We start from the raw sequence: 72,089 nt of genomic DNA on the forward strand, positions 1-72,089 counted from the left end.
AATGTGCACATGCTGGTTACAAATAAGAAAATACAAACAACAAACAGTTTGAACCATGGTTCACAGCATGTGTATGATCATCTTCATCGCTGGTCTCAGTAAGGATGTTTCAATCTTCGGTGTCAGAGGTTACTAGCACTTAACACACCGGTGGAGTACAGCTTTTACTGCTGACTCTTATCTTTGTCCTTCCGGGCGTGTTGGTTAGGCTGATGTATGTCAGGGTGGAAGTCATCTACTGGTTCTGGTACCTTCTTACAGTGACTGGCATGAATCCAGGTTGCTCTCTCTGCAACTTTAACAGCTGTATGAGTGACCAGTAGCACCTGGAACGGGCCTTGCCAACGTTTGGACTTCCAATGTTTCCTGCGAAGTTCCTTCACCACCTGTCATCTGGTTGGAGTGGTGTGTTTTCTGTGGCTGGAAGGGCTGCTTTTACTGTCTGTGAAACTTGAGATAGAACAGTGGAAAGGTTTCGACAGTAAGACAACATAGCATCATCACAAACAGTTGTGGAAGGGAGGGGTCTGGTTACAGGTCCCAATCCCAGGTTAGGAGGTCTGCCAAATAAAATTTCAAATGGGCTGAGATTCACTTGAGCTCTGATTCTCATTCTCATGTAGGTAAGCACAATAGGTAATACTTTTGTCCATGGCAGACCTGTTTCTTCACAACATTTGGCTAACTTGGACTTTAATGTACCATTTTCTCTTTCCACAGCACCTCCACTCTGTGGATGATAAGCACAATGTGTGCGCAAGGTTATTCCCAGGAATTTACCAACCTCAGTCAATGCAGTGTTTACAAAATGTGTGCCATCATCACTGCTGATCTTCTCTGGAATGCCCCATCTAGGAATGATTTCTGTTTAGCAGTGCTTTAGTCACTGCATTACTGTTTGCGTGTTTTGCAGGGAAAACTTCAACCCATTTACTAAACACGTCCACTATTACTAGTGCATATTTCTTTCCTTCAGCTGGTGTGAGTTCAACAAAATCCATCATCAAATGTTCAAAAGGTTTCTCTGGTGGAGGGTGTGCAACTTGCGATGTGTGTAATGCCTTTCCTACATTATGTGTGGCACAAACCATACATGACTGACAGTATTTTTGCGCATATGAACTGAACCCTTTTGTGAACCACTGAGCAGTGAGTGCATTCAGCATCCCCCCTTTTGACACATGGTCCAACCCATGTGTCAATTTTGAAAAATGAGGAAAAAAATGTTTAGGTAGACAGGGTTTACCATCAGGTCCCATCCAAACACCATCCATATGAGTTGCACCCACAGAGGACCAAATGCGTCCAGAGGACCAAATTTCATCTGCAGAGGCAAAAGTTTGCAAAGCATGGAGATCTGTGAGGGAGTCTTCTGCCTGCAAAGAGAGGGAAGCGAAAACAGGAAAAGATTTAGCTGCTTGCTTAGCTGCAGCATCAGCTCTGGCATTGCCACAAGCAACAGGATCGTCTGAGTTAGTGTGAGCCGCACACTTACAGACCGAGATTGCTGTAGGCAAAAGGATCACATCAAGAAGATCAGAAACCTGCTTGGAGTTCAGAATAGTTTTACCATCTGATTTAAGGAAATGCCTGTGTTTCCACAGCGCACCAAAGTCATGAACAACACCAAAAGCATATCTGGAATCTGTGTAAATAGTGACAGACTTACCAGCTGCCAACTTACAAGCTTCAGTAAGTGCAATAAGCTCAGTAGTTTGAGCAGAGAAATGTTTAGGAAGAGAACCAGACAACAAAGTGTCATGTGAAGAACATACTGCAAACCAAACACAGTTAGTACCTGTGGCTGGATCACGCAAAGCTGATCCATCTACAAAAAGAATCATGTCAGAGTTTGGAAGAGGAGTCTCTAAAAGATCAGGTCGGGGTGTACAAACTTGTTCCAAAACAGCTTCACAGTCATGAGGCTCCCCATCCTCAGGAGTCGGAAGCAAAGTAGCAGGATTCAGAACAGTACAACGTTTAACAGTGACATTTGGCATATCACAGAGGTGTATCTGAGCCAACGAGCAGTTGAAAGATGTGAAGTTTTCTGCTCGAGAAGAATAATGGCAACAGCATGAGGAACCAAAACAGTCAAATTAGCGTAGCCCACAATATCTTGGGAGGCCAGGACAGCTTTCTCTGCAGCTGCAACAACACGAAGACAACCAGGCAGGCCTGCAGCCACAGAGTCCAGTTTTGCTGAGAAATGAGCCACTGGCCTTTGCCTGCCCCATGTTCCTGCATAAGAACAGATGTCATGCTTCTCATCAACTGCCTGTATGAAAGGTTTATGAGGATCTGGAATGCCAAGTGTTGGTGCTGTTTGAAGAGCCAGCTTAAGCTGACTAAAGGCTGATTCAGCCTCAGGAGTCCATGGAACACGATCAGCTGACTGGAGGCCTTTACCATGGATAAGAGCACCTAAGAGAGCTTCGAGAAAAGAGTAGTTAGGAATAAAGTTCCTGCAGTAAGATGTTATACCTAAGAATGACATAAGCTGTTTTTTAGTAACCGGTTTAGGAATGATCTGAACTGCAGCAACACGTTTAGGAGAAAGTGAGCGCCCATCCTTAGAAATCACATGACCCAAAAAGGTGACTTCGTCCTGTACAAACTGTAAATTAGAAAGGCTGGCTTTATGGCCATAAGAATGAAGATGTTTCAACAGATTCACTGTCTTTTTCACACTGTTTTTTAGATGGACTACATAAAAGGATGTAATCCACATACTGCAAAAGAGCAGAGCCTGTGGTTGATTGAAGTTAATCCAGACTAGCTTTGAGGGCAGCATTGTAAATAGTGGGACTTTCACAGTACCCCTGGCATAACCGGGTAAAAGTCCAAGATCTCCCTTCAAACTAAAAAGCAAACCAAAATGGGCTATCAGGGTGCACTGGCGACAAGTCAACCACTGAGAAAAACTGTGCATCTGATGTAATTTGAGACAAAATAGTGTGTGGGTTGGGCACAGTAGGAGCATGTGGCTGAACTGCAGCATTCACCGCTTGGAGGTCCTGTACAAAACGCCATTCATCTGGCTGGCCAGCATCTTTAATCTTTTTAACAGGAAACAATGGAGTAAGCACAGGTGAATTTTCAAAAGGAACAATAACGCCTGTTTTCTGAAAAGATTGAAAAACAGGTTTAATCCCTTTAATTGCTTCAGGTTTAAAAGGGTATTGTTTTTTACATGGACAAAAGTCTGATTTAGGGGTGACAATTACTGGTTCACAGCCTTTTATCAACCCCACATCATATTTGCTCTTAGCCCAAAGATCATTGGATACTTCAGCCAACATGGGTATCGAAGACAAATCTGTTTCAGATAAAAAACATGCTTCAAAATGTGATTCTGTGGTAGGAATTAAGTCCACAGTTCTTTGACAATGCATTGTACTCAAAAATGTTTTTTTGTATGCTGACAATCGTTCAGAAAACATCAAATTTGGATCAGCAGGTGAAACGGTCCACTCCATTTATTTCTGACATGTAGCAACAAACTCTCCCACACCTTGACACTGCCAGTGTGTACGTTTGGCCAAGGAAATGTGAGGGCGAGTACCACAAACATTAAAAAAATCGAAGTGCTCTGGAGTGAGCGACACAGCCAATAAAGTAGGCGCACATATTTTTTCACTTCTTCTCATAGTCATTGTCAGGCCCCAAAGAAATGTGTGATGTGCAGTGCAAATCAGTAGGTTGCATGAAATCAGAAAGGGGTGAAACTAACACTTTTGCTTCTTCCACTAGTTGTTGTGAAAAAGGAGAGCTGGGAAGTTTCCACTCATAAGCATATGTAAGTGCCGATGAATCAAACTGCACTGCTGTGAAAACTTTGTCAGGCTGTAACATAACCTTAACACCCTCTGGTGTAGAAGTTAAAATAATGCCTAATTTACACATGAGATCACAGCCCATCAGGTTAATGGGACACAACTCTGATAACAAAAATGAGTGTTTGAAGGAGAGCTCATCCGGAGTGACAACACGCAATGGGCATTGTCATTTTCTCCTTCACAACCTGGCCTGATGCAGACATACAGTAAACGTGGTTTCCACTTAACTTTGGAGGACAATCAAACTCCCCTGACGTCACTACTGATGAACATAAGTTCCTATATTCTGAGAGAAATATCTTTGCTCTAGGACGGAAATAGCATGCAAAACTTTACTACGTGAATCATATTCGGCAAGCGTTTCTTCACTACACAGAGCAGGAAAAATGTGTGAGTGTGTTTGTGCTATCACCCATTAGTGGAGGCTCCGCTGCCGCATGACGTCCAGAACCTGCCTCCCACCCTCAGTCAGTCTTTTGCCCAATTTCATCACTTTTCAGCTGTGGACAGTCCTTCTTCCAGTGTCCAGTCTGGCCACAGTAAAAACAAATATTCGGATCATAGCTCTGGCGTGGCCCATTTCGACCTCCTCTCCCACACGTCCACGTCTTCGACTTCGGCCTCGTCCTCTGTTTACACCAACTGCGTAATACATGGTCATGGCTGCCAAATGCCAAAAACCATCCCACGTAAATGTTCTTTACTTCAGTGGCGACATCTGGCATGAGGCCTTTAATTATTGCATCGCAGACTGTGGCCTTCTCTCAGCCAAACACCTCTGATCTCGCTTTTCATGATGTAAGGTTGGGCATTCAGACCTTGCTTCACCTGCTTTTCACCAAATATAGTCGGACATTCACACCTTCTTGCAGCCGAACACTTCCGCTCCACTTTTTAGTGTTCTATCACACCTTTTTTTTCACCGCATTTTATAGATTATGGTTGGAAATTCTCAACCACTCTCATCCGAAGACCTCTCCTTCCGCTTTTGTTAATATATTTGAACTTTAGTCGGACATTCACACCTTCTTGCAGCCGAACCACCTCCGCTCCCTGTTTTGATCATGTATGGTCTGGCAATACTACCTTTTCTTACCCGTTTGTGAGTAATTATGGCTGGACATTCACACCTACTTGCAGCCGAACACCACCTCTCCCGCTTTTGATGATGTATGTTCCGGCATTCTTACCTTTTCTAACACATTTTTCAGCAATTATGGTCGGAGATTCATACCTCCTTACAGCTGAACACCTCCGCTCCTGCATTTGATGGTGTATAGTTGGGCATTCTCACCCTTTCTCATCAGCTTTTTGCAAATTATGATCTAACATTCACACCTGCTTTTGATGATGTATAGTTGGACATTCACACCTTTTCTTACCCATTTTTCAGGAATTTTTCATTTTTCAGGAATTATGGACATTCAAACCTTCCTGCAGCTGAACACCTCCTCTCCCGCTTATGATCATGTGCGGTTTGATATTCGAAAATTTTCTTTCATGTTTTCTAGCAATTTTTGATGGACATTCAGACCTTCTTGCAGCTGAACACCTCCGCTCCCGCTTTTGATGGTGTATAGTCGGGCTTTCGATTATTTTCTTCCCCGTTTTTAAAAAAATTATGGTTGGACATTCAGACCTTCTTGCAGCCGAAAACCTCCGCTCCCTCTTTTGATCATACATTGTCGGGCATTTGCACCTTTTCTTACCCGCTTTTTACAAACCATGGTCGGACTTTCACACCTTCTTGTAGCCGAACACATACGCTCCCACTATTGATTGTGTACAGTCGGGTATTTTAACCTTTTCTTACCCGCTTTTTACCAACTATGGTCGGACATTCCATTGCATGCAATACTCTCCCATGGTCCTGATTCATTACCCAAATCCCTTGGTCTCTGATGACCGCTGTGCTTGCTGACTTTCTCAAGGATGCGGTGTACAAAATCATCAGTCCCTTCACCAGGTTTCTGTTTGCAGGTGTAAATGTGGGACATATTGATTTTGGTTGGAAATTGAGTGGTGATGGCTTGACACAGTCTTTGGATGGCTGCTTCATATTGAGCGTTATCATTATGTCCTCGTTCACTGTTGGTAGGTCGCAAATCCAGTTGTAGCATACTGGCCTCTATTTTGCAGAGGTCGGTCAGTTTGAACTTTTTTGCCAATATGCGACGCAATTCAACCCCAGTCAGGCAGAATTGTGCGCAGAAATCTCGCAACTCGTCAGCAAAATGGGGTCCAGAAATCTCTGGATCTGGTAAGCATTGTTATGCTTCCATGATGTCAGTCTCAGTCCAGGGTCGATAAACCAGTAATGGTCCAGTGGGAACTGCAACTTTAACCATAGGCATGGTTTGAATCTGGTTTTGTTTTTTCTCAAGTTTAGATCTCTGAAGTCCAGATTGTGGGTAAAGGATTTTTGTCACTTGTGTTAAAAGTTCTTGGGCAGGTACGCTGGAGAACCAAACGTCTTCCTTTTCCTCATCATCAGACCTATGTAACTGATGTTGTGAGAATGATGGAATTTCTTCCCGAGGGAGGATGGAAGAAGTCCCTTCTTTCCGAGAGCCAGAGGCTTGTGGCAGGGCTGGCTGTTGTTGTTGCAGGCGTCGTGGAGGGCAGGAGTCCAGGTCTGGATCCGGCACAGCTAATACTAAATTATTATCATCATTCCGTCATGGCATTTGTTTAACATTTTCCTTTCTTTCTCTTAATACACTTTATTTTTTCCAAAATTCTATACCTTTCTTACTTCTTATTTAAACTTAATTTTCTTTTTTTTGCTTCATCTCTTTCTCATATTTGCAAAACTTTCTTATTTCTAACATACTAAAAGAACCTTCAGGTGGAAAACCTCTGGACCATATGTCTTTTTCATTTCATCATGCTCAGGTCCCCCGGTAGGGTCAAAAGTCTGAGACCTACTGTTTCCCATTCTCAGACTTGGAATGGGGAAATATATTCCTTCACTCAAAGGACGTCTCCAATGAGGACCTTAATCTGTACTCACACTTCTTCGGAGTACTTCACACTTCTTCGGACTGCTTCAAAAGTTTCACTTACCCATGAAATCTCTGTCTCACTAATGACACAACCGGGAAACCCTCTTTTATTCAAATAAAAACTAAAAAGCAGTCCTATCGTCTCAGACTATCATATTTCAAAAATGATCCCAGCGCTGGTATTCAGGAAAAGGACCTGCCAGTCCTCTCTCTCAGAAAAGGCCTTGGAGGTATGAGGCTGGAACAGCTACTTCAGTCCAGGCTGGCCATGCACTGCGATCCGGTCCAGAGACACCAGTCGAGGGATCCTGTTCGTGACGCCAAAATTGTGGTGGAAATTTAGTAACGCACAGAGTCAGTTATTTTCTTCTGAGGAGATAAGAGGCTTTAATAATAATATCTTGAAAGAGAGAACAGCACAGTACAGAATACAGAGTTGCACTGACCACTGAAGTAAAAACACACAGTTATATTGCCCGCTCATCACGTCATCTGTCTTTGGTTGATAGTTGATTGTTCTTCTAACTTTCCTCCCCAACCATCAGTTTAGGTTACCCAAAAGGAGTGTATTGCTCCATCACAAGTATGCTTCTTTCACAAACAGGGTAATATGAAGAATTTTATGCCTGAAACCTATTTAGACATGCAAAAATATGAAGGACAAAGTAGTTTTAACTTGGTTTGAGTGAAGGAATTCATTTTATAACAAAATCTGAAATTGTGTAGAACTCGTGAAAATAAGCTTATTCTCGGATTCCTAAAGGTTTAGTGTTGTTCTTTCCTATCCTGCAAAGTACAACGTTCTTTTTTGTTTAAAGCTATTTAGACATGGATAAATATGAAGGACAAAGCAGTTTTAACTTGGTTTGAGTGAAGGAATTAATTTTATATCAAAATCCGGAATTGTGTAGAACTCGTGAAAAGAAGCTTATTCTTATTACACCAGTCGCAGCAGCCCGGGCCTGACACCCACCATCACCCAGGCCCCCCCAGGCCCCTCCCAATAGGGGAAAAGCACACCCCCACACAGACCCCGTCCCCCTCACCGCACGCCCCAACACCCTAAAAAAAACAACCACCTGCGGACACCTTCGAGTTCCCAGAGCAACAAGCCCGGCACCAGGACCTGCACCAACCCACGCATACTGTGGCATGTCCAGGGCAACCCAGACCCCCCAGGCACAGGCAGGGCCCCGCCCCGGGCACAAGGCAGCGGCAAGCCACCAGGTCAAGGCCCAGCTCCACCACCCACGCCAGAGCGGCCCGGTCACCCGGTACAGAGCCAGCAGCCACCACCCCAAGGCCCCTAAGGGACCCCGCCCCACACCGCAAGACAACCCAACCCGCAAGCCCCCAAAACTGCCCTCCAAGCCCGACACACAGTCCCCCCCAGCAATGACCAACCCGGTCCCCACGACCCGAGAGACCACCAGACGCCCGAAGCCACACAGCTCCCCCCAGCACACACCCAACCGCCCAGAGCGATTTCTAAACTGGTTAATACACAGATTGTTCTTCGCTTTCCAGTTCATGAGAATAGTTTTCTTTGCTATACATAACACTGTGAGGATCATGTGTGCTAAGCTAAATTCCACGTTGATGTTGTCTAAGTCACCCAGTATGCACAGTGTGGGGCATGCAGGAATGCTACACTTTAGCCATGTTGATAGGTCCGCACAGACTTCAAGCCAGAACTTCTGGACAGGCGCACAAAACCACAAAGCGTGTGCATAATCATCAGGTGTGTTATCTGTGCAATGTGAGCAGATGTTTGAGTGTGTTAGACCCATCCTGAACATCCTTTGTCCTGTATAGTGTGTTCTATGAAGAAGTTTGTATTGTATGAGCTGTAAATTAGGATTTTGAGTCATTCTGAAGGTGTTCAAACATATTTGTGGCCAGAAGCTATGACTAGAACTGATGGATAAATCTGCCTCCCATTTTGAGGACGGTAGAGACATTGTGTCATCTATCTTAGACAATAATTTATATATTTTTGATAGTAGTTTTGGGGTGCAGATGCTTAGAAATTCTGCTACCCTAATCGGGAGTTGTAAGTCTGGTTGGTGGAGGATATATTTCTTTGTTATTATAGACTTAAGTTGTTGATATTCTAGGAATTTATTGCTGCCTATCTCATGTTGTGATATGAGCTCATCAAATGAAATAAAATGCCCATTTTGGATTATATGTTCCAGATGTTTGATTCTTTTGATCTTCCACAGAGTAAAGTTTAGCATTTTTTTGTTTTGCAGGATGTCAGGATTGTTCCAGATGGGTGTAAGCTTACACGGGACAAGTGAAGACTTTGTTATTTTAAGAAATTCCCACCAGGCTGTCAGAGAGGTGCTGATGTTAATGCTTTTGAAACATTTGTGATTTTTTACGTTTTGACTAATAAGTGGCAGGTCAGAGATTTCCAGATTATCACACAATGCTTGTTCTATATTTATCCATGTTCATCTATTGGGCTAGGTTTAAACCATTTTGATATATACCGTAACCTATTGGCTAAGGAATAGTGCTGAAAATTAGGTAAATCTAATCCACCACTGTCCTTGGTCTTCTGTAGGGTTTTTAAACTAATACGTGGTGGTTTGTTTTTCCACAGAAATTTGGAGATGCATGAATCTAGTGACTTAAACCAAGTAGCAGGTTGGTTTTATGGGGATCATTGAGAACAAATAGTTAACTTTTGGTAGTATCATCATTTTAATGGTTGTAACTCTCTCCATAAGTGATTTAGGTAAGGACTTCTAACGAGAGAGATTGTCCTCTACTGTCTTTAATAATTGCACATAAATTAGCTTTGTTAGCTCTGAGAGCCTGGAGGAAATGTTTATGCCTAAATATCTAATATTTCCTGACTGTAAAGTGATTGCAGGTATATTCTGGACCCTACAGTTAATGGGCAGAACTGTGGTCTTAGACCAATTGATAGAGTAGTCAGAAAGTGCTGAGAATTTATTTATGAGTGTGATCGTGTGAGTGAGAGACGTCTGTGAGTTCTGAAGGAAAAGTAATACATCATCAGCATAAAGACTTATTTTATGCTCAATATTTTGGGGTTGGATGTCTTTAATATTTCTATCTTGTCTGATAGCAGCTGCTAAAGGTTTGATGAAAATAGCAAAAAAGTGAGGGAGAAAGTGAGCAACCCTGTCTTGTACTTCTCTGCAGACTGAAGCTTGGAGAAGTTTGATCATTTGTCCTGACACTTGCATTTGGGGAGTCAGTTATTTTCTTGTGAGGAGATAAGAGACTTTAATAATAATATCTTGCAAGAGAGAACAACACAGTACAGAATACAGAGTTGCTCTGACCACTGAAGCAAAAACACACAGTTATATTGCCCGCTCATCACGTCATCTGTTTTTGGGTATAATTGATTGTTCTTCTAACTTTCCTCCCCAACCATCAGTTGAGGTTACCCAGACACACTCGTAAATACCAGCCTAACCCTGTCCCCCCTAAAGTGCAGCTATCTCATTATAACAAGCCCACCATTGTAAAGAGGAATTTAAGAAAACAGGGCAGGGTGGTACCTTGCAGCTCGGTCATTTGCAGGTTATACACAGTAACACTCAATACAATGCATATAAGAATTATTTTCCATTACATTCCTCCCTTTTGATTATAATAATACCATTATATTAATCAACCCAAAAGAAACAAGGAAAATAATAACTTTATCTGTAAAACATCAGCCTGCATTTGCACACAACGTGAGTTTAAAATGCAGGCATCATAGTAATAAAGGGTCCAATGATAAACAATCAAAACATGAACAATTAAACATGATTATCTTCATCCCTCTCTAAGTCAGCGTCACTAGAGGAAAAATTTTGAAAGCAAGAAAGTTATTTGAGTCATTTGGTCTTTTTCACACTGTTGTTTAGATGGACCACATAAAAGGATGTCATCCACATACTGCAAAAGAGCAGAGCCTGTGGTTGATTGAAGTTAATCCAGACTAGCTTTGAGGGCAGCATTGTAAATAGTGGGACTTTCACAGTACCCCTGGCATAACCGGGTAAAAGTCCAAGATCTCCCTTCAAACTAAAAAGCAAACCAAAATGGGCTATCAGGGTGCACTGGCGACAAGTCAACCACTGAGAAAAACTGTGCATCTGATGTAATTTGAGACAAAATAGTGTGTGGGTTGGGCACAGTAGGAGCATGTGGCTGAACTGCAGCATTCACCGCTTGGAGGTCCTGTACAAAACGCCATTCATCTGGCTGGCCAGCATCTTTAATCTTTTTAACAGGAAACAATGGAGTAAGCACAGGTGAATTTTCAAAAGGAACAATAACGCCTGTTTTCTGAAAAGATTGAAAAACAGGTTTAATCCCTTTAATTGCTTCAGGCTTAAAAGGGTATTGTTTTTTACATGGACAAAAGTCTGATTTAGGGGTGACAATTACTGGTTCACAGCCTTTTATCAACCCCACATCATATTTGCTCTTAGCCCAAAGATCATTGGGCACTTCAGCCAACATGGGTATCAAAGACAAATCTGTTTCAGATAAAAAACATGCTTCAAAATGTGATTCTGTGGTAGGAATTAAGTCCACAGTTCTTTGACAATGCATTGTACTCAAAAATGTTTTTTTGTATGCTGACAATCGTTCAGAAAACATCAAATTTGGATCAGCAGGTGAAACGGTCCACTCCATTTCTTTCTGACATGTAGCAACAAACTCTCCCACACCTTGTCACTGCCAGTGTGTACGTTTGGCCAAGGAAATGTGAGGGCGAGTACCACAAACATTAAAAAAATCGAAGTGCTCTGGAGTGAGCGACACAGCCAATAAAGTAGGCGCACATATTTTTTCACTTCTTCTCATAGTCATTGTCAGGCCCCGAAGAAATGTGTGATGTGCAGTGCAAATCAGTAGGTTGCATGAAATCAGAAAGGGGTGAAACTAGCGCTTTTGCTTCTTCCACTAGTTGTTGTGAAAAAGGAGAGCTGGGAAGTTTCCACTCATAAGCATATGTAAGTGCCGATGAATCAAACTGCACTGCTGTGAAAACTTTGTCAGGCTGTAACATAACCTTAACACCCTCTGGTGTAGAAGTTAAAATAATGCCTAATTTACACATGAGATCACAGCCCATCAGGTTAATGGGACACAACTCTGATAACAAAAATGAGTGTTTGAAGGAGAGCTCATCGGGAGTGACAACACGCAATGGGCATTGTCATTTTCTCCTTCACAACCTGGCCTGAGGCAGACATACAGTAAACGTGGTTTCCACTTAACTTTGGAGGACAATCAAACTCCCCTGACGTCACTACTGATGAACATAAGTTCCTATATTCTGAAAGAAATATCTTTGCTCTAGGACGGAAATAGCATGCAAAACTTTACTACGTGAATCACAGTCGGCAAGCGTTTCTTCACTACACAGAGCAGGAAAAATGTGTGAGTGTGTTTGTGCTATCACCCATCAGTGGAGGCTCCGCTGCCGCGTGACGTCCAGAACCTGCCTCCCACCCTCAGTCAGCCTTTTGCCCAATTTCATCACTTTTCAGCTGTGGACAGTCCTTCTTCCAGTGTCCAGTCTGGCCACAGTAAAAACAAATATTCGGATCATAGCTCTGGCGTGGCCCATTTTCGACCTCCTCTCCCTCCTCTCTTTCAACTTCGGCCTCGTCCTCTTTTTACACCAACTGCGTAATACATGGTCATGGCTGCCAAATGCAGCTCCTTTTCACACTTGTCCCTTTTGGTTGTCTTACGCGTCTCAACTTGGTTATGAGCATGGCAAACATATCGGCGAACGTCAGCCAAACGAGGACCCTCACACCATCCCACGTAAATGTTCTTTACTTCAGTGGCGACATCTGGCATGAGGCCTTTAATTATTGCATTGCATGCAATACTCTCCCATGGTCCTGATTCATTACCCAAATCCCTTGGTCTCTGATGACCGCTGTGCTTGCTGACTTCCTCAAGGATGCGGTGTACAAAATCATCAGTCCCTTCACCGGGTTTCTGTTTGCAGGTGTAAATGTGGGACATATTGATTTTGGTTGGAAATTGAGTGGTGATGGTTTGACACAGTCTTTGGATGGCTGCTTCATATTGAGCGTTATCATTATGTCCTCGTTCACTGTTGGTAGGTCGCAAATCCAGTTGTAGCATACTGGCCTCTATTTTGCAGAGGTCGGTCGGTTTGAACTTTTTTGCCAATATGCGACGCAATTCAACCCCAGTCGGGCAGATTGCGCGCAGAAATCTCGCAACTCGTCAGCAAAATGGGGTCCAGAAATCTCTGGATCTGGTAAGCATTGTTATGCTTCCATGATGTCAGTCTCAGTCCAGGGTCGATAAACCAGTAATGGTCCAGTGGGAACTGCAACTTTAACCATAGGCATGGTTTGAATCTGGTTTTGTTTTTTCTCACGTTTAGATCTCTGAAGTCCAGATTGTGGGTAAAGGATTTTTGTCACTTGCGTTAAAAGTTCTTGGTTTGGAGAACCAAACGTCTTCCTTTTCCTCATCATCAGACCTATGTAACTGATGTTGTGAGAATGATGGAATTTCTTCCCGAGGGAGGATGGAAGAAGTCCCTTCTTTCCGAGAGCCAGAGGCTTGTGGCAGGGCTGGCTGTTGTTGTTGCAGGGCAGGAGTCCAGGTCTGGATCCGGCACAGCTAATACTAAATTATTATCATCATTCCGTCATGGCATTTGTTTAACATTTTCCTTTCTTTCTCTTAATACACTTTATTTTTTCCAAAATTCTATACCTTTCTTACTTCTTATATAAACTTAATTTTCTTTTTTTTGCTTCATCTCTTTCTCATATTTGCAAAACTTTTCTTCTAATTTTCTTATTTCTAACATACTAAAAGAACCTTCAGGTGGAAAACCTCTGGACCATATGTCTTTTTCATTTCATCATGCTTAGGTCCCCCGGTAGGGTCAAAAGTCTGAGACCTACTGTTTCCCATTCTCAGACTTGGAATGGGGAAATATATTCCTTCACTCAAAGGACGTCTCCAATGAGGACCTTAATCTGTACTCACACTTCTTCGGAGTACTTCACACTTCTTTGGACTGCTTCAAAAGTTTCACTTACCCATGAAATCTCTGTCTCACTAATGACACAACCCGGAAACACTCTTTTATTCAAATAAAAACTAAAAAGCAGTCCTATCGTCTCAGACTATCATATTTCAAAAATGATCCCAGCGCTGGTATTCAAGAAAAGGACCTGCCAGTCCTCTCTCTCAGAAAAGGCCTTGGAGGTATGAGGCTGGAACAGCTACTTCAGTCCAGGCTGGCCATGCACTGCGATCCGGTCCAGAGACACCAGTCGAGGGATCCTGTTCGTGAAGCCAAAATTGTGGTGGAAATTTAGTAACGCACAGAGTCAGTTATTTTCTTCTGAGGAGATAAGAGGCTTTAATAATAATATCTTGAAAGAGAGAACAACACAGTACAGAATACAGAGTTGCTCTGACCACTGAAGCAAAAACACACAGTTATATTGCCCGCTCATCACGTCATCTGTCTTTGGTTGATAGTTGATTGTTCTTCTAACTTTCCTCCCCAACCATCAGTTTAGGTTACCCAAAAGGAGTGTATTGCTCCATCACAAGTATGCTTCTTTCACATACAGGGTAATATGAAGAATTTTATGTCTGAAACCTATTTAGACATGCAAAAATATGAAGGACAAAGCAGTTTTAACTTGGTTTGAGTGAAGGAATTCATTTTATATCAAAATCCGGAATTGTGTAGAACTCGTGAAAAGAAGCTTATTCTTGGATTCCTGAAAAAATTTAGTGTTGTTGTTTCCTATCCTGAAAAGTACTACGTTCGTTTTTGTTTAAAGCTATTTAGACATGGATAAATATGAAGGACAAAGCAGTTTTAACTTGGTTTGAGTGAAGGAATTCATTTTATATCAAAATCCGAAATTGTGTAGAACTCGTGAAAATAAGCTTATTCTCAGATTCCTAAAGGTTTAGTGTTGTTCTTTCCTATCCTGCAAAGTACAACGTTCTTTTTTGTTTAAAGCTATTTAGACATGGATAAATATGAAGGAAAAAGCAGTTTTAACTTGGTTTGAGTGAAGGAATTCATTTTATATCAAAATCCGGAATTGTGCATTATGTCAGCAGAATTGTAATCTGAATACCTTTATGCCAAACAGATTTGCTTTGCCAAGGGAAGTTTTATAAATGTTTATTGTTTATGTTTACAATATATAAACTAGCAGAATAATTAATTCATCCTCCTGGTCCCTCCCACCCCGGAGAGGGCAGCCAGAGACTGGCTGCAATAGGCATCCCCGCTACCTGGGACCCAACACAGGGCAGGAGGGCCTGATGTCCACCAGGCTCGGGGCCTGCAGTCACCATATTCCGGGAGCTACTGTACCCCCAGAAGGAACCCATCCCGCCCCACCCCACTCAACCCAACCCCACCCCGGAGGACCTCTACAAAAACAAACAAACAACAACAAAAATCAAACAAACAAATAACCCGGTCACACCAGTCGCAGCAGCGAGACCCACCATCACCCAGGCCCCCCCAGGCCCCCCCCAACAGGGGAAAAGCACACCCCCACACATACCCCCTCCCCCTCACCGCACGCCCCAACACCCTAAAGAAAATAACCACCTGCGGACACCTTGGAGTTCCCAGAGCAACAAGGCCGGCACCAGGACCTGCACCAACCCACGCATATTGTGGCATGTCCAGGGCAACCCAGACCCCCCAGGCACAGGCAGGGCCCCGCCCCGGGCGCAAGGCAGCGGCAAGCCACCAGGTCCAGGCCCAGCTCCACCACACACGCCAGAGCGGCCCGGTCACCCGGTACAGAGCCAGCAGCCACCACCCCAAGGCCCCTAAGGGACCCCGCCCCACACCGCAAGACAGCCCCACCCGCAAGCCCCCAAAACTGCCCTCCAAGCCCGACACACAGTCCCCCCCAGCAATGACCAACCCGGTCCCCACGACCCGAGAGACCACCAGACGCCCGAAGCCACACAGCCCCCCCCAGCACACACCCAACCGCCCAGAGCGACGGGACAGCAACCCACCACCAACACTATGTGATCAAGCTAATCAGAGGGGACCAGAGAGAATTAAATTCAGCCAATTGATGTTTTGAGGAGGCAGACATTGTTTCCATGCTAATATAATCTAAAAGAAAATTTCTAAACTGGTTAATACACAGATTGTTCTTCGCTTTCCAGTTCATGAGAATAGTTTTCTTTGCTATACATAACACTGTGAGGATCATGTGTGCTAAGCTAAATTCCACGTTGATGTTGTCTAAGTCACCCAGTATGCACAGTGTGGGGCATGCAGGAATGCTACACTTTAGCCATGTTGATAGGTCCGCACAGACTTCAAGCCAGAACTTCTGGACAGGCGCACAAAACCACAAAGCGTGTGCATAATCATCAGGTGTGTTATCTGTGCAATGTGAGCAGATGTTTGAGTGTGTTAGACCCATCCTGAACATCCTTTGTCCTGTATAGTGTGTTCTATGAAGAATTTTGTATTGTATGAGCTGTAAATTAGGATTTTGAGTCATTCTGAAGGTGTTCAAACATATTTGTGGCCAGAAGCTATGACTAGAACTGATGGATAAATCTGCCTCCCATTTTGAGGACGGTAGAGACATTGTGTCATCTATCTTAGACAATAATTTATATATTTTTGATAGTAGTTTTAGGGTGCAGATGCTTAGAAATTCTGCTACCCTAATCGGGAGTTGTAAGTCTGGTTGGTGGAGGATATATTTCTTTGTTATTATAGACTTAAGTTGTTGATATTCTAGGAATTTATTGCTGCCTATCTCATGTTGTGATATGAGCTCATCAAATGAAATAAAATGTCCATTTTGGATTATATGTTCCAGATGTTTGATTCCTTTGATCTTCCAGAGAGTAAAGTTTAGCATTTTTTTGTTTTGCAGGATGTCAGGATTGTTCCAGATGGGTGTAAGCTTACACGGGACAAGTGAAGACTTTGTTATTTTAAGAAATTCCCACCAGGCTGTCAGAGAGGTGCTGATGTTAATGCTTTTGAAACATTTGTGATTTTTTACGTTTTGACTAATAAGTGGCAGGTCAGAGATTTCCAGATTATCACACAATGCTTGTTCTATATTTATCCATGTTCATCTATTGGGCTAGGTTTAAACCATTTTGATATATACCGTAACCTATTGGCTAAGGAATAGTGCTGAAAATTAGGTAAATCTAATCCACCACTGTCCTTGGTCTTCTGTAGAGTTTTTAAACTAATACGTGGTGGTTTGTTTTTCCACAGAAATTTGGAGATGCATGAATCTAGTGACTTAAACCAAGTAGCAGGTTGGTTTTATGGGGATCATTGAGAACAAATAGATAACTTTTGGTAGTATCATCATTTTAATGGTTGTAACTCTCCCCATAAGTGATATAGGTAAGGACTTCCAACGAGAGAGATTGTCCTCTACTGTCTTTAATAATTGCACATAAATTAGCTTTGTTAGCTCTGAGAGCCTGGAGGAAATGTTTATGCCTAAATATCTAATATTTCCTGACTGTAAAGTGATCGCAGGTATATTCTGGACCCTACAGTTAATGGGCAGAACTGTGGTCTTAGACCAATTGATAGAGTAGTCAGAAAGTGCTGAGAATTTATTTATGTGTGATCGTGTGAGTGAGAGACGTCTGTGAGTTCTGAAGGAAAAGTAATACATCATCAGCATAAAGACTTATTTTATGCTCAATATTTTGGGGTTGGATGTCTTTAATATTTCTATCTTGTCTGATAGCAGCTGCTAAAGGTTTGATGAAAATAGCAAAAAGTGAGGGAGAAAGTGAGCAACCCTGTCTTGTACTTCTCTGCAGACTGAAGCATGGAGAAGTTTGATCATTTGTCCTGACACTTGCATTTGGGGAGTCAGTTATTTTCTTGTGAGGAGATAAGAGACTTTAATAATAATATCTTGCAAGAGAGAACAACACAGTACAGAATACAGAGTTGCTCTGACCACTGAAGCAAAAACACACAGTTATATTGCCCGCTCATCACGTCATCTGTTTTTGGGTATAATTGATTGTTCTTTTAACTTTCCTCCCCAACCATCAGTTGAGGTTACCCAGACACACTCGTAAATACCAGCCTAACCCTGTCCCCCCTAAAGTGCAGCTATCTCATTATAACAAGCCCACCATTGTAAAGATGAATTTAAGAAAACAGGGCAGGGTGGTACCTTGCAGCTCGGTCATTTGCAGGTTATACACAGTAACACTCAATACAATGCATATAAGAATTATTTTCCATTACATTCCTCCCTTTTGATTATAATAATACCATTGTATTAATCAACCCAAAAGAAACAAGGAAAATAATAATTTTATCTGTAAAACATCAGCCTGCATTTGCACACAACGTGAGTTTAAAATGCAGGCATCATAGTAATAAAGGGTCCAATGATAAACAATCAAAACATGAACAATTAAACATGATTATCTTCATCCCTCTCTAAGTCAGCGTCACTAGAGGAAAGATTTTGAAAGCAAGAAAGTTATTTGAGTCATTTGGTCTTTTTCACACTTTTAGATGGACTACATAAAAGGATGTCATCCACATACTGCAAAAGAGCAGAGCCTGTGGTTGATTGAAGTGAATCCAGACTAGCTTTGAGGGCAGCATTGTAAATAGTGGGACTTTCACAGTACCCCTGGCATAACCGGGTAAAAGTCCAAGATCTCCCTTCAAACTAAAAAGCAAACCAAAATGGGCTATCAGGGTGCACTGGCGACAAGTCAACCACTGAGAAAAACTGTGCATCTGATGTAATTTGAGACAAAATAGTGTGTGGGTTGGGCACAGTAGGAGCATGTGGCTGAACTGCAGCATTCACCGCTTGGAGGTCCTGTACAAAACGCCATTCATCTGGCTGGCCAGCATCTTTAATCTTTTTAACAGGAAACAATGGAGTAAGCACAGGTGAATTTTCAAAAGGAACAATAACGCCTGTTTTCTGAAAAGATTGAAAAACAGGTTTAATCCCTTTAATTGCTTCAGGCTTAAAAGGGTATTGTTTTTTACATGGACAAAAGTCTGATTTAGGGGTGACAATTACTGGTTCACAGCCTTTTATCAACCCCACATCATATTTGCTCTTAGCCCAAAGATCATTGGGCACTTCAGCCAACATGGGTATCGAAGACAAATCTGTTTCAGATAAAAAACATGCTTCAAAATGTGATTCTGTGGTAGGAATTAAGTCCACAGTTCTTTGACAATGCATTGTACTCCAAAATGTTTTTTTGTATGCTGACAATCGTTCAGAAAACATCAAATTTGGATCAGCAGGTGAAACAGTCCACTCCATTTCTTTCTGACATTTAGCAACAAACTCTCCCACACCTTGTCACTGCCAGTGTGTACGTTTGGCCAAGGAAATGTGAGGGCGAGTACCACAAACATTAAAAAAATCGAAGTGCTCTGGAGTGAGCGACACAGCCAATAAAGTAGGCGCACATATTTTTTCACTTCTTCTCATAGTCATCGTCAGGCCCCAAAGAAATGTGTGATGTGCAGTGCAAATCAGTAGGTTGCATGAAATCAGAAAGGGGTGAAACTAACGCTTTTGCTTCTTCCACTAGTTGTTGTGAAAAAGGAGAGCTGGGAAGTTTCCACTCATAAGCATATGTAAGTGCCGATGAATCAAACTGCACTGCTGTGAAAACTTTGTCAGGCTGTAACATAACCTTAACACCCTCTGGTGTAGAAGTTAAAATAATGCCTAATTTACACATGAGATCACAGCCCATCAGGTGAATGGGACACAACTCTGATAACAAAAATGAGTGTTTGAAGGAGAGCTCATCGGGAGTGACAACACGCAATGGGCATTGTCATTTTCTCCTTCACAACCTGGCCTGATGCAGACATACAGTAAACGTGGTTTCCACTTAACTTTGGAGGACAATCAAACTCCCCTGACGTCACTACTGATGAACATAAGTTCCTATATTCTGAGAGAAATATCTTTGCTCTAGGACGGAAATAGCATGCAAAACTTTACTACGTGAATCACAGTCGGCAAGCGTTGCTTCACTACACAGAGCAGGAAAAATGTGTGAGTGTGTTTGTGCTATCACCCATTAGTGAAGGCTCCGCTGCCGCGTGACGTCCAGAACCTGCCTCCCACCCTCAGTCAGCCTTTTGCCCAATTTCATCACTTTTTAGCTGTGGACAGTCCTTCTTCCAGTGTCCAGTCTGGCCACAGTAAAAACAAATATTCGGATCATAGCTCTGGCGTGGCCCATTTCGACCTCCTCTCCCACACGTCCACGTCTTCGACTTCGGCCTCGTCCTCTGTTTACACCAACTGCGTAATACATGGTCATGGTTGCCAAATGCAGCTCCTTTTCACACTTGTCCCTTTTGGTTGTCTTACGCGTCTCAACTTGGTTCTGAGCATGGCGAGCATATCGGCGAACGTCAGCCAAACGAGGACCCTCACACCATCCCACGTAAATGTTCTTTACTTCAGTGGCGACATCTATATAATATTGTCTGGGTCCCGTTAAAACATGTATTTTTCCCATCTAATTCCTTGTTTGCTTTAAAACAAGTATTCCCCATTTTCTATCCCTTCAGTAGCCAACCAGTTTGTATGGAGTACACTGGAGCAACTTGACTGATCAGTAAAACACTGCTTTTGTTGTCACCGCAAGGCTTCCCCCGTCGGTTGTTTCACTGAGACACTACTGAGTAACTACAACTCAACACAGTTTATACACATAACATTCATATACATACTAACAAACAAACAAACAATAATTTAACGCAATTTTCTCATCTCTGTTTGAACGTACACCCAGGTAAATATTCCTGTAGTCTTCTCATACCGACTATGGACCCATTCATTGTTTAACTTCACTGTTTTGCAAATCCTAATTGAATATTACACATTGACATTGAACTTTACTGGATAAGCAGGTCTTCATTGCATTCAGCAGCCTATATGTGAGCATCTATGTGTAAGCTGTTCTTCTTTGCATTTATCAGCAGCAAGCAATTCTTCACTGCACATGCATATGTAAATAGTAAAACAATTCCAATGTGTTAGCGAAACCTTCTATATCACAGTGGTTTCTAAGATCTATTTTAAGTTCTTTGCCATCAGTGAGATGACATAGTTTACAAAGTGTGTCAAATTATCACTGAAGATCTTTTCAGGAATTTCAAATCTAGAAATGAGTTATTTTACGCGTGATTTTGCTACTGAGAGTGCATCTGCTTGTGCACATGGAAATATTTCAGACCATTTGGTAAAAACCTCTGTTGTCACTGAGCAGAATCGTTTCCCTTAACATTAATTTAGTTCAATGAAATCTACACAATAATGAAATAATGAAATCCAAACAAATATGTTGAAAAAGATACACTGGCTTAGGGAATTATCTTCGTTTTGGTCTTAGATTGCCCTGTGGAATGTATTTTGCACATATTTGACCTGCTAGACAAAACTTTATTCATTTATTTATTCTAAAAAAAAAATTCAATAATTAGTAAAACCATATGCTGTAAAAACCTTGTTCATTATTGCTTCCATCCCTCCTGTTGAGACATGACATGGTCCGTGGCTCAATACTGCAGCATATTTAAACAAATTCTTTGGCAGTATGGTTTTCCTTCCGGTCATTCATACGAGTCTATTGTAGATGGCAATTGAATAACATCTAATAATGCTAAAATATTTGTAGTTTATACATTTAGCTGTGGATGTCAACATACCTGTTTTTCCAATGCTGTGTTAACACATGTACAGTTGAGAAGGCATACTGACTGTCAGTGTAAACGTTAACAACCTTTTTGTTATTTAATTTACAAGCTTCAGTTAAAGCTACCAATTCGACTGCTTGAACAGAGTAATTTTTTGGTAGTGGTTGTTTTAAGAAAACTTCAGTTTCTGTTACTACTGCAAATCCTGTAGCATTTGTGCCATCAGGGTTTTTTGCTTGACCTGTTGAATAAATATAGTTATTTCTGCATTTTCATAACGTATATCAGTTAAGTCTGGCCTGGGTAAAACACTGATGGTTATTTCTGACATGCAATCATGAGGCTTTCCATCTGTGGGGTAGGTAGCAGTGTGGATGGATTAAGTGTAGCACATCTCTCGACAACAAGGTGTGGCTGTGAAAGAAGAACTGTTATGTAGGAGAGATGTCTGGTAAAGATATTTTGTTAAGTAACCATATCACAGCCACTGCATGAGGTACCTTAAGTGTTAATGGGTGAAATAACACCATTATTGTTGATGCCTGCACTGCCAATGGCTTCTGGCCATTGATTCAAAAGTACGATCTCGTCCCTGTTTCCCCCTTTCAGTGGACACTGGCCCCTAATTACCGCAATTCAGCAGGGGGTCTTTCATTAGGAGTACTGGACTCCCCCGTGCACGGTTTCAGCTCCGACCCTGGAAAGCGGAAAAAACGTTGAGATCTGGTTTGAGGACCCAATTGTTGAGAAAAGTCTCTCAATGAGACTCAGAGTTGCTGGAGTCAGTTAATGCAAATGTTTAATCTTGCAGCAAGTTCAAGAATGTGTGTGTGTATGGGTGTATGTGTGCGAACGTGTGTGAGTTTGTGTGTGTGAGAGTTTAAAGAACCTGTTATCCACAGGCCGGTCTTAACTAGTATGGCACAGGTCCAGCCTGTCTCATCTTTTTTGGAAGGTCCAGCGCTCGGCCGTAACCCTTCTGTCTGTTTGGACTCTCACATACATTCGGTTAATCATAGAAAAACGAGAACAAAACTTTTTAGCCCCTTAAATTCATAAAACAGACATGGTGCAGTTATTTCCATTCTAGAAAATAAGAGTAATCACCACCATTCCTATAAATTCTGGATATTCTAACAATCTGAATCTTTTTTAAATGTTCGATGAAGCCCTTTGCTGTTCTGTTTAGAGACTCAGCTGATCATAAACCAAGTTTTGCTCTTGAACCAAGCTTCTAAACTCTTCACCTTTTTCATTTCTCAGTTAGTATTCACTTTAAAACTGATTAAAAGAAAAATTAAATGAATGCCTATCAACAAATGTGGGATCTAAACTCTAGTGCTTTCTCTAAAATAATTTCCTTTCTCAATTCAGAAATGTGTGTGTGTAAGTCACAACACCCGTGACACCAAAACGGCTTTCTTTTCTCTCTTTTCTCTACACTCTGCACTGTGAGCACACACACCAAATCAGAAAGGCTTTTTTCTCTCTTTTCTACATTATGGACTGTGGGGACACAAAACCGCTCTCTCTCTATTTTTTTTTTGATTGTGTGCCAGGGCGTTGTCTCACGTATTAGATTATGCTTAAGATACGAATGGGTTTATCAGTCACATCAGAATCCATACATACTGATCCTCCCGTAATAAAATGGTCGGATCTTATCAAACACACTTTGTTTCTTGTGACAAGTCAGCGAAACAGCGTATACACGTCAAGACACTGAATCAAGTTTGCCACAAGAACTCATAAGTTTGGCAGTATTGCTCTGCCGTCAGCAATCATACACCCATTTTATTTTCATGAGACATGTGCACAAAGCCTGTTCAGCTGCAAGAAGGTCTAAATGTCCATCAATAATTGCTAGAAAACATGAAAGAAAATTTTCGAAAATCAAACCACACATGATCATAAGTGGGAGAGGAGGTGTTCAGCTGCAAGAAGGTGTGAATGTCCACCCATAATACCTGAAAAATGGGTAAAAAAAAAGGTGCAAATGCCCAACCATACATCATCAAAAGCAGGAGTGCATGTGTTCGGCTACAAGAAGGTGTGAACGTCCAACCAAAGTTTGTAAAAAGCAGTTAAGAAAAGGTTCGAATATCCAACCATACATAATCAAAAGCGGGAGCAGAGCTGTTCGACTGCAAGTAGGTGTGAATGTCAGATCATAATTTGAAAAAAGCTGATGAGAAAGGGTGAGAATGCCCGACTATACACCATTAAATGCGGTAGCGGAGTTGTTCGGCTGTGAGTAGGTGTGAATCTCCAACCATAATTGCTGAAAAATGTGTTAGAAAAGGTAAAAATGCCGGTCCATACATCATCGAAATCGGGAGAGGTGGTGTTCAGCTGCAAGAAGGTCTAAATTTCCATCAATAATTGCTAGAAAACATGAAAGAAATTTTTCGAAAATCAAACCACACATGATCATAAGTGGGAGAGGAGGTGTTCAGCTGCAAGAAGGTGTGAATGTCCACCCATAATACCTGAAAAATGGGTAAAAAAAAGGTGCGAATGCCCAACCATACATCATCAAAAGCAGGAGTGCATGTGTTCGGCTACAAGAAGGTGTGAACGTCCAACCAAAGTTTGTAAAAAGCAGTTAAGAAAAGGTTCGAATATCCAACCATACATAATCAAAAGCAGGAGCAGAGCTGTTCGACTGCAAGTAGGTGTGAATGTCAGATCATAATTTGCAAAAAGCTGATGAGAAAGGGTGAGAATGCCCGACTATACACCTTCAAATGCGGGAGCGGAGTTGTTCGGCTGTGAGTAGGTGTGAATCTCCGACCATAATTGCTGAAAAATGTGTTAGAAAAGGTAAGAATGCCGGTCCATACATCATCAAAAGCGAGAGAGGTTGTGTTCGGCTGCAAGTAGGTGTGACTGTTCGACTAAAGTTTGTAAAAAGTGGGTAAGACAAGGTGCGAATGCCTGACAATGTATGATCAAAAGCGGGAGCGGAGGTGTTCAGCTGCAAGAAGGTCTACATGTCCATCAATAATTGCTAGAAAACATGAAAGAAACTTTTCGAAAATCAAACCGCACATGATCATAAGTGGGATAGGAGGTGTTCAGCTGCAAGGTGTGAATGTCCACCCATAATTCCTAAAAAATGGGCAAAAAAAAGGTGTGAATGCCCAACCATACATCATCAAAAGCAGGAGTGGAAGTGTTCGGCTACAAGAAGGTGTGAACGTCCAACCAAAATATGTAAAAAGAAGTTAAGAAAAGGTTCGAATATCCAACCAAACATAATCAAAAGCGGGAGCAGAGCTGTTCGACTGCAAGTAGGTGTGAATGTCAGATCATAATTTGCAAAAAGCTGATGAGAAAGGGTGAGAATGCCCGACTATACATCATCAAATGCGGGAGCGGAGTTGTTCGGCTGTGAGTAGGTGTGAATCTCCGACCATAATTGCTGAAAAATGTGTTAGAAAAGGTAAAAATGCCGGTCCATACATCATCAAAAGCGAGAGGGGTTGTGTTCGGCGGCAAGTAGGTGTGAATGTCCAGCCATAATTACTCACAAACGGGTAAGAAAAGGTAGTATTGCCAGACCATATATGATCAAAACAGGGAGCGGAGGTGGTTCAGCTGCAAGAAGGTTTGAATGTCCGACTAAAGTTCAAATATATTAAAGAAAGCGGGAGGAGAGGTCTTCGGATGAGAGTGGTTGAAAATTTCCGACCATAATGTATAAAATGCGGTGAAAAAAAGGTGTGATAGAACACTAAAAGGTGGAGCGGAAGTGTTCGGCTGCAAGAAGGTGTGAATGTCCGACTATATTTGGTGAAAAGCAGGTGAAGCAAGGTCTGAATGCCAAACCTTACATCATCAAATGCGAGATCAGAGGTGTTTGGCCGCAAGAAGGCCATAGTTTGCCAAAAGCGGGTAAGGTGCGAATGTCCGACTAAATATCAAAAAAATTTGGGGCAGAGGTCTTCGGATGCAAGTGGGTGTGAATATCCAACCATACAAGTATGGTGGAGAGGAAGCTGTGAATAGCCGACCATAGTTTGGAAAAAGCGGGTAAGAAAAGGTTTGAATACCCGAACATACACCATCAAAAGAGGGAGCGGAGGTGTTCCGCTGTACGAAGGTGTGAATGTCCGACCATAGTTGGTAAAAAGCGGGTAAGAAAAGGTTAAAATACCCGACTGTACACAATCAATAGCGGGAGCGGATGTGTTCGGCTACAAGAAGGTGTGAAAGTCCGACCATGGTTTGTAAAAAGCGGGTAAGAAAAGGTGCGAATGTCCGACAATGTATGATCAAAAGAGAGAGCGGAGGTTTTCGGATACAAGAAGGTTTGAATGTCCCACCATAGTTTGTAAAAAGCGGGTAAGAAAAGGTTCGAATGCCCGACTATACACCATCAAAAGCGGGAGCAGAGGTGTTCCGCTGTAAGACGGTGTGAATGTCCGACCATAGTTGGTAAAAAGCGGGTAAGAAAAGGTTAAAATACCCCACTGTACACAATCAATAGCAGGAGCGGAGTTGTTCGGCTACAAGAAGGTGTGAAAGTCCGACCATGGTTTGTAAAAACCGGGAAGAAAAGGCTCGAAAGCCCGACTATACACCATCAAAAAGAAGGTTTGAATGTCCATCAATAATTGCTTTAAAACAAGAAAGTAAATTTTCGAATATCAAACCGTACATGATCATAAGCGGGAGAGGAGGTGTTCCGCTGTAAGACGGTGTGAATGTCCGACCATAGTTGGTAAAAAGCGGGTAAGAAAAGGTTAAAATACCCGACTGTACACAATCAATAGCGGGAGCGGAGTTGTTCGGCTACTAAAAGGTGTGAAAGTCCGACCCTGGTTTGTAAAAAGCGGGTAAGAAAAGGTTCGAATGCCCAAACATACACCATCAAAAGAGGGAGCGGAGGTGTTCCGCTGTAAGACGGTGTGAATGTCCGATCATAGTTGGTAAAAAGCGGGTAAGAAAAGGTTAAAATACCCGACTGTACACAATCAAAAGAGGGAGCGGAGTTGTTCAGCTAAGAGAAGGTGTGAAAGTCCGACCATGGTTTGTAAAAAGCGGGTAAGAAAAGGTTCGTATGCCCTAATATACACTATCAAAACCGGAAGTGTAGGTGTTCGGCTGCAAGAAGGTGTGAACGTCCGACCAAAGTTTGTAAAAAAGCAGTTAAGAAAAGGTTCGAATATCTAACCAAACATAATCAAAAGCGGGAGCAGAGCTGTTCGACTGCAAGTAGGTGTGAATGTCAGAGAATAATTTGCAAAAAGCTGATGAGAAAGGGTGAGAATGCCCGACTATACACCATCAAATGCGGTAGCGGAGTTGTTCGGCTGTGAGTAGGTGTGATTCTCCAACCATAATTGCTGAAAAATGTGTTAGAAAAGGTAAGAATGCCGGTCCATACATCATCAAAAGCGGGAGAGGTGGTGTTCGGCTGCAAGTAGGTGTGAATGTCCATTAATAATTGCTTTAAAACAAGAAAGAAAATTTTCGAATATCAAACCTTACATGATCATTAGCGGGAGAGGAGGTGTTCAGCTGCAAGAAGATGTGAATATCCACCTATAATTACTGAAAAATGGGTAGGAAAAGATGCAAATGTCCAACCATAAATCATCAAAAGCAGGAGTGGAGTTGTTCAGCTACAAGAAGGTATGAAAGTCCAACCATGGTTTGTAAAAAGCGGGTAAGAGAAGGTTCGAATACCCGAATATATACCATCAAAAGCGGAAGCGGGGGTGTTCGGCTGCAAGAAGGTGTGAACGTCCGACCAAAGTTTGTAAAAAGCAGTTAAGAAAAGGTTTGAATATCCAACCGAACATAATCAAAAGCGGGAGCAGAGCTGTTCGACTGCAAGTAGGTGTGAATGTCAGATCATAATTCCAAAAAAATGTGATAGAAAAGACTAGAATGCCGGACAATACATCATCAAAAGCGGGAGAGGTGGTTTTTCGGCTACAAGTAGGTGTGAATGTCCAGCCATAATTACTCACAAACGGGGGAAGAAAAGGTAGTATTTCCAGACCACACATGATCAAAACAGGGAATGGAGGTGGTTCAGCTGCAAGGTGTGAATGTCTGACTAAAGTTTGTAAAAACCGTGTAAGACAAGGGGCGAATGCCCGACAATGTATGATCAAAAGAGGGAGCGGAGGTTTTCGGCTGCAAGGTCTGAATGTCCAACCATAATTTGTAAAAATCGGGGAAGAAAAGGCTCGAAAGCCCGACTATACACCATCAAAAGCGGGAGCAGAGGTGTTCAGGTGCAAGAAGGTCTGAATGTCCGACCAATAATTACTGAAAAATGGGTAAGAAAAGGTGCAAATGCCAAATCATACATCATCAAAAGCAGGAGCGGATGTGTTCGGCTACAAGAAGGTTTGAATGTCCAACCATAGTAAGTAATAGGTGGGTAAGAAAAGGCTCGAATGCCCGACTATACACCATCAAAAGCGGAAGCGGAGGTGTTCGGCTGCAAGACGGTGTGAACGTCCGACCAAAGTTTGTAAAAAGCATTAAGAAAATGTTCGAATATCCAACCAAACATAATCAAAAGCGGGAGCAGAGCTGTTCGACTTCAAGTAGGTGTGAATATCAGATCATAATTTGCAAAAAGCTGATGAGAAAGGGTGAGAATGCCCGACTATACACTATCAAATGTGGGAGCAGAGGTGTTCGTCTGTGAGTAGGTGTGAATGTCCGACCATAATTGCTGAAAAATGTGTTAGAAAAGGTAAGAAGGCCGGACCATATATCATCAAAAGCGGGAGAGGTTGTGTTCGGCTGCAAGAAGGTGTGAATGTCCAGCCATAATTACTCACAAACGGGTAAGAAAAGGTACTATTGCCAGACCATATATGATCAAAACAGGGAGCGGAGGTGGTTCAGCTGCAAGAAGGTTTGAATGTCCAACTAAAGTTTGTAAAAAGCGGGTAAGACAAGGTGTGAATGCCCGACAATGTATGATCAAAAGAGGAGCGGAGGTTTTCGGCTGCAAGAAGGTCTGAATGTCCACCCATAATTACTGAAAAATGGGTAAGAAAAGGTGCGAAAGCCCAACCGCACATGATCATAAGTGGATGAGAAGGTGTTCGACTGCAAGTAGGTGTGAATGTAATCAATGTCTAGATAGATTTCAACAAAAAACAACGTTTTACTTTGCAGTAAAAGAAAGTGCAAATCAAAAGTTTTAGGAATCCGAGAATAAGCTTATTTTCATGAGTTCTGCACGATTTCGGATTTTATGTATAAAATGAATTTCTTCACGCAAACTAAGTTAACACTGCTTTGTCCTTCATATGTACCCATTTCTACATATATTTCAAGCATAAACTTCCTCATATTACCCTGAATGAGAAAGAGCCACACTTGTGATTAAGCCATACCTCCCTTTTGAGGAGTTCTGCATGATTTGGGATTTTATCTATAAAATTAATTCCTTCACTCAAACTATGTTAAAACGGCTTTTACCTTCATATATATCAATGTCTCGATAGATTTAAACAAAAAAACAACGTTGTACTTTGCAATAAAAGAAAGAGCAAATCAAAAGTTTTAGGAATCCGACAATAAGCTTATTTTCATGAGTTCTGCACGATTTCGGATTTTATGTATAAAATGAATTCATTCACTCAAACCAAGTTAAAACTGCTTTTTCCTTCATATTTATCAATGTCTAGATCGACTTCAACAAAGAACAACATTGTATTTTGCAGTAGAAGAAAGAGCAAAACTGAAGGATCAGGAATCCGAGAATAAGCTTCTTTTCATACGTTCTGCATGATTTGGGATTTTATGTATAAAATGAATTCCTTCACTCAAACTAAGTTAACACTGCTTTGTCCTTCATATGTACCCATTTCTACATATATTTCAAGCATAAACTTCCTCATACTACCCCGAATGAGAAAGAACCACACTTGTGATTAAGCCATACGCCCCTTTTGAGGAGTTCTGCATGATTTGGGATTTTATCTATAAAATAAATTCCTTCACTCAAACTATGTTAAAACGGCTTTTACCTTCATATTTATCAATGTCTCGATATATTTAAACAAAAAAAACAACGTTGTACTTTGCAGTAAAAGAAAGAGCCAATCAAAAGTTTTAGGAATCCGAGAATAAGCTTATTTTCATGAGTTCTGCACGATTTCGGATTTTATGTATAAAATGAATTAATTCACTCAAACCAAGTTAAAACTGCTTTTTCCTTCATATTTATCAATGTCTAGATCGACTTCAACAAAGAACAACATTGTATTTTGCAGTAGAAGAAAGAGCAACACTGAAGGATCAGGAATCCGAGAATAAGCTTATTTTCTTATGGGCAAGTGGGAACTGCTTTGTCCTTCATATTAATCAATGTGTAGATGGATTTCAACTTCTTCTACTGCAAAGTCCAATGTTTTTCTTTGTTGAAGTCGATCTAGACATTGATGAATATGGAAGGACAAAGCAGTTTTAACTTGGTTTGAGCAAAGCAATTCATTTTATAGCAAAATCCGAAATCGTGCAGAACTCATGAAAGCAGGCTTATACTCGGATTCCTGAAACTTTAGATTTGCTCTTTCTTTTACTGCAAAGTACAACGTTGTTTTTTTGTTTAAATATTTCTAGACATGGTAAATATGAAGGACAAATCAGTTTTAACATAGTTTGAGTGAAGTAATGCATTTTATAAGCAAAATCCCAAATCATGCAGAACTCACGAAATGCTTTTTCTCGCTTTTCACTGCTTTTTACAAACTTTGGTCGGACGTTCACACCTTCTTGCATCCGAACACCTCCGCTTCCGCTTTTGATGATGTATATTCGGGCATTTGAACCTTTTTTTACCCGCTTTTTACAAACCATTGTCGGACTTTCACACCTTCTTGCAGCCGAACACCACCTCTCCCGCTTTTGATGATGTATGGTCCAGTATTCTTACCTTTTCTAACACATTTTTCAGCAATTATGGTCGGACATTCACACCTACTCACAGCTGGACACCTCCGCTCCCGCTTTTGATCATACAATGTCGGGACATCGCTCCTTGTCTTACCAGCTTTTTACAAACTTTAGTCGAACATTCACACCTTCTTGCAGCTGAACACCTCCGCTCCCGCTTTTGATGATGTATAGTCGGGCTTTCGAGCCTTTTCTTACCCGGTTTTTACAAGTTATGGTTGGACATTCAGACCTTGCAGCCGAACACCTCCGCTCTCTCTTTTGATCATACATTGTTGGGCATTCGCACCTTGTCTTACCCGCTTTTTACAAACTATAGTCAGACATTAACACCTTGCAGCTGAACCTCCGCTCCCTGTTTTGATCATGTATGGTCTGGCAATACTACCTTTTCTTCCCCCGTTTGTGAGTAATTGTGGCTGGACATTCACACCTACTTGCAGTCGAACAGCTCTGCTCCCGCTTTTGATTATGTTTGGTTGGATATTCGAGCCTTTTCTTAACTGCTTTTTACAAACCATGGTTGGACTTTCACACCTTCTTGTAGCCGAACAACTCCGCTCCCGCTATTGATTGTGTACAGTCGGGTATTTTAACCTTTTCTTACCCGCTTTTTACCAACTATGGTCGGACATTCACACCGTCTTACAGCGGAACACCTCCGCTCCCGCTTTTTATGGTGTATAGTCGGGCATTCGAACCTTTTCTTACCCGCTTTTTACAAACTATGGTAGGACATTCAAACCTTCGTGTATCCGAAAACCTCCGCTCTCTCTTTTGATCATACATTGTCGGACATTCGCACCTTTTCTTACCCGCTTTTTACAAACCATGGTCGGACTGTCACACCTTCTTGTAGCCGAACACATCCGCTCCCGCTATTGATTGTGTACAGTCGGGTATTTTAACCTTTTCTTACGCGCTTTTTACCAAGTATGGTCGGACATTCACACCTTCGTACAGCGGAACACCTCCGCTCCCTCTTTTGATGGTGTATGTTCGGGCATTCAAACCTTTTCTTACACGCTTTTTCCAAACTATGGTCGGCTATTCACAGCTTCCTCTCCACCATACTTGTATGGTGGGATATTCACAACCACTTGCATCCGAAAACCTCCGCCCCAAATTTTGTTGATATTTAGTCGGACATTCGCACCTTACCCGCTTTTGGCAAACTATGGCCTTCTTGCAGCCTAACAACTCTGATCTTGCTTTTGATGATGTAAGGTTGGGCATTCAGACCTTGCTTCACCTGCTTTTCACCAAATATAGTCGGACATTCACACCTTCTTGCAGCCGAACACTTCCGCTCCACCTTTTAGTGTTCTATCACACCTTTTTTTCACCGCATTTTATACATTATGGTTGGAAATTTTCAACCACTCTCATCCGAAGACCTCTCCTCCCGCTTTTGTTAATATATTTTAACTTTAGTCGGGCATTCAAACCTTCTTGCAGCTGAACCACCTCCGTTCCCTGTTTTGATCATATATGGTCTGGCAATACTACCTTTTCTTACCCGTTTGTGAGTAATTATGGCTGGACATTCACACCTACTCACAGCCGAACAACTCCGCTCCCGCATTTGATGATGTATAGTCGGGCATTCTCACCCTTTCTCATCAGCTTTTTGCAAATTATGATCTGACATTCACACCTACTTGCAGTCGAACAGCTCTGCTCCCGCTTTTGATTATGTTTGGTTGGATATTCGAATCTTTTCTTAACTTCTTTTTACATATTTTGGTTGGACGTTCACACCTTCTTGTAGCCAAACACGTCCACTCCTGCTTTTGATGATGTATGGTTGGGCATTCACACCTTTTTTTTGCCCATTTTTCAGGAATTATGGGTGGACATTCACACCTTGCAGCTGAACACCTCCTATCCCACTTATGATCATGTGCGGTTTGATTTTCGAAAAGTTTCTTTCATGTTTTCTAGCAATTATTGATGGACATGTAGACCTTCTTGCAGCTGAACACCTCCGCTCCCGCTTTTGATCATACATTGTCAGGCATTCGCACCTTGTCTTACCCACTTTTTACAAATTATGGTCGAACATTCACACCTACTTGCAGCCGAACACCTCCGCTCCCGCTTTTGATGGTGTATAGTCGGGCTTTCGAGCCTTTGCTTCCCCGGTTTTTCCAAATTATGGTTGTACATTCAGACCTTGCAGCCGAAAACCTCCGCTCCCTCATTTGATCATACATTGTCAGGCATTCGCACCTTGTCTTACCCGCTTTTTATAAACTTTAGTCAGACATTCACACCTTGCAGCTGAACCACCTCCGCTCCCTGTTTTGATAATGTATGGTCTGGCAATACTACCTTTTCTTACCGGTTTGTGAGTAATTATGGCTGGACATTCACACCTACTTGCAGCCGAACACCACTTTTCCCGCTTTTGATGATGTATGGTCCGGCATTCTAGTCTTTTCTAACACATTTTTCAGCAATTATGGTTTGACATTCACACCTACTCACAGCCGAACACTTCCGCTCCCGCTTTTGATTATGTTTGGTTGGATATTCGAAACTTTTCTTCACTGCTTTTTACAAACTTTGGTCGGACATTCACACCTTCTTGCAGCCGAACACCTCCGCTTCCGCTTTTGATGGTATATATTCGGGCATTCGAACCTTTTCTTACCCGCTTTTTACAAACCATGGTCGGACTTTCACACCTTCTTGTAGCCGAACAACTCCGCTCCCGCTATTGATTGTGTACAGTCGGGTATTTTAACCTTTTCTTACCCGCTTTATACCAACTATTGTTGGACATTCACACCGTCTTACAGCGGAACACCTCCGCTCCCTCTTTTGATGGTGTATGTTCGGGCATTCAAACCTTTTCTTACCCGCATTTTACGAACTATGGTCGGACATTCAAACCTTCTTTTAGCCGAACACATCCACTCTTGCTTTTGATGATGTATGGTTGAGCATTCGCACCTTTTCTTACCCATTTTTTACAAACTATGGTCGGACATTCACACCTTCTTGCAGCTGAACACCTCCTCTCCCGCTTATGATGATGTGTGGTTTGATATTCGAAAATTTTCTTTCATTTTTTCTAGCAATTATTGATGGACATTCAGACCTTCTTGCAGCTGAACACCTCCGCTCCCGCTTTTGATGATGTATAGTCGGGCTTTCGAGCATTTTCTTCCCCGGTTTTTACAAAATTATTGTTGGACATTCAGACCTTCTTGCAGCCGAAAACCTCCGCTCCCTCATTTGATCATACATTGTCAGGCATTCGCACCTTGTCTTACCCGCTTTTTATAAACTTTAGTCAGACATTCACACCTTGCAGCTGAACCACCTCCGCTCCCTGTTTTGATAATGTATGGTCTGGCAATACTACCTTTTCTTACCGGTTTGTGAGTAATTATGGCTGGACATTCACACCTACTTGCAGCCGAACACCACTTTTCCCGCTTTTGATGATGTATGGTCCAGCATTCTAGTCTTTTCTAACACATTTTTCAGCAATTATGGTTTGACATTCACACCTACTCACAGCCGAACACTTCCGCTCCCGCTTTTGATTATGTTTGGTTGGATATTCGAAACTTTTCTTCACTGCTTTTTACAAACTTTGGTCGGACATTCACACCTTCTTGCAGCCGAACACCTCCGCTTCCGCTTTTGATGGTATATATTCGGGCATTCGAACCTTTTCTTACCCGCTTTTTACAAACCATGGTCGGACTTTCACACCTTCTTGTAGCCGAACAACTCCGCTCCCGCTATTGATTGTGTACAGTCGGGTATTTTAACCTTTTCTTACCCGCTTTATACCAACTATTGTTGGACATTCACACCGTCTTACAGCGGAACACCTCCGCTCCCTCTTTTGATGGTGTATGTTCGGGCATTCAAACCTTTTCTTACCCGCATTTTACGAACTATGGTCGGACATTCAAACCTTCTTTTAGCCGAACACATCCACTCTTGCTTTTGATGATGTATGGTTGAGCATTCGCACCTTTTCTTACCCATTTTTTACAAACTATGGTCGGACATTCACACCTTCTTGCAGCTGAACACCTCCTCTCCCGCTTATGATGATGTGTGGTTTGATATTCGAAAATTTTCTTTAATTTTTTCTAGCAATTATTGATGGACATTCAGACCTTCTTGCAGCTGAACACCTCCGCTCCCGCTTTTGATGATGTATAGTCGGGCTTTCGAGCCTTTTCTTCCCCGGTTTTTACAAAATTATTGTTGGACATTCAGACCTTCTTGCAGCCGAAAACCTCCGCTCCCTCATTTGATCATACATTGTCAGGCATTCGCACCTTGTCTTACCCGCTTTTTATAAACTTTAGTCAGACATTCACACCTTGCAGCTGAACCACCTCTGCTCCCTGTTTTGATAATGTATGGTCTGGCAATACTACCTTTTCTTACCGGTTTGTGAGTAATTATGGCTGGACATTCACACCTACTTGCAGCCGAACACCACTTTTCCAGCTTTTGATGATGTATGGTCCGGCATTCTAGTCTTTTCTAACACATTTTTCAGCAATTATGGTTTGACATTCACACCTACTCACAGCCGAACACTTCCGCTCCCGCTTTTGATTATGTTTGGTTGGATATTCGAAACTTTTCTTCACTGCTTTTTACAAACTTTGGTCGGACATTCACACCTTCTTGCAGCCGAACACCTCCGCTTCCGCTTTTGATTGTGTACAGTCGGGTATTTTAACCTTTTCTTACCCGCTTTATACCAACTATTGTTGGACATTCACACCGTCTTACAGCGGAACACCTCCGCTCCCTCTTTTGATGGTGTATGTTCGGGCATTCGAACCTTTTCTTACCCGCATTTTACGAACTATGGTCGGACATTCAAACCTTCTTTTAGCCGAACACATCCACTCCTGCTTTTGATGATGTATGGTTGAGCATTCGCACCTTTTCTTACCCATTTTTTACAAACTATGGTCGGACATTCACACCTTCTTGCAGCTGAACACCTCCTCTCCCGCTTATGATGATGTGTGGTTTGATATTCGAAAATTTTCTTTCATTTTTTCTAGCAATTATTGATGGACATTCAGACCTTCTTGCAGCTGAACACCTCCGCTCCCGCTTTTGATGATGTATAGTCGGGCTTTCGAGCCTTTTCTTCCCCGGTTTTTACAAAATTATTGTTGGACATTCAGACCTTCTTGCAGCCGAAAACCTCCGCTCCCTCTTTTGATCATACATTGTCGGGCATTCGCACCTTCTCTTACCCGCTTTTTACAAACCAGGGTCGGACTTTCACACCTTTTAGTAGCCGAACAACTCCGCTCCCGCTATTGATTGTGTACAGTCGGGTATTTTCACCTTTTCTTACCCGCTTTTTACCAACTATGGTCAGACATTCACACCTTCTTACAGTGGAACACCTCCGCTCCCTCTTTTGATGGTGTATGTTCGGGCATTCGAACCTTTTCTTACCCGTTTTTTACAAACTATGGTCGGACATTAAAACCTTCTTGTAGCCGAACACATCCACTCCTGCTTTTGATGATGTATGGTTGGGCATTCGTACCTTTTCTTACCCATTTTGCAGTAATTATGGGTGGACATTCACACCTTTTTGCATTTTAACACCTCCTCTCCCGCTTATGATCATGTGCGGTTTGATATTCGAAAATTCTCTTCCATGTTTTCTAGCAATTATTGATGGACATTCAGACCTTCTTGCAGCTGAACACCTCCGCTCCAGCTGTTGATGGTGTATAGTCGGGCTTTCGAGCCTTTTCTTCCCCGATTTTTACAAATTATGGATGGACATTCAGACCTTCGTTCAGCCGAAAACCTCCGCTCCCTTTTTTGATCATACATTGTCGGGCATTCGCACCTTTTCTTACCCGCTTTTTACAATTCATGGTCGGACTTTCACACCTTTTAGTAGCGGAACAACTCTGCTCCCGCTATTGATTGTGTACAATAGGGTATTTTAACCTTTTCTTACCTGCTTTTTGCCAATTATGGTTGGACATTCACACCTTCTTACAGCGGAACACCTCCGCTCCCTCCTTTGATGGTGTATGTTCGGGCATTCGAACCTTTTCTGACCCGCTTTTTACAAACTATGGTCAGACATTCAAACCTTCTTGTAGCCGAACACATCCACTCCTGCTTTTGATGATGGGTATTCAAACCTACTTGTTGCCCGCTTTTCATTAATTATGGGTGTACATACACACCTTGTCGCAGCCAAACACCTCCGCTCCCTGTTAGGATCATGTATGGTTGGGCATTCGTACCTTTTCTTACCCATTTTGCAGTAATTATGGGTGGACATTCACACCTTCTTGCATTTGAACACCTCCTCTCCCGCTTATGATCATGTGCGGTTTGATATTCGAAAATTCTCTTCCATGTTTTCTAGCAATTATTGATGGACATTCAGACCTTCTTGCAGCTGAACACCTCCGCTCCAGCTGTTGATGGTGTATAGTCGGGCTTTTGAGCCTTTTCTTCCCAGATTTTTACAAAATATGGATGGACATTCAGACCTTGTTTCAGCCGAAAACCTCCTCTCCCTCTTTTGATCATACATTGTCGGGCATTCACACCTTTTCTTACCCGCTTTTTACAAACCATGGTCGGACTTTCACACCTTTTAGTAGCGGAACAACTCTGCTCCCGCTATTGATTGTGTACAATCGGGTATTTTAACCTTTTCTTACCTGCTTTTTGCCAACTATGGTCGGACATTCACACCTTCTTACAGCGGAACACCTCCGCTCCCTCCTTTGATGGTGTATGTTCGGGCATTCGAACCTTTTCTTACCCGCTTTTTACAAACTATGGTCAGACATTCACACCTTCTTGCAGCCAAACACTTCCGCTCTACCTTTTAGTGTTCTATGGGGTATTCACACCTTTTTTTTCACCACATTTTATAGATTATGGTTGTAAATTCTCACCCACTCGTATCCGAAGACCTCTCCTCCTGCTTTGGTTAATATATAGTCGGGCATTCGAACCTTTTCTTACCCGCTTTTTACAAATTATGGTCGAACATTCACACCTACTTGCAGCCGAACACCTCCGCTCCCGCTTTTGATGGTGTATAGTCGGGCTTTCGAGCCTTTTCTTCCCCGGTTTTTACAAATTATGGTTGGACATTCAGACCTTGCAGCCGAAAACCTCCGCTCCCTCTTTTGATCATACATTGTCAGGCATTCGCACCTACTTGCAGCCGAATACTTCCGCTCCACCTTTTAGTGATGTATGGTTGGCATGTGCACCTTTTCTTACCCTTTCTTACCCTACTGATTGCTTAAGATGAAGTTGTTTTTTCTCAAACTACAACATTTTTTTAATTGTTGAAACTTGATTTGAAGTGGATAAATAAGGAGGACAAACAGTTTTAAGTCAGGCTGATAGAAGGAATTAATTTTATAGCAAAATCTGTATTTCGTCATATGTCGAGAGATGCTTATTGCTGAAGAAGTTCTTTCTCATTCTACAAAGTTTGTTGTTTATTGTTGAAACTTCATCAGAAGTGAAGAAATAAATGAATGCCTATCAACAAATGTGGGATCTAAACTCTAGTGCTTCCTCTAAAATAATTTCCTTTCTCAATTCAGAAATGTGTGTGTGTAAGTCACAACACCCGTGACACCAAAACGACTTTCTTTTCTCTCTTTTCTCTACACTCTGCACTGTGAGCACACACACCAAATCAGAAAGGCTTTTTTCTCTCTTTTCTACATTATGGACTGTGGGGACACAAAACCGCTCTCTCTTTTTTTTTTGATTGTGTGCCAGGGCGTTGTCTCACGTATTAGATTATGCTTACGATACGAATGGGTTTATCAGTCACATCAGAATCCATACATACTGATCCTCCCGTAATAAAATGGTCGGATCTTATCAAACACACTTTGTTTCTTGTGACAATCAAGTCAGCGAAACAGCATATACACGTCAAGACACTGAATCAAGTTTGCCACAAGAACTCATAAGTTTGGCAGTATTGCTCTGCCGTCAGCAATCATACACCCATTTTATTTTCGTGAGACATGTGCAGGCACCTGTTCATCTACTGTTCTATCACTATGAATTAGTTTATCTATTATCAATAAGGATACTTCTACAACTACTATCAAAGTATGTCCAGACTTCTTATGTTGTCAGTTGCTATATATGAATAAGTGGGTAGCTACTGACAAGCATTAAGCATGTCACACAGCCCAAACATATAACATTTCAGGACACACCACACAGTTAACAACCACAGTGAAGTGTCAAAGCCCAAACATGTAACATTCAACAGGACACTTACACAACACATTCAAATCAAACAGTCAGACAACATACAAGAACATATACCCCAGCCGGCATTGCTCCCTGCCTATTTTCCTACAGCTCACTATGTGTGCGCACACCTTTATTCACAAACTCTTCAACTTATACTCTTTTACCAAAGCTGCTACAGCTCGATTGGCCGAATACCCTTAGATCCTATTTCGGTGAATTTGACATCTGCCTTACATGTAACAGATTAGCGGTTTAGCAGTTTTAATTTAGTTTGAGTGAAGGAATTCATTTTATAGCAAAATCCGAAATCGTGAAGAACTCATGAAAGTAAGCTTATTCTCGGATTCCTGAAACTTTAGATTTGCTCTTTCTTTTTCTGCAAAGTACAACGTTGTTTTTTTTTTGTTTAAATCTTTCTAGACATGGTAAATATGAAGGACAAAGCAGTTTTAACATAGTTTGAGTGAAGGAATTCATTTTATAGATAAAATCCCAAGAGTCTGCTGAGAAAAGAGAGTGAATGCGAAGTAGACTTTAACACGGCTCTGGGAGCGAGCCGAGTGTGGGCTAACCGGGAGAATTGCTTGAAAGAAACGCGACACCGAATGAGAGGTCAGAACAAAGCCTCAATACGGTGTTCCCGTGGTGTTTTTGTTGCTGCCTTGTCGATTGCACAGGGGCAAGCGTTTCAACCAAGCAACGCTCACCATGGGGAAGGTGGCTATGGCAACTAGCCTGATGCCCTGCTCCCGCAGTGACGGATAATCGTACTCTGGTTTCTCTTCATAACATACAAGTCTTTCGCCTTTTACTAAAGACTTTCGTGGAGAGCAGCACTAATGAGTTGTTTCTATTTTTGGCAGGCTTTACCTTTGCGGGTGAAGCCCTTTCTGTCTGTGCAAAAGAAATCTTGTTACTGTGCAGAGTGACTTCTCTGAGTAGAGTCGCCTTACTTGTTGCGATTGTGCCGATGTTCGAAGCTGGAGTGCAAAGTTGTTGCTTGAATGGTGCTTGCTGGAGCATGCGGGAGTGCAAAGTTATACCATTTAAAAGGGCTGAAGAGTGCTCAGTGCAGCGGGTGGGCGGAGGTGCAACGTGACACTCTGGCCACCTATGGCCATAAAAAGAACACTGCTACAAGTGCGCATTGTGCCAGCAAGGGCCCTCGGACCTGAAACAGTGGACAGTTATCGCTTCTCGGCCTTTTGGCTAAGATCAAGTGTAGTATCTGTTCTTATCAGTTTAATATGTCCTCTATACGAGGACTACATATTAAATGGATTTTTAAGAATAGGAGTTGAAAAAGAAGCTTGCTCCGTTCACTCCAAGCATTGACCCAGTACTGCAGTGCCGCTGGGAACGGTGCGCTCTTCTCTGCTCTTGTGAAAAAGCAAACAGCGGTGCAGGATGCAAGTTTCAGGGAGCCCAAGATGAAACTTTCTTTTAATCTGCTGAGAAAAGAGAGTGAATGCGAAGTAGACTTTAACACAGCTCTGGGAGCGAGCCGAGTGTGGGCTAACCGGGAGAATTGCTTGAAAGAAACGCGACACCGAATGAGTGGTCAGAACAAAGCCTCAATACGGTGTTCCCGTGGTGTTTGTGGCTGCCTTGTCTTTTGCACAGAGTAAAAGACAAGGCAGCCATCGAATAGGGCCCGATTGTTCCTACTTGGTCAGCCGAGGAGCAAGTGGGGGGAGCAAGCGTCTCAACCAAGCAAATCTCACCAAGTAGGAACAATCGGGCCCTATTCGATGGCTGCAACACCTGAAAGAGATATTGATGCGAGACCCGATCAAAAGCTTTTTCAAAGTCTAAATTTAAGATGACAAGCCGGGTGTTTCTGTCTCTAGCGTAATCAATGATGTCTCGAATCAGTACGAGGCTGTCGGTGAGTTGTCTCTCTGAGATGGCACAAGCCTGGTCTGGGTGAATTACCTCCTCTAAAACAGAGGACATCCGTGTCGTTAAAACCTTGCTAAAAAGTTTACAGTCAAAGTTTAAAAGTGTGATGGGCCTCCAATTCTTTAGGTCAGTAGACTTTAACACAGCTCTGGGAGCGAGCCGAGTGCGGGCTAACCGGGAGAATTGCTTGAAAGAAACGCCATACCAAATGAGCGGTCAGAACAAAGCCTCAATACGGTGTTCCCGTTATGTTTTTGTTGCTGCCGCTGTTTTTTTTTTCACAAGAGCGCACCTGTTGAGGGGGGGCCTGGGGGGGCCTGGGTGATGGTGGGTCTCAGGCCCGGGCTGCTGCGACTGGTGTGACCGGGTGGTTTGTTTGTTTGTTTTTTGTTGTTGTTTGTTTGTTTTTTGTAGAGGTCCTCCGGAGTGGGGTTGGGTTGAGTGGGGTGGGGCGGGATGGGTACCTTCTGGGGGTACAGTAGCTCCCAGAATATGGTCGCTGCAGGCCCCTGGCCTGGTGGACATCAGGCCCTCCTGTCCTGTGTTGGCTCCCTGGTAGCGGGGATGCCTATTGCAGCCAGTCCCTGGCTGCCCCCAGTGTATATCCCCATACCCCTCTCCCTTCTGGCTCCTGTACACAGCACACACTCACACATGAAGGGTTTTGGGGGCGTGTGTGTTCGGTGGGGTGTAGTGGACTCTGCAGTAGTTGCCCTCTGCAGTTCCCACCCCTGTTTTAATTACACCTTAGACATTACTACTTATCAAACACACTCACACACACACATTAGGTCTTGGGGGGTGGTTACACTGAGTGGCATCTGGTGGGCGGGGCTCTTTGGGTATGTAGGCTGCCCAGAGGGCCACGCTCCCAGTTCTACAAATTTGGCTGCCCCTCAATTTTAATTGCTCACTATTAGAAAATATTGAAGAGCCAGAAGGGTGAGGGGAGGGGTCTTCTTCGCACACCCCTGCTTCCTGGTTGCTGCTCGGGGCGGGAGGGGCCAGGAGGATTAATTAATTGTTCTGCTGGTTTGGGGTCTGTGGTGGCTGGGGGGCTGCTGGCCCCCTGGTGTGCCCGCTGCACTACACCCCAGCGGAGTCGAGGGAGGGAGGACGTGTAGATGTATGGGACATGAAAGTGTGTGTGGTAATGATTGGGCCTGGATCTTGGACTTGCTGTCGCCTGGCCTGCCTGTGCTTCTCCCGATGGGGGGGGCGGCGTGGCCTCTCTCCGCTGCTCGCGACTTCACCCACCTGTGGGCACGTCTTGACTCCCAGGGCACTTGGCCAGGGGTGCTGGGGCAGGCACTGACCCACTGTGTGGCTGTCTGGGGCGCTTGGCCCTCCTGGGTATTGGGTGGGGCCTCTGCCGGGGGGTTTGGGGGCGCTCGGGCTCCTGGGGCCCGGATCCAGTGCACGGCCCATGTCTGGGCGGCTGGGGCCTGGCGACGTCGGTGGGCTGTTGCCCCTGGCTCCCGGAGGGCCTCTGCCCTATGCTTATGGGGGCTCTTTCCGGGGGCTTCCTCTGCAGTCTTCTGGGTGGATGCGTGGTTGCCCCTGCGGTGGGCTTCCTGGGTTCTGTGCTCTGTGGGGGAACCTTTTCTTAACTGCTTTTTTACAAACTTTGGTCGGACGTTCACACCTTCTTGCAGCCGAACACCTACACTTCCGGTTTTGATAGTGTATATTCGGGCATACGAACCTTTTCTTACCCGCTTTTTACAAACCATGGTCGGACTTTAACACCTTCTCTTAGCTGAACAACTCCGCTCCCTCTTTTGATTGTGTACAGTCGGGTATTTTAACCTTTTCTTACCCGCTTTTTACCAACTATGATCGGACATTCACACCGTCTTACAGCGGAACACCTCCGCTCCCTCTTTTGATGGTGTATGTTCGGGCATTCGAACCTTTTCTTACCCGCTTTTTACAAACCAGGGTCGGACTTTCACACCTTTTAGTAGCCGAACAACTCCGCTCCCGCTATTGATTGTGTACAGTCGGGTATTTTAACCTTTTCTTACCCGCTTTTTACCAACTATGGTCGGACATTCACACCGTCTTACAGCGGAACACCTCCTCTCCCGCTTATGATCATGTACGGTTTGATATTCGAAAATTTACTTTCTTGTTTTAAAGCAATTATTGATGGACATTCAAACCTTCTTTTTGATGGTGTATAGTCGGGCTTTCGAGCCTTTTCTTCCCGGTTTTTACAAACCATGGTCGGACTTTCACACCTTCTTGTAGCCGAACAACTCCACTCCTGCTATTGATTGTGTACAGTCGGGTATTTTAACCTTTTCTTACCCGCTTTTTACCAACTATGGTCGGACATTCACACCGTCTTACAGCGGAACACCTCCGCTCCCGCTTTTGATGGTGTATAGTCGGGCATTCGAACCTTTTCTTACCCGCTTTTTACAAACTATGGTGGGACATTCAAACCTTCTTGTATCCGAAAACCTCCGCTCTCTCTTTTGATCATACATTAACGGACATTCGCACCTTTTCTTACCCGCTTTTTACAAACCATGGTCGGACTTTCACACCTTCTTGTAGCCGAACACATCCGCTCCCGCTATTGATTGTGTACAGTCGGGTATTTTAACCTTTTCTTACCCGCCTTTTACCAACTATGGTCGGACATTCACACCTTCGTACAGCGGAACACCTCCGCTCCCTCTTTTGATGGTGTATGTTCGGGCATTCGAACCTTTTCTTACCCGCTTTTTACAAACCAGGGTCGGACTTTCACACCTTTTAGTAGCCGAACAACTCCGCTCCCGCTATTGATTGTGTACAGTCGGGTATTTTAACCTTTTCTTACCCGCTTTTTACCAACTATGGTCGGACATTCACACCGTCTTACAGCGGAACACCTCCTCTCCCGCTTATGATCATGTACGGTTTGATATTCGAAAATTTACTTTCTTGTTTTAAAGCAATTATTGATGGACATTCAAACCTTCTTTTTGATGGTGTATAGTCGGGCTTTCGAGCCTTTTCTTCCCGGTTTTTACAAACCATGGTCGGACTTTCACACCTTCTTGTAGCCGAACAACTCCACTCCTGCTATTGATTGTGTACAGTCGGGTATTTTAACCTTTTCTTACCCGCTTTTTACCAACTATGGTCGGACATTCACACCGTCTTACAGCGGAACACCTCCGCTCCCGCTTTTGATGGTGTATAGTCGGGCATTCGAACCTTTTCTTACCCGCTTTTTACAAACTATGGTGGGACATTCAAACCTTCTTGTATCCGAAAACCTCCGCTCTCTCTTTTGATCATACATTAACGGACATTCGCACCTTTTCTTACCCGCTTTTTACAAACCATGGTCGGACTTTCACACCTTCTTGTAGCCGAACACATCCGCTCCCGCTATTGATTGTGTACAGTCGGGTATTTTAACCTTTTCTTACCCGCCTTTTACCAACTATGGTCGGACATTCACACCTTCGTACAGCGGAACACCTCCGCTCCCTCTTTTGATGGTGTATGTTCAGGTATTCAAACCTTTTCTTACCCGCTTTTTCCAAACTATGGTCGGCTATTCACAGCTTCCTCTCCACCATACTTGTATGGTTGGATATTCACACCCACTTGCATCCGAAGACCTCTGCCCCAAATTTTTTTGATAATTAGTCGGACATTCGCACCTTACCCGATTTTGGCAAACTATGGCCTTCTTGCAGCCAAACACCTCTGATCTCGCATTTGATGATGTAAGGTTTGGCATTCAGACCTTGCTTCACCTGCTTTTCACCAAATATAGTCGGACATTCACACCTTCTTGCAGCCGAACACTTCCGCTCCACCTTTTAGTGTTCTATCACACCTTTTTTTCACCGCATTTTATACATTATGGTCGGAAATTTTCAACCACTCTCATCCGAAGACCTCTCCTCCCGCTTTTGTTAATATATTTGAACTTTAGTTCCGCTCCCTGTTTTGATCATATATGGTCTGGCAATACTACCTTTTCTTACCCGTTTGTGAGTAATTATGGCTGGACATTCACACCTACTTGCAGCCGAACACAACCCCTCTCGCTTTTGATGATGTATGGACCGGCATTTTTACCTTTTCTAACACATTTTTCAGCAATTATGGTCGGAGATTCACACCTACTCACAGCCGAACAACTCCGCTCCCGCATTTGATGATGTATAGTCGGGCATTCTCACCCTTTCTCATCAGCTTTTTGCAAATTATGATCTGACATTCACACCTACTTGCAGTCGAAAAGCTCTGCTCCCGCTTTTGATTATGTTTGGTTGGATATTCGAACCTTTTCTTAACTGCTTTTTACATATTTTTGTTGGACATTCACACCTTCTTGTAGCCGAACACTTCCACTCCTGCTTTTGATGATGTATGGTTGGGCATTCACACCTTTTTTTTGCCCATTTTTCAGGAATTATGGGTGGACATTCACACCTTGCAGCTGAACACCTCCTATCCCACTTATGATCATGTGCGGTTTGATTTTCGAAAAGTTTCTTTCATGTTTTCTAGCAATTATTGATGGACATTTAGACCTTCTTGCAGCTGAACACCACCTCTCCCGATTTTGATTATGTATGGACCGGCATTTTTACCTTTTCTAACACATTTCTAAATTGAGAAAGGAAATTATTTTAGAGGAATCACTAGAGTTTAGATCCCACATTTGTTGATAGGCATTCATTTATTTCTTCACTTCTGATAAAAATGATAAGACTGACCTAAAGAATTGGAGGCCCATCACACTTTTAAACTTTGACTGTAAACTTTTTAGCGAGGTTTTAACGACACGGATGTCCTCTGTTTTAGAGGAGGTAATTCACCCAGACCAGGCTTGTGCCATCTCAGAGAGACAACTCACCGACAGCCTCGTACTGATTCGAGACATCATTGATTACGCTAGAGACAGAAACACCCGGCTTGTCATCTTAAATTTAGACTTTGAAAAAGCTTTTGATCGGGTCTCGCATCAATATCTCTTTCAGGTGTTGCAGCCATCGAATAGGGCCCGATTGTTCCTACTTGGTGAGATTTGCTTGGTTGAGACGCTTGCTCCCCCCACTTGCTCCTCGGCTGACCAAGTAGGAACAATCGGGCCCTATTCGATGGCTGCCTTGTCTTTTACTCTGTGCAAAAGACAAGGCAGCCACAAACACCACGGGAACACCGTATTGAGGCTTTGTTCTGACCACTCATTCGGTGTCGCGTTTCTTTCAAGCAATTCTCCCGGTTAGCCCACACTCGGCTCGCTCCCAGAGCTGTGTTAAAGTCTACTTCGCATTCACTCTCTTTTCTCAGCAGATTAAAAGAAAGTTTCATCTTGGGCTCCCTGAAACTTCCATCCTGCACCGCTGTTTGCTTTTTCACAAGAGCAGAGAAGAGCGCACCGTTCCCAGCGGCACTGCAGTACTGGGTCGATGCTTGGAGTGAACGGAGCAAAGCTTCTTTTTCAACTCCTATTCTTAAAAATCCATTTAATATGTAGTCCTCGTATAGAGGACATATTAAACTGATAAGAACAGATACTACACTTGATCTTAGCCAAAAGGCCGAGAAGCGATAACTGTCCACTGTTTCAGGTCCGAGGGCCCTTGCTGGCACAATGCGCACTTGTAGCAGTGTTCTTTTTATGGCCATAGGTGGCCAGAGTGTCACGTTGCACCTCCGCCCACCCGCTGCACTGAGCACTCTTCAGCCCTTTTAAATGGTATAACTTTGCACTCCCGCATGCTCCAGCAAGCACCATTCAAGCAACAACTTTGCACTCCAGCTTCGAACATCGGCACAATCGCAACAAGTAAGGCGACTCTACTCAGAGAAGTCACTCTGCACAGTAACAAGATTTCTTTTGCACAGACAGAAAGGGCTTCACCCGCAAAGGTAAAGCCTGCCAAAAATAGAAACAACTCATTAGTGCTGCTCTCCACGAAAGTCTTTAGTAAAAGGCGAAAGACTTGTATGTTATGAAGAGAAACCAGAGTACGATTATCCGTCACTGCGGGAGCAGGGCATCAGGCTAGTTGCCATAGCCACCTTCCCGATGGTGAGCGTTGCTTGGTTGAAACGCTTGCCCCTGTGCAATCGACAAGGCAGCAACAAAAACACCACGGGAACACCGTATTGAGGCTTTGTTCTGACCACTCATTCGGTGTCGCGTTTCTTTCAAGCAATTCTCCCGGTTAGCCCACACTCGGCTCGCTCCCAGAGCTGTGTTAAAGTCTACTTCGCATTCACTCTCTTTTCTCAGCAGATTAAAAGAAAGTTTCATCTTGGGCTCCCTGAAACTTCCATCCTGCACCGCTGTTTGCTTTTTCACAAGAGCAGAGAAGAGCGCACCGTTCCCAGCGGCACTGCAGTACTGGGTCGATGCTTGGAGTGAACGGAGCAAAGCTTCTTTTTCAACTCCTATTCTTAAAAATCCATTTAATATGTAGTCCTCGTATAGAGGACATATTAAACTGATAAGAACAGATACTACACTTGATCTTAGCCAAAAGGCCGAGAAGCGATAACTGTCCACTGTTTCAGGTCCGAGGGCCCTTGCTGGCACAATGCGCACTTGTAGCAGTGTTCTTTTTATGGCCATAGGTGGCCAGAGTGTCACGTTGCACCTCCGCCCACCCGCTGCACTGAGCACTCTTCAGCCCTTTTAAATGGTATAACTTTGCACTCCCGCATGCTCCAGCAAGCACCATTCAAGCAACAACTTTGCACTCCAGCTTCGAACATCGGCACAATCGCAACAAGTAAGACGACTCTACTCAGAGAAGTCACTCTGCACAGTAACAAGATTTCTTTTGCACAGACAGAAAGGGCTTCACCCGCAAAGGTAAAGCCTGCCAAAAATAGAAACAACTCATTAGTGCTGCTCTCCATGAAAGTCTTTAGTAAAAGGCGAAAGACTTGTATGTTATGAAGAGAAACCAGAGTACGATTATCCGTCACTGCGGGAGCAGGGCATCAGGCTAGTTGCCATAGCCACCTTCCCGATGGTGAGCGTTGCTTGGTTGAAACGCTTGCCCCTGTGCAATCGACAAGGCAGCAACAAAAACACCACGGGAACACCGTATTGAGGCTTTGTTCTGACCGCTCATTCGGTGTCGCGTTTCTTTCAAGCAATTCTCCCGGTTAGCCCACACTCGGCTCGTTCCCAGAGCCGTGTTAAAGTCTACTTCGCATTCACTCTCTTTTCTCAGCAGACTCTTGGGATTTTATCTATAAAATGAATTCCTTCACTCAAACTATGTTAAAACTGCTTTGTCCTTCATATTTACCATGTCTAGAAAGATTTAAACAAAAAAAAACAACGTTGTACTTTGCAGTAAAAGAAAGAGCAAATCTAAAGTTTCAGGAATCCGAGAATAAGCTTACTTTCATGAGTTCTTCACGATTTCGGATTTTGCTATAAAATGAATTCCTTCACTCAAACTAAATTAAAACTGCTAAACCGCTAATCTGTTACATGTAAGGCAGATGTCAAATTCACCGAAATAGGATCTAAGGGTATTCGGCCAATCGAGCTGTAGCAGCTTTGGTAAAAGAGTATAAGTTGAAGAGTTTGTGAATAAAGGTGTGCGCACACATAGTGAGCTGTAGGAAAATAGGCAGGGAGCAATGCCGGCTGGGGTATATGTTCTTGTATGTTGTCTGACTGTTTGATTTGAATGTGTTGTGTAAGTGTCCTGTTGAATGTTACATGTTTGGGCTTTGACACTTCAATGTGGTTGTTAACTGTGTGGTGTGTCCTGAAATGTTATATGTTTGGGCTGTGTGACATGCTTAATGCTTGTCAGTAGCTACCCACTTATTCATATATAGCAACTGACAACATAAGAAGTCTGGACATACTTTGATAGTAGTTGTAGAAGTATCCTTATTGATAATAGATAAACTAATTCATAGTGATAGAACAGTAGATGAACAGGTGCCTGCACATGTCTCACGAAAATAAAATGGGTGTATGATTGCTGACGGCAGAGCAATACTGCCAAACTTATGAGTTCTTGTGGCAAACTTGATTCAGTGTCTTGACGTGTATACGCTGTTTCGCTGACTTGATTGTCACAAGAAACAAAGTGTGTTTGATAAGATCCGACCATTTTATTACGGGAGTATCAGTATGTATGGATTCTGATGTGACTGATAAACCCATTCGTATCGTAAGCATAATCTAATACGTGAGACAACGCCCTGGCACACAATCAAAAAAAAAAGAGAGAGCCGTTTTGTGTCCCCACAGTCCATAATGTAGAAAAGAGAGAAAAAAGCCTTTCTGATTTGGTGTGTGTGCTCACAGTGCAGAGTGTAGAGAAAAGAGAGAAAAGAAAGCCGTTTTGGTGTCACGGGTGTTGTGACTTACACACACACATTTCTGAATTGAGAAAGGAAATTATTTTAGAGGAAGCACTAGAGTTTAGATCCCACATTTGTTGATAGGCATTCATTTATTTCTTCACTTCTGATGAAGTTTCAACAATAAACAACAAACTTTGTATTATGAGAAAGAACCAGACTCATTCTTCAGGAATCCGAAAATAAGCTCTATTTTACGAGTTATGCACGAATTCGGATTCTCCTATAAAACGAATTCCTTAACTCTAACCAAGTTAAGACTGCTTTGTCCTTCATATTTATTCATGTCTAATCAAGTTTCAACGATAAACAACGTTGTACTTTGTAGAATGAGAAAGAACTTCTTCAGCAATAAGCATCTCTCGACATATGACGAAATACAGATTTTGCTATAAAATTAATTCCTTCTATCAGCCTGACTTAAAACTGTTTGTCCTCCTTATTTATCCACTTCAAATCAAGTTTCAACAATTAAAAAAATGTTGTAGTTTGAGAAAAAACAACTTAATCTTAAGCAATCAGTAGGGTAAGAAAGGGTAAGAAAAGGTGCAAATGCCAACCATACATCACTAAAAGGTGGAGCGGAAGTATTCGGCTGCAAGTAGGTGCGAATGCCTGACAATGTATGATCAAAAGAGGGAGCGGAGGTTTTCGGCTGCAAGGTCTGAATGTCCAACCATAATTTGTAAAAACCGGGGAAGAAAAGGCTCGAAAGCCCGACTATACACCATCAAAAGCGGGAGCGGAGGTGTTCGGCTGCAAGAAGGTGTGAATGTCTGACCATAGTTTGTAAAAAGCGGGTAAGAAAAGGTTCGAATGCCCGAACATACACCATCAAAGGAGGGAGCGGAGGTGTTCCGCTGTAAGAAGGTGTGAATGTCCGACCATAGTTGGCAAAAAGCAGGTAAGAAAAGGTTAAAATACCCGATTGTACACAATCAATAGCGGGAGCAGAGTTGTTCCACTACTAAAAGGTGTGAAAGTCCGACCATGGTTTGTAAAAAGCGGGTAAGAAAAGGTGCGAATGCCCGACAATGTATGATCAAAAGAGGGAGCGGAGGTTTTCGGCTGAAACAACGTCTGAATGTCCATCCATATTTTGTAAAAATCTGGGAAGAAAAGGCTCGAAAGCCCGACTATACACCATCAACAGCTGGAGCGGAGGTGTTCAGCTGCAAGAAGGTCTGAATGTCCATCAATAATTGCTAGAAAACATGGAAGAGAATTTTCGAATATCAAACCGCACATGATCATAAGCGGGAGAGGAGGTGTTCAAATGCAAGAAGGTGTGAATGTCCACCCATAATTACTGCAAAATGGGTAAGAAAAGGTACGAATGCCCAACCATACATGATCCTCACAGGGAGCGGAGGTGTTTGGCTGCGACAAGGTGTGTATGTCCACCCATAATTAATGAAAAGCGGGCAACAAGTAGGTTTGAATACCCATCATCAAAAGCAGGAGTGGATGTGTTCGGCTACAAGAAGGTTTGAATGTCTGACCATAGTTTGTAAAAAGCGGGTAAGAAAAGGTTCGAATGCCCGAACATACACCATCAAAGGAGGGAGCGGAGGTGTTCCGCTGTAAGAAGGTGTGAATGTCCAACCATAATTGGCAAAAGGCAGGTAAGAAAAGGTTAAAATACCCTATTGTACACAATCAATAGCGGGAGCAGAGTTGTTCCGCTACTAAAAGGTGTGAAAGTCCGACCATGAATTGTAAAAAGCGGGTAAGAAAAGGTGCGAATGCCCGACAATGTATGATCAAAAGAGGGAGTGGAGGTTTTCGGCTGAAAGAAGGTCTGAATGTCCATCCATAATTTGTAAAAATCGGGGAAGAAAAGGCTCGAAAGCCCGACTATACACCATCAACAGCTGGAGCGGAGGTGTTCAGCTGAAAGAAGGTCTGAATGTCCATCAATAATTGCTAGAAAACATGGAAGAGAATTTTCGAATATCAAACCGCACATGATCATAAGCGGGAGAGGAGGGGTTAAAATGCAAAAAGGTGTGAATGTCCACCCATAATTACTGCAAAATGGGTAAGAAAAGGTACGAATGCCCAACCATACATCATCAAAAGCAGGAGTGGATGTGTTCGGCTACAAGAAGGTTTTAATGTCCGACCATAGTTTGTAAAAAGCGGGTTAGAAAAGGTTCGAATGCCCGAACATACACCATCAAAAGAGGGAGCGGAGGTGTTCCACTGTAAGAAGGTGTGAATGTCTGAACATAGTTGGTAAAAAGCGGGTAAGAAAAGGTGAAAATACCCGACTGTACACAATCAATAGCGGGAGCGGAGTTGTTCGGCTACTAAAAGGTGTGAAAGTCCGACCCTGGTTTGTAAAAAGCGGGTAAGAGAAGGTGCGAATGCCCGACAATGTATGATCAAAAGAGGGAGCGGAGGTTTTCGGCTGCAAGAAGGTCTGAATGTCCAACAATAATTTTGTAAAAACCGGGGAAGAAAAGGCTCGAAAGCCCGACTATACATCATCAAAAGCGGGAGCGGAGGTGTTCAGCTGCAAGAAGGTCTGAATGTCCATCAATAATTGCTAGAAAACATGAAAGAAAATTTTCGAATATCAAACCACACATCATCATAAGCGGGAGAGGAGGTGTTCAGCTGCAAGAAGGTGTGAATGTCCGACCATAGTTTGTAAAAAATGGGTAAGAAAAGGTGCGAATGCTCAACCATACATCATCAAAAGCAGGAGTGGATGTGTTCGGCTAAAAGAAGGTATGAATGTCCGACCATAGTTCGTAAAATGCGGGTAAGAAAAGGTTCGAATGCCCGAACATACACCATCAAAAGAGGGAGCGGAGTTGTTCGGCTACAAGAAGGTGTGAAAGTCCGACCATGGTTTGTAAAAAGCGGGTAAGAAAAGGTTCGAATGCCCGAATATATACCATCAAAAGCGGAAGCTGAGGTGTTCGGCTGCAAGAAGGTGTGAACGTCCGACCAAAGTTTGTAAAAAGCAGTGAAGAAAAGTTTAGAATATCCAACCAAACATAATCAAAAGCGGGAGCAGAGCTGTTCGACTGCAAGTAGGTGTGAATGTCAGATCATAATTTGCAAAAAGCTGATGAGAAAGGGTGAGAATGCCCGACTATACACCATCAAATGCGGGAGCGGAAGTGTTCGGCTGTGAGTAGGTGTGAATATCAAACCATAATTGCTGAAAAATGTGTTAGAAAAGACTAGAATCCTTGACCATACATCATCAAAAGTGGGAAAAGTGGTGTTCGGCTGCAAGTAGGAGTGAATGTCCAGCCATAATTACTCACAAACCGGTAAGAAAAGGTAGTATTGCCAGACCATACATTATCAAAACAGGGAGCGGAGGTGGTTCAGCTGCAAGGTGTGAATGTCTGACTAAAGTTTATAAAAAGCGGGTAAGACAAGGTGCGAATGCCTGACAATGTATGATCAAATGAGGGAGCGGAGGTTTTCGGCTGCAAGGTCTGAATGTACAACCATAATTTGTAAAAACCGGGGAAGAAAAGGCTCGAAAGCCCGACTATACACCATCAAAAGCGGGAGCGGAGGTGTTCGGCTGCAAGTAGGTGTGAATGTTCGACCATAATTTGTAAAAAGCGGGTAAGAAAAGGTTTGAAACCCGACTATATATTAACAAAAGCAGGAGGAGAGGTCTTCGGATAAGAGTGGGTGAGAATTTCCAACCATAATCAATAAAATAAGGTGAAAAAAAAGGTGTGAATACCCCATAGAACACTAAAAGGTGGAGCAGAAGTGTTCGGCTGCAAGAAGGTGTGACTGTTCGACTATATTTGGTGAAAAGCAGGTGAAGCAAGGTCTGAATGCCCAACCTTACATCATCAAAAACGAGATCAGAGGTGTTTGGCTGAAAGAAGGCCATAGTTTGCCAAAAGCGGGTAAGCTGCGAATGACCGACTAAATATCAACAAAAGTGGGGGCGGAGGTCTTCGGATGCAAGTGGGTGTGAATATCCCACCATACAAGTATGGTGGAGAGGAAGCTGTGAATGGCCGACCATAGTAAAAAGCGGGTGAGAAAAGGTGCGAATGTCCAATCATACATGATCAAAACAGGAAGCGGAGGTGTTTGGCTGCGACAAGGTGTGTATGTCCACCCATAATTAATGAAAAGCGGGCAACAAGTAGGTTTGAATACCCATCATCAAAAGCAGGAGTGGATGTGTTCGGCTACAAGAAGGTTTGAATGTCTGACCATAGTTTGTAAAAAGCGGGTAAGAAAAGGTTCGAGTGCCCGAACATACACCATCAAAAGAGGGAGCGGAGGTGTTCCGCTGTACGAAGGTGTGAATGTCCGACCATACTTGGTAAAAAGCGGGTAAGAAAAGGTTAAAATACCCGACTGTACACAATCAATAGCGGGAGCGGATGTGTTCGGCTACAAGAAGGTGTGACAGTCCGACCATGGTTTGTAAAAAGCGGGTAAGAAAAGGTGCGAATGTCTGACAATGTATGATCAAAAGAGAGAGCGGAGGTTTTCGGATACACGAAGGTTTGAATGTCCTACCATAGTTTGTAAATAGCGGGTAAGAAAAGGTTCGAATGCCCGACTATACACCATAAAAAGCAGGAGCGGAGGTGTTCCGCTGTAAGACGGTGTGAATGTCCGACCATAGTTGGTAAAAAGCGGGTAAGAAAAGGTTAAAATACCCGACTGTACACAATCAATAGCGGGAGCGGAGGTGTTCGGCTACAAGAAGGTGTGAAAGTCCGACCATGGTTTTTAACCAAGTTAAAACTGCTTTGTCCTTCCATATTCATCAATGTCTAGATCGACTTCTACAAAGAAAAACATTGGACTTTGCAGTAGAAGAAGTTGAAATCCATCTACACATTGATAAATATGAAGGACAAAGCAGTTCCCACTTGCCCATAAGAAAATAAGCTTATTCTCGGATTCCTGATCCTTCAGTGTTGCTCTTTCTTCTACTGCAAAATACAATGTTGTTCTTTGTTGAAGTCGATCTAGACATTGATAAATATGAAGGAAAAGGCAGTTTTAACTTGGTTTGAGTGAATGAATTCATTTTATACATAAAATCCGAAATCGTGCAGAACTCATGAAAATAAGCTTATTCTCGGATTCCTAAAACTTTTGATTGGCTCTTTCTTTTACTGCAAAGTACAACGTTGTTTTTTTGTTTAAATCTATCGAGACATTGATAAATATGAAGGTAAAAGCCGTTTTAACATAGTTTGAGTGAAGGAATTGATTTTATAGATAAAATCCCAAATCATGCAGAACTCCTCAAAAGGGGCGTATGGCTTAATCACAAGTGTGGTTCTTTCTCATTCAGGGTAGTATGAGGAAGTTTATGCTTGAAATATATGTAGAAATGGGTACATATGAAGGACAAAGCAGTGTTAACTTAGTTTGAGTGAAGGAATTCATTTTATACATAAAATCCCAAATCATGCAGAACGTATGAAAAGAAGCTTATTCTCGGATTCCTGATCCTTCAGTTTTGCTCTTTCTTCTACTGCAAAATACAATGTTGTTCTTTGTTGAAGTCGATCTAGACATTGATAAATATGAAGGAAAAAGCAGTTTTAACTTGGTTTGAGTGAATGAATTCATTTTATACATAAAATCCGAAATCGTGCAGAACTCATGAAAATAAGCTTATTGTCGGATTCCTAAAACTTTTGATTTGCTCTTTCTTTTATTGCAAAGTACAACGTTGTTTTTTTGTTTAAATCTATCGAGACATTGATAAATATGAAGGTAAAAGCCGTTTTAACATAGTTTGAGTGAAGGAATTAATTTCATAGATAAAATCCCAAATCATGCAGAACTCCTCAAAAGGGAGGTATGGCTTAATCACAAATGTGGCTCTTTCTCATTCAGGGTAATATGAGGAAGTTTATGCTTGAAATATATGTAGAAATGGGTACATATGAAGGACAAAGCAGTGTTAACTTAGTTTGCGTGAAGAAATTCATTTTATACATAAAATCCAAAATCGTGCAGAACTCATGAAAATAAGCTTATTCTCGGATTCCTAAAACTTTTGATTTGCACTTTCTTTTACTGCAAAGTACAACGTTGTTTTTTGTTGAAATCTATCTAGACATTGATAAATACCAGCCGAAACTCTGCTGCCGCTTTTGATAATTTATGGTTGGGCATTCTTACCTTTTCTTACCCGCTTTTTACAAATTATGATCTTACATTCACACCTACTTGGAGTCGAACACCTTCTCATCCACTTATGATCATGTGCGGTTGGGCTTTCGCACCTTTTCTTACCCATTTTTCAGTAATTATGGGTGGACATTCAGACCTTCTTGCAGCCGAAAACCTCCGCTCCTCTTTTGATCATACATTTTTGGGCATTCACACCTTGTCTTACCCGCTTTTTACAAACTTTAGTCGGACATACAAACCTTCTTGCAGCTGAACCACCTCCGCTCCCTGTTTTGATCATATATGGTCTGGCAATAGTACCTTTTCTTACCCGTTTGTGAGTAATTATGGCTGGACATTCACACCTTCTTGCAGCCGAACACAACCTCTCCCACTTTTGATGATATATGGTCCGGCATTCTTACCTTTTCTAACACATTTTTCAGCAATTATGGTCGGACATTCACACCTACTCACAGACGAACACCTCCGCTCCCACATTTGACAGTGTATAGTCGGGCATTCTCACCCTTTCTCATCAGCTTTTTGCAAATTATGATCTGATATTCACACCTACTTGCAGTCGAACAGCTCTGCTCCCGCTTTTGATTATGTTCGGTTGGATATTCGAACCTTTTCTTAATGCTTTTTAAAAACTTTGGTTGGACGTTCACACCGTCTTGCAGCCGAACACCTCCGCTTCCGCTTTTGATGGTGTATAGTTGGGCATTCGAGCCTTTTCTTACCCACCTATTACTTACTATGGTTGGACATTCAAACCTTCTTGTAGCCGAACACATCCGCTCCTGCTTTTGATGATGTATGATTTGGCATTCGCACCTTTTCTTACCCATTTTTCAGTAATTATTGGTCGGACATTCAGACCTTCTTGCACCTGAACACCTCTGCTCCCGCTTTTGATGGTGTATAGTCGGGCTTTCGAGCCTTTTCTTCCCCGATTTTTACAAATTATGGTTGGACATTCAGACCTTGCAGCCGAAAACCTCCGCTCCCTCTTTTGATCATACATTGTCGGGCATTCGCCCCTTGTCTTACACGGTTTTTACAAACTTTAGTCAGACATTCACACCTTGCAGCTGAACCACCTCCATTCCCTGTTTTGATCATGTGTGGTCTGGAAATACTACCTTTTCTTCCCCCGTTTGTGAGTAATTATGGCTGGACATTCACACCTACTTGCAGCCGAAAAACCACCTCTCCCCCTTTTGATGATGTATTGTCCGGCATTCTAGTCTTTTCTATCACATTTTTCAGCAATTATGATCTGACATTCACACCTACTTGCAGTCGAACAACTCTGCTCCCGCTTTTGATTATGTTCGGTTGGATATTCAAACCTTTTCTTAACTGCTTTTTACAAACTATGGTCGGACGTTCACACGTTCTTGCAGCCGAACACCCCGGCTTCCGCTTTTGATGGTATATATTCGGGTATTCGAACCTTCTCTTACCCGCTTTTTACAAACCATGGTTGGACTTTCATACCTTCTTGAAGCTGAACAACTCCACTCCTGCTTTTGATGATTTATGGTTGGACATTCGCATCTTTTCCTACCCATTTTTCAGTAATTATGGGTGGATATTCACATCTTCTTGCAGCTGAACACCTCCTCTCCCGCTAATGATCATGTAAGGTTTGATATTCGAAAATTTTCTTTCATGTTTTAAAGCAATTATTAATGGACATTCACACCTACTTGCAGCCGAACACCACCTCTCCCGCTTTTGATAATGTATGGACCGGCATTCTTACCTTTTCTAACACATTTTTCAGCAATTATGGTTGGAGAATCACACCTACTCACAGCCGAACAACTCCGCTCCCGCATTTGATGGTGTATAGTCGGGATTTCTCACCCTTTCTCATCAGCTTTTTGCAAATTATTCTCTGACATTCACACCTACTTGCAGTCGAACAGCTCTGCTCCCGCTTTTGATTATGTTTGGTTAGATATTCGAACCTTTTCTTAACTGCTTTTTTACAAACTTTGGTCGGACGTTCACACCTTCTTGCAGCCGAACACCTACGCTTCCGGTTTTGATAGTGTATATTCGGGCATACGAACCTTTTCTTACCCGCTTTTTACAAACCATGGTCGGACTTTCACACCTTCTCTTAGCCGAACAACTCCGCTCCCTCTTTTGATTGTGTACAGTCGGGTATTTTACCCTTTTCTTAACCGCTTTTTACCAACTATGATCGGACATTCACACCGTCTTACAGCAGAACACCTCCGCTCCCTCTTTGATGGTGTATGTTCGGGTATTCAAACCTTTTCTTACCCGCTTTTTCCAAACTATGGTCGGCTATTCACAGCTTCCTCTCCACCATACTTGTATGGTTGGATATTCACACCCACTTGCATCCGAAGACCTCTGCCCCAAATTTTGTTGATATTTAGTCGGACATTCGCACCTTACCCGCTTTTGGCAAACTATGGCCTTCTTGCAGCCAAACACCTCTGATCTCGCTTTTGATGATGTAAGGTTGGGCATTCAGACCTTGCTTCACCTGCTTTTCACCAAATATAGTCGGACATTCACACCTTCTTGCAGCCGAACACTTCCGCTCCATCTTTTAGTGTTCTATCACACCTTTTTTTCACCGCATTTTATACATTATGGTCGGAAATTTTCAACCACTCTCATCCGAAGACCTCTCCTCCCGCTTTCTTTAATATATTTAAACTTTAGTCGGACATTCAAACCTTCTTGCAGCTGAACCACCTCCGCTCCCTGTTTTGATCATATATGGTCTGGCAATACTACCTTTTCTTACCCGTTTGTGAGTAATTATAGCTGGACATTCACACCTACTTGCAGCCGAACACAACCTCTCTCGCTTTTGATGATGTATGGACCGGCATTCTTACCTTTTCTAACACATTTTTCAGCAATTATGGTCGGAGATTCACACCTACTCACAGCCGAACAACTCCGCTCCCGCATTTGATGATGTATAGTCGGGCATTCTCACCCTTTCTCATCAGCTTTTTGCAAATTATGATCTGACATTCACACCTACTTGCAGTCGAAAAGCTCTGCTCCCGCTTTTGATTATGTTTGGTTGGATATTCGAACCTTTTCTTAACTGCTTTTTACATATTTTGGTTGGACGTTCACACCTTCTTGTAGCCGAACACTTCCACTCCTGCTTTTGATGGTGTATGGTTGGGCATTCACACCTTTTTTTTGCCCATTTTTCAGGAATTATGGGTGGACATTCACACCTTGCAGCTGAACACCTCCTATCCCACTTATGATCATGTGCGGTTTGATTTTCGAAAAGTTTCTTTCATGTTTTCTAGCAATTATTGATGGACATGTAGACCTTCTTGCAGCTGAACACCTCCGCTCCCGCTTTTGATCATACATTGTCAGGCATTCGCACCTTGTCTTACCCACTTTTTACAAACTTTAGTCGAACAGTCACACCTTTTTGCAGCCGAACACCACCTCTACCGCTTATGATGATGTATGGTCCAGCATTCTTACCTTTTCTAACACATTCTTCAGCAATTATGGTCGGACATTCACACCTACTCAGAGCCGAACACCTCCGCTCCCGCATTTGATGGTCTATAGTCGGGCATTCTACAGCGGAAAAGACTCATTCTTATGTTTGGTTAGATATTCAAACCTTTTCTTAACTGCTTTTTACAAACTTTGGTCGGACGTTCACAATATCTTGCAGCCGAACACCTCCGCTACCGCTTTTGATGGTGTATATTCGGGCATACGAACCTTTTCTTACCCGCTTTTTACAAACCAAGGTCGGACTTTCACACCTTCTCTTAGCTGAACAACTCCGCTCCCTCTTTTGATTGTGTACAGTCGGGTAATTTAACCTTTTCTTACCCGCTTTTTACCATCTATGGTCGGACATTCACACCGTCTTACAGCGGAACACCTCCGCTCCCTCTTTTGATGATGTATGGTTAGGCATTCGCACCTTTTCTTACCCATTTTTCAGTAATTATGGGTAGACATTCACACCTTCTTGCAGCTGAACACCTCCTCTCCTGCTTATGATCATGTGCAGTTTGATATTCGAAAATTTTCTTTCATGTTTTCTAGCAATTATTGATGGACATTCAGACCGTCTTGAAGCTGAACACCGTCTTGAAGCTGAACACCTCCGCTCCCACTTTTGATGGTGTATAGTCGGGCTTTCGAGCCTTTTCTTCCCCGGTTTTTACAAATTATGGTTGGACATTCAGACCTTCTTGCAGCCGAAAACCTCCACTCCCTCTTTTGATCATACATTGTCGGGCATTCGCACCTTTTCTTACCCGCTTTTTACAAACCATGGTCGGACTTTCACACCTTCTTGTAGCCGAACAACTCCGCTCCCGCTATTGATTGTGTACAGTCGGGTATTTTAACCTTTTCTTACCCGCTTTTTACCAACTATTGTTGGACATTCACACCGTCTTACAGCGGAACACCTCCGCTCCCTCTTTTGATGGTGTATGTTCGGGCACTCGAACCTTTTCTTACCCGCTTTTTACAAACTATGGTCAGACATTCAAACCTTCTTGTAGCCGAACACATCCACTCCTGCTTTTGATGATGGGTATTCAAACCTACTTGTTGCCCGCTTTTCATTAATTATGGGTGGACATACACACCTTGTCGCAGCCAAACACCTCCGCTCCCTGTTTTGATCATGTATGATTGGACATTCGCACCTTTTCTCACCCGCTTTTTACTATGGTCGGCCATTCACAGCTTCCTCTCCACCATACTTGTATGGTGGGATATTCACACCCACTTGCATCCGAAGACCTCCGCCCCCACTTTTGTTGATATTTAGTCGGTCATTCGCAGCTTACCCGCTTTTGGCAAACTATGGCCTTCTTGCAGCCAAACACCTCTGATCTCGTTTTTGATGATGTAAGGTTGGGCATTCAGACCTTGCTTCACCTGCTTTTCACCAAATATAGTCGAACAGTCACACCTTCTTGCAGCCGAACACTTCTGCTCCACCTTTTAGTGTTCTATGGGGTATTCACACCTTTTTTTTCACCGCATTTTATTGATTATGGTTGGAAATTCTCACCCACTCTTATCCGAAGACCTCTCCTCCTGCTTTTGTTAATATATAGTCGGGCATTCAAACCTTTTCTTACCCGCTTTTTACAAATTATGGTCGAACATTCACACCTACTTGCAGCCGAACACCTCCGCTCCCGCTTTTGATGGTGTATAGTCGGGCTTTCGAGCCTTTTCTTCCCCAGTTTTTACAAATTATGGTTGTACATTCAGACCTTGCAGCCGAAAACCTCCGCTCCCTCATTTGATCATACATTGTCAGGCATTCGCACCTTGTCTTACCCGCTTTTTATAAACTTTAGTCAGACATTCACACCTTGCAGCTGAACCACCTCCGCTCCCTGTTTTGATAATGTATGGTCTGGCAATACTACCTTTTCTTACCGGTTTGTGAGTAATTATTGCTGGACATTCACACCTACTTGCAGCCGAACACCACTTTTCCCGCTTTTGATGATGTATGGTCCGGCATTCTAGTCTTTTCTAACACATTTTTCAGCAATTATGGTTTGACATTCACACCTACTCACAGCCGAACACTTCCGCTCCCGCTTTTGATTATGTTTGGTTGGATATTCGAAACTTTTCTTCACTGCTTTTTACAAACTTTGGTCGGACATTCACACCTTCTTGCAGCCGAACACCTCCGCTTCCGCTTTTGATGGTATATATTTGGGCATTCGAACCTTTTCTTACCCACTTTTTACAAACCATGGTCGGACTTTCACACCTTCTTGTAGCCGAACAACTCCGCTCCCGCTATTGATTGTGTACAGTCGGGTATTTTAACCTTTTCTTAGCCGCTTTATACCAACTATTGTTGGACATTCACACCGTCTTACAGCGGAACACCTCCGCTCCCTCTTTTGATGGTGTATGTTCGGGCATTCGAACCTTTTCTTACCCGCATTTTACGAACTATGGTCGGACATTCAAACCTTCTTTTAGCCGAACACATCCACTCCTGCTTTTGATGATGTATGGTTGAGCATTCGCACCTTTTCTTACCCATTTTTTACAAACTATGGTCGGACATTCACACCTTCTTGCAGCTGAACACCTCCTCTCCCGCTTATGATGATGTGTGGTTTGATATTCGAAAATTTTCTTTCATTTTTTCTAGCAATTATTGATGGACATTCAGACCTTCTTGCAGCTGAACACCTCCGCTCCCGCTTTTGATGATGTATAGTCGGGCTTTCGAGCCTTTTCTTCCCCGGTTTTTACAAAATTATTGTTGGACATTCAGACCTTCTTGCAGCCGAAAACCTCCGCTCCCTCTTTTGATCATACATTGTCGGGCATTCGTACCTTCTCTTACCCGCTTTTTACAAACCAGGGTCGGACTTTCACACCTTTTAGTAGCCGAACAACTCCGCTCCCGCTATTGATTGTGTACAGTCGGGTATTTTCACCTTTTCTTACCCGCTTTTTACCAACTATGGTCAGACATTCACACCTTCTTACAATGGAACACCTCCGCTCCCTCTTTTGATGGTGTATGTTCGGGCATTCAAACCTTTTCTTACCCGTTTTTTACAAACTATGGTCGGACATTAAAACCTTCTTGTAGCCGAACACATCCACTCCTGCTTTTGATGATGTATGGTTGGGCATTCCTACCTTTTCTTACCCATTTTGCAGTAATTATGGGTGGATATTCACACCTTTTTGCATTTTAACACCTCCTCTCCCGCTTATGATCATGTGCGGTTTGATATTCGAAAATTCTCTTCCATGTTTTCTAGCAATTATTGATGGACATTCAGACCTTCTTGCAGCTGAACACCTCCGCTCCAGCTGTTGATGGTGTATAGTCGGGCTTTCGAGCCTTTTCTTCCCCGATTTTTACAAATTATGGATGGACATTCAGACCTTCTTTCAGCCGAAAACCTCCGCTCCCTTTTTTGATCATACATTGTTGGACATTCACACCGTCTTACAGCGGAACACCTCCGCTCCCTCTTTTGATGGTGTATGTTCGGGCATTCGAACCTTTTCTTACCCGCATTTTACGAACTATGGTCGGACATTCAAACCTTCTTTTAGCCGAACACATCCACTCCTGCTTTTGATGATGTATGGTTGAGCATTCGCACCTTTTCTTACCCATTTTTTACAAACTATGGTCGGACATTCACACCTTCTTGCAGCTGAACACCTCCTCTCCCGCTTATGATGATGTATGTTCGGGCATTCAAACCTTTTCTTACCCGTTTTTTACAAACTATGGTCGGACATTAAAACCTTCTTGTAGCCGAACACATCCACTCCTGCTTTTGATGATGTATGGTTGGGCATTCGTACCTTTTCTTACCCATTTTGCAGTAATTATGGGTGGATATTCACACCTTTTTGCATTTTAACACCTCCTCTCCCGCTTATGATCATGTGCGGTTTGATATTCGAAAATTCTCTTCCATGTTTTCTAGCAATTATTGATGGACATTCAGACCTTCTTGCAGCTGAACACCTCCGCTCCAGCTGTTGATGGTGTATAGTCGGGCTTTCGAGCCTTTTCTTCCCCGATTTTTACAAATTATGGATGGACATTCAGACCTTCTTTCAGCCGAAAACCTCCGCTCCCTTTTTTGATCATACATTGTTGGACATTCACACCGTCTTACAGCGGAACACCTCCGCTCCCTCTTTTGATGGTGTATGTTCGGGCATTCGAACCTTTTCTTACCCGCATTTTACGAACTATGGTCGGACATTCAAACCTTCTTTTAGCCGAACACATCCACTCCTGCTTTTGATGATGTATGGTTTAGCATTCGCACCTTTTCTTACCCATTTTTTACAAACTATGGTCGGACATTCACACCTTCTTGCAGCTGAACACCTCCTCTCCCGCTTATGATGATGTGTGGTTTGATATTCGAAAATTTTCTTTCATTTTTTCTAGCAATTATTGATGGACATTCAGACCTTCTTGCAGCTGAACACCTCCGCTCCCGCTTTTGATGATGTATAGTCGGGCTTTCGAGCCTTTTCTTCCCCGGTTTTTACAAAATTATTGTTGGACATTCAGACCTTCTTGCAGCCGAAAACCTCCGCTCCCTCTTTTGATCATACATTGTCGGGCATTCGCACCTTCTCTTACCCGCTTTTTACAAACCAGGGTCGGACTTTCACACCTTTTAGTAGCCGAACAACTCCGCTCCCGCTATTGATTGTGTACAGTCGGGTATTTTCACCTTTTCTTACCCGCTTTTTACCAACTATGGTCAGACATTCACACCTTCTTACAGTGGAACACCTCCGCTCCCTCTTTTGATGGTGTATGTTCGGGCATTCAAACCTTTTCTTACCCGTTTTTTACAAACTATGGTCGGACATTAAAACCTTCTTGTAGCCGAACACATCCACTCCTGCTTTTGATGATGTATGGTTGGGCATTCGTACCTTTTCTTACCCATTTTGCAGTAATTATGGGTGGATATTCACACCTTTTTGCATTTTAACACCTCCTCTCCCGCTTATGATCATGTGCGGTTTGATATTCGAAAATTCTCTTCCATGTTTTCTAGCAATTATTGATGGACATTCAGACCTTCTTGCAGCTGAACACCTCCGCTCCAGCTGTTGATGGTGTATAGTCGGGCTTTCGAGCCTTTTCTTCCCCGATTTTTACAAATTATGGTTGGACATTCAGACCTTCTTTCAGCCGAAAACCTCCGCTCCCTTTTTTGATCATACATTGTCGGGCATTCGCACCTTTTCTTACTCGCTTTTTACAATTCCTGGTCGGACTTTCACACCTTTTAGTAGCGGAACAACTCTGCTCCCGCTATTGATTGTGTACAATAGGGTATTTTAACCTTTTCTTACCTGCTTTTTGCCAATTATGATTGGACATTCACACCTTCTTACAGCGGAACACCTCCGCTCCCTCCTTTGATGGTGTATGTTCGGGCATTCGAACCTTTTCTTACCCGCTTTTTACAAACTATGGTCAGACATTCAAACCTTCTTGTAGCCGAACACATCCACTCCTGCTTTTGATGATGGGTATTCAAACCTACTTGTTGCCCGCTTTTCATTAATTATGGGTGTACATACACACCTTGTCGCAGCCAAACACCTCCGCTCCCTGTTAGGATCATGTATGGTTGGGCATTCGTACCTTTTCTTACCCATTTTGCAGTAATTATGGGTGGACATTCACACCTTCTTGCATTTGAACACCTCCTCTCCCGCTTATGATCATGTGCGGTTTGATATTTGAAAATTCTCTTCCATGTTTTCTAGCAATTATTGATGGACATTCAGACCTTCTTGCAGCTGAACACCTCCGCTCCAGCTGTTGAAGGTGTATAGTCGGGCTTTCGAGCCTTTTCTTCCCAGATTTTTACAAAATATGGATGGACATTCAGACCTTGTTTCAGCCGAAAACCTCCTCTCCCTCTTTTGATCATACATTGTCGGGCATTCACACCTTTTCTTACCCGCTTTTTACAAACCATGGTCGGACTTTCACACCTTTTAGTAGTGGAACAACTCTGCTCCCGCTATTGATTGTGTACAATCGGGTATTTTAACCTTTTCTTACCTGCTTTTTGCCAACTATGGTCGGACATTCACACCTTCTTACAGCGGAACACCTCCGCTCCCTCCTTTGATGGTGTATGTTCGGGCATTCGAACCTTTTCTTACCCGCTTTTTACAAACTATGGTCAGACATTCACACCTTCTTGCAGCCGAACACTTCCGCTCTACCTTTTAGTGTTCTATGGGGTATTCACACCTTTTTTTTCACCGCATTTTATAGATTATGGTTGTAAATTCTCACCCACTCGTATCCGAAGACCTCTCCTCCTGCTTTGGTTAATATATAGTCGGGCATTCGAACCTTTTCTTACCCGCTTTTTACAAATTATGGTCGAACATTCACACCTACTTGCAGCCGAACACCTCCGCTCCCGCTTTTGATGGTGTATAGTCGGGCTTTCGAGCCTTTTCTTCCCCAGTTTTTACAAATTATGGTTGGACATTCAGACCTTGCAGCCGAAAACCTCCGCTCCCTCTTTTAATCATACATTGTCAGGCATTCGCACCTACTTGCAGCCGAATACTTCCGCTCCACCTTTTAGTGATGTATGGTTGGCATTTGCACCTTTTCTTACCCTTTCTTACCCTACTGATTGCTTAAGATGAAGTTGTTTTGTCTCAAACTACAAAATTTTTTTAATTGTTGAAACTTGATTTGAAGTGGATAAATAAGGAGGACAAACAGTTTTAAGTCAGGCTGATAGAAGGAATTAATTTTATAGCAAAATCTGTATTTCGTCATATGTCGAGAGATGCTTATTGCTGAAGAAGTTCTTTCTCATTCTACAAAGTACAACGTTGTTTATCGTTGAAACTTGATTAGACATGAATAAATATGAAGGACAAAGCAGTCTTAACTTGGTTAGAGTTAAGGAATTCGTTTTATTGGAGAATCCGAATTCGTGCATAACTCGTAAAATAGAGCTTATTTTCGGATTCCTGAAGAATGAGTCTGGTTCTTTCTCATAATACAAAGTTTGTTGTTTATTGTTGAAACTTCATCAGAAGTGAAGAAATAAATGAATGCCTATCAACAAATGTGGGATCTAAACTCTAGTGCTTCCTCTAAAATAATTTCCTTTCTCAATTCAGAAATGTGTGTGTGTAAGTCACAACACCCGTGACACCAAAACGGCTTTCTTTTCTCTCTTTTCTCTACACTCTGCACTGTGATTACACACACCAAATCAGAAAGGCTTTTTTTCTCTCTTTTCTACATTATGGACTGTGGGGACACAAAACCGCTCTCTCTTTTTTTTTTGATTGTGTGCCAGGGCGTTGTCTCACGTATTAGATTATGCTTACGATACGAATGGGTTTATCAGTCACATCAGAATCCATACATACTGATCCTCCCGTAATAAAATGGTCGGATCTTATCAAACACACTTTGTTTCTTGTGACAATCAAGTCAGCGAAACAGCGTATACACGTCAAGACACTGAATCAAGTTTGCCACAAGAACTCATAAGTTTGGCAGTATTGCTCTGCCGTCAGCAATCATACACCCATTTTATTTTCGTGAGACATATGCAGGCACCTGTTCATCTATTGTTCTATCACTATGAATTAGTTTATCTATTATCAATAAGGATACTTCTACAACTACTATCAAAGTATGTCCAGACTTCTTATGTTGTCAGTTGCTATATATGAATAAGTGGGTAGCTACTGACAAGCATTAAGCATGTCACACAGCCCAAACCTATAACATTTCAGGACACACCACACAGTTAACAACCACAGTGAAGTGTCAAAGCCCAAACATGTAACATTCAACAGGACACTTACACAACACATTCAAATCAAACAGTCAGACAACATACAAGAACATATACCCCAGCCGGCATTGCTCCCTGCCTATTTTCCTACAGCTCACTATGTGTGCGCACACCTTTATTCACAAACTCTTCAACTTATACTCTTTTACCAAAGCTGCTACAGCTCGATTGGCCGAATACCCTTAGATCCTATTTCGGTGAATTTGACATCTGCCTTACATGTAACAGATTAGCGGTTTAGCAGTTTTAATTTAGTTTGAGTGAAGGAATTCATTTTACAGCAAAATCCGGAATCGTGAAGAACTCATGAAAGTAAGCTTATTCTCGGATTCCTGAAACTTTAGATTTGCTCTTTCTTTTACTGCAAAGTACAACGTTGTTTTTTTTTGTTTAAATCTTTCTAGACATGGTAAATATGAAGGACAAAGCAGTTTTAACATAGTTTGAGTGAAGGAATTCATTTTATAGATAAAATCCCAAGAGTCTGCTGAGAAAAGAGAGTGAATGCGAAGTAGACTTTAACACGGCTCTGGGAGCGAGCCGAGTGTGGGCTAACCGGGAGAATTGCTTGAAAGAAACGCGACACCGAATGAGCGGTCAGAACAAAGCCTCAATACGGTTTTCCCGTGGTGTTTTTGTTGCTGCCTTGTCTTTTGCACAGAGTAAAAGACAAGGCAGCCATCATATAGGGCCCGATTGTTCCTACTTGGTCAGCCGAGGAGCAAGGGGGTGGGGGGGGGGGGGGGGGGAAAGCGTCTCAACCAAGCAAAGCTCACCATGGGGAAGGTGGCTATGCCAACTAGCCTGATGCAGTGACGGATAATCGTACTCTGGTTTCTCTTCATAACGTACAAGTCTTTCGCCTTTTACTAAAGACATCTGTGGAGAGCAGCACTAATGAGTTGTTTCTATTTTTGGCAGGCTTTACCTTTGCGGGTGAAGCCCTTTCTGTCTGTGCAAAAGAAATCTTGTTACTGTGCAGAGTGACTTCTCTGAGTAGAGTCGCCTTACTTGTTGCGACTGTGCCGATGTTCGAAGCTGGAGTGCAAAGTTGTTGCTTGAATGGTGCTTGCTGGAGCGTGCGGGAGTGCAAAGTTATACCATTTAAAAGGGCTGAAGAGTGCTCAGTGCAGCAGGTGGGCGGAGGTGCAAAGTGACACTCTGGCCACCTATGGCCATAAAAAGAACAGGGGTGTTAGCGGACAAGTGCGCATTGTGCCAGGAAGGGCCCTCGGACGTGAAACAGTGGACAGTTGTCGCTTCTCGGCCTTTTGGCTAAGATCAAGTGTAGTATCTGTTCTTATCAGTTTAATATCTGATATGTCCTCTCTACGAGGACTACATATTAAATGGATTTTTAGCAATAGGAGTTGAAAAATTAGCTTGCTCCGTTCACTCCAAGCATTGACCCCGTACTGCAGTGCCGCTGGGAACGGTGCGCTCTTCTCTACTCTTGTGAAAAAGCAAACAGCGGTGCAGGATGCAAGTTTCAGGGAGCCCAAGATGAAACTTTCTTTTAGTCTGCGGAGAAAAGAGAGTGAATGCGAAGTAGACTTTAACACGGCTCTGGGAGCGAGCCGAGTGCGGGCTAACCGGGAGAATTGCTTGAAAGAAACGCCATACCAAATGAGCGGTCAGAACAAAGCCTCAATACGGTGTTCCCGTTGTGTTTTTGTTGCTGCCGCTGTTTGCTTTTTCACAAGAGCGCACCTGTTGAGGGGGGGCCTGGGGGGGCCTGGGTGATGGTGGGTCTCAGGCCCGGGCTGCTGCGACTGGTGTGACCGGGTGGTTTGTTTGTTTGTTTTTTGTTGTTGTTTGTTTGTTTTTTGTAGAGGTCCTCCGGAGTGGGGTTGGGTTGAGTGGGGTGGGGCGGGATGGGTACCTTCTGGGGGTACAGTAGCTCCCAGAATATGGTCGCTGCAGGCCCCGAGCCTGGTGGACATCAGGCCCTCCTGTCCTGTGTTGGCTCCCTGGTAGCGGGGATGCCTATTGCAGCCAGTCCCTGGCTGCCCCCAGTGTATATCCCCATACCCCTCTCCCTTCTGGCTCCTGTACACAGCACACACTCACACATGAAGGGTTTTGGGGGCGTGTGTGTTCGGTGGGGTGTAGTGGACTCTGCAGTAGTTGCCCTCTGCAGTTCCCACCCCTGTTTTAATTACACCTTAGACATTACTACTTATCAAACACACTCACACACACACATTAGGTCTTGGGGGGTGGTTACACTGAGTGGCATCTGGTGGGCGGGGCTCTTTGGGTATGTAGGCTGCCCAGAGGGCCACGCTCCCAGTTCTACAAGTTTGGCTGCCCCTCAATTTTAATTGCTCACTATTAGAAAATATTGAAGAGCCAGAAGGGTGAGGGGAGGGGTCTTCTTCGCACACCCCTGCTTCCTGGTTGCTGCTCGGGGCGGGAGGGGCCAGGAGGATTAATTAATTGTTCTGCTGGTTTGGGGTCTGTGGTGGCTGGGGGGCTGCTGGCCCCCTGGTGTGCCCGCTGCACTACACCCCAGCGGAGTCGAGGGAGGGAGGACGTGTGGATGTATGGGACATGAAAGTGTGTGTGGTAATGATTGGGCCTGGATCTTGGACTTGCTGTCGCCTGGCCTGCCTGTGCTTCTCCCGATGGGGGGGGGCGGCGTGGCCTCTCTCCGCTGCTCGCGACTTCACCCACCTGTGAGCACGTCTTGACTCCCAGGGCACTTGGCCAGGGGTGCTGGGGCAGGCACTGACCCACTGTGTGGCTGTCTGGGGCGCTTGGCCCTCCTGGGTATTGGGTGGGGCCTCTGCCGGGGGGTTTGGGGGCGCTCGGGCTCCTGGGGCCCGGATCCAGTACACGGCCCATGTCTGGGCGGCTGGGGCCTGGCGACGTCGGTGGGCTGTTGCCGCTGGCTCCCGGAAGGCCTCTGCCCTATGCTTATGGGGGCTCTTTCCGGGGGCTTCCTCTGCAGTCTTCTGGGTGGATGCGTGGTTGCCCCTGCGGTGGGCTTCCTGGGTTCTGTGCTCTGTGGGGGCTGCTGGTGGCCTGGGTCTTGTGGCCTTCTCTGCCTGCTTCTGATTGCTTGGGGGGGCTGTGGATTGTGGCCCTGTACGCTTATACACTCATAACTAAGCACGGTTATCATGTAGGTCCTGTGCCATGGGTGTTGCATGTTCTCACACACACACAACCACATTCATTAGTCCAGTAGCATGGTCGCTAAGCAGTTGATGTATTATCATGTCGTCTCAGGTCATCTATATCCACAGCTGTGTTGTAAGCGATGTATGTTCTGTTTTTCTCTTCTTTCCTCTTCTTCTTCTTCTTCTTTCCTTGTCCCCCGGTCCGGTTCAGTTCTATTACATGTCATATATTGTAAACAGAAATAAATATATTTATTATATATATAAAAATCATATTTACCATGTCTTGAAAGATTTAAACAAAAAAACCAACGTTGTACTTTGCAGTAAAAGAAATAGCAAATCTAAAGTTTCAGGAATCCGAGAATAAGCTTACTTTCATGAGTTCTTCACGATTTCGGATTTTGCTATAAAATGAATTCCTTCACTCAAACTAAATTAAAACTGCTAAACCGCTAATCTGTTACATGTAAGGCAGATGTCAAAATTTCCGACCATAATGTATAAAATGCGGTGAAAAAAAGGTGTGATAGAACACTAAAAGGTGGAGCGGAAGTGTTCGGCTGCAAGAAGGTGTGAATGTCCGACTATATTTGGTGAAAAGCAGGTGAAGCAAGGTCTGAATGCCAAACCTTACATCATCAAATGCGAGATCAGAGGTGTTTGGCTGCAAGAAGGCCATAGTTTGCCAAAAGCGGGTAAGGTGCGAATGTCCGACTAAATATCAAAAAAATTTGGGGCAGAGGTCTTCGGATGCAAGTGGGTGTGAATATCCAACCATACAAGTATGGTGGAGAGGAAGCTGTGAATAGCCGACCATAGTTTGGAAAAAGCGGGTAAGAAAAGGTTTGAATACCCGAACATACACCATCAAAAGAGGGAGCGGAGGTTTTCGGATACAAGAAGGTTTGAATGTCCCACCATAGTTTGTAAAAAGCGGGTAAGAAAAGGTTCGAATGCCCGACTATACACCATCAAAAGCGGGAGCAGAGGTGTTCCGCTGTAAGACGGTGTGAATGTCCGACCATAGTTGGTAAAAAGCGGGTAAGAAAAGGTTAAAATACCCGACTGTACACAATCAATAGCAGGAGCGCAGTTGTTCGGCTACAAGAAGGTGTGAAAGTCCGACCATGGTTTGTAAAAACCGGGAAGGAAAGGCTCGAAAGCCCGACTATACACCATCAAAAAGAAGGTTTGAATGTCCATCAATAATTGCTTTAAAACAAGAAAGTAAATTTTCGAATATCAAACCGTACATGATCATAAGCGGGAGAGGAGGTGTTCCGCTGTAAGACGGTCTAAATGTCCATCAATAATTGCTAGAAAACATGAAAGAAAATTTTCGAAAATCAAACCACACATGATCATAAGTGGGAGAGGAGGTGTTCAGCTGCAAGAAGGTGTGAATGTCCACCCATAATACCTGAAAAATGGGTAAAAAAAAGGTGCGAATGCCCAACCATACATCATCAAAAGCAGGAGTGCATGTGTTCGGCTACAAGAAGGTGTGAACGTCCAACCAAAGTTTGTAAAAAGCAGTTAAGAAAAGGTTAGAATATCCAACCATACATAATCAAAAGCAGGAGCAGAGCTGTTCGACTGCAAGTAGGTGTGAATGTCAGATCATAATTTGCAAAAAGCTGATGAGAAAGGGTGAGAATGCCCGACTATACACCATCAAATGCGGTAGCGGAGTTGTTCGGCTGTGAGTAGGTGTGAATCTCCAACCATAATTGCTGAAAAATGTGTTAGAAAAGGTAAAAATGCCGGTCCATACATAATCAAAATCGGGAGAGGTTGTGTTCAGCTGCAAGAAGGTCTAAATGTCCATCAATAATTGCTAGAAAACATGAAAGAAAATTTTCGAAAATCAAACCACACATGATCATAAGTGGGAGAGGAGGTGTTCAGCTGCAAGAAGGTGTGAATGTCCACCCATAATACCTGAAAAATGGGTAAAAAAAAGGTGCGAATGCCCAACCATACACCATCAAAAGCAGGAGTGGAAGTGTTCGGCTACAAGAAGGTGTGAACGTCCAACCAAAATATGTAAAAAGCAGTTAAGAAAAGGTTCGAATATCCAACCAAACATAATCAAAAGCGGGAGCAGAGCTTTTCGACTGCAAGTAGGTGTGAATGTCAGATCATAATTTGCAAAAAGCTGATGAGAAAGGGTGAGAATGCCCGACTATACACCATCAAATGCGGGAGCGGAGTTGTTCGGCTGTGAGTAGGTGTGAATCTCCGACCATAATTGCTGAAAAATGTGTTAGAAAAGGTAAGAATGCCGGTCCATACATCATCAAAAGCGAGAGAGG

The 72,089-nt window shown here is 43.1% G+C and overlaps 8 non-coding genes across 8 annotated transcripts; 4 read left to right on the forward strand and 4 right to left on the reverse strand.

Moving 5' to 3' along the window:
• The first annotated feature begins 39,592 nt into the window (after positions 1 to 39,592).
• Positions 39,593 to 39,706, forward strand: LOC140280689 (U5 spliceosomal RNA). Its single transcript, XR_011909622.1, has one exon. It is a non-coding gene; the product is annotated as a U5 spliceosomal RNA (small nuclear RNA).
• Positions 39,707 to 40,014: 308 nt separating this feature from the next.
• LOC140280478 (U2 spliceosomal RNA) lies at positions 40,015 to 40,198 on the forward strand. Its single transcript, XR_011909442.1, has one exon. It is a non-coding gene; the product is annotated as a U2 spliceosomal RNA (small nuclear RNA).
• Positions 40,199 to 46,118: 5,920 nt separating this feature from the next.
• LOC140280496 (U2 spliceosomal RNA) lies at positions 46,119 to 46,303 on the reverse strand. Its single transcript, XR_011909458.1, has one exon. It is a non-coding gene; the product is annotated as a U2 spliceosomal RNA (small nuclear RNA).
• Positions 46,304 to 46,611: 308 nt separating this feature from the next.
• Positions 46,612 to 46,725, reverse strand: LOC140280690 (U5 spliceosomal RNA). Its single transcript, XR_011909623.1, has one exon. It is a non-coding gene; the product is annotated as a U5 spliceosomal RNA (small nuclear RNA).
• A 342-nt stretch (positions 46,726 to 47,067) lies between these two features.
• LOC140280497 (U2 spliceosomal RNA) lies at positions 47,068 to 47,252 on the reverse strand. The gene has a single exon (XR_011909459.1). It is a non-coding gene; the product is annotated as a U2 spliceosomal RNA (small nuclear RNA).
• A 308-nt stretch (positions 47,253 to 47,560) lies between these two features.
• On the reverse strand, positions 47,561 to 47,674 carry LOC140280747 (U5 spliceosomal RNA). The gene has a single exon (XR_011909676.1). It is a non-coding gene; the product is annotated as a U5 spliceosomal RNA (small nuclear RNA).
• Positions 47,675 to 67,471: 19,797 nt separating this feature from the next.
• Positions 67,472 to 67,585, forward strand: LOC140280712 (U5 spliceosomal RNA). The gene has a single exon (XR_011909643.1). It is a non-coding gene; the product is annotated as a U5 spliceosomal RNA (small nuclear RNA).
• Positions 67,586 to 67,901: 316 nt separating this feature from the next.
• LOC140280788 (U2 spliceosomal RNA) lies at positions 67,902 to 68,092 on the forward strand. Its single transcript, XR_011909709.1, has one exon. It is a non-coding gene; the product is annotated as a U2 spliceosomal RNA (small nuclear RNA).
• Positions 68,093 to 72,089: the final 3,997 nt, after the last annotated feature.

Source organism: Leuresthes tenuis, unplaced genomic scaffold (genome assembly GCF_036924035.1).
Source record: "Leuresthes tenuis unplaced genomic scaffold, fLeuTen1.0.hap1 SCAF_21, whole genome shotgun sequence".
Taxonomy (NCBI): Eukaryota; Metazoa; Chordata; class Actinopteri; order Atheriniformes; family Atherinopsidae; genus Leuresthes; species Leuresthes tenuis.